Here is a 60,948-nt window from a genome sequence, read left to right as displayed (position 1 = left end):
TATGCAGCCTTTTTGCCCAGGCTGAGGCTGGAAGCCAAGGAGGCTGGTTCATGGTGCTGAGCTCAGATTTGGACCCCAGCAGGCCCTGCAGCTGAGGTCAGCCAACCTTGGCCCCACAGTCAGGCAGTGACCACTGCCAGCTCCTGTCTCCCAGCTGAGATCCCCACCAGCCTGGGTGACTCTTCCCAACATGACACCCCTTGGCAGCTGTGACTCGTTGATCACAACCACGGGGTTGATCACTGAATGGTTGGAGCAACTCAGGCCCCCACAGCTTTGCTGGAGGCAGCTGATCACTGTTCATATGGTGTGCAAGTCCCATGGCAAAAGCACTGGAGATCTCATTTCCTAAGATGGATTGAGTAGAGGGTGAGGGGAGCAAAGTGGAGGTGCTGGCTGGGTGGAAAAACAGGCAAGCGAGAGCATAAGTATAGGCTGAGACTGTGTTCAAATGCGTAAAAAAGGCTTAGCTTTAGCTTAGGAAGTGATTGTTGAAATCCTGAACACACAGCTTTGGCACATGACATCTACAGTAGAAATTTAACAAACTAAAAAGAAACAAGAAAAAACTGGTGATTTTTTTTCAAATTATTATTACCTGTGCATTCAGCACACTCACACTTGCACCCACTATTGTAATTAAAACTAGTTAGAGAAGGTTTCATGTAATCACTATTTAGTCCATGTGGAATGGTCCAGATAAATGTTGCAGCTGGTTGCATAAACCTCAGCCTTAACATTCATCATTTAACTGTTATCTACGTAGGTGTAAAAGTTGCCCCACACTGACTTGCAACCAGGTAGAGGCCAGACTTCCAATGCAGAACATTTGTCCCTAGGCCTTCTGCTAGCAAAAATATCTTGGAAAGGATGAAAATAGAGTGAGATGTCCTTTTGTTCACCAATAAGTCATTGAATCAGAAGGGATCTTAAAGGACTTGGCAAGGCACCTTGACAGAATCAAAACAAAGGACATACAAGGCATCGTTCCTCAAGAAAAGGAGCTCTGTTGGCTGTGGGAATGGAACAGCAGGATGTCATTACTGGGGTGTACACAGAAAGGCACTGGCACTGAGATAGCTCCCCAGAGCAAGGAACATCCTAACAGGTTTTGAGGAGGGCTGTAGCCGAAGTATGTCGAAGATAAACACACCAGGTATAACCATATTAACATGAAGAATCTATTTTTTTCAGTTTCTGCATGGGCATTGCTCGAAAGCAAATGTTTCCCAGATAAAAACCATCAGAACTGATCTTCTGAAAAGTTTTTTTCATAAGAATAATTACATCTTAAGAAAACCATGACAGGTCTATTTATCTGTGGTCAAATTTACTGGAAATATTTGAAACACAATATATATTTTTCAGTGAGAGATGCAGGAACAAAACCCCATGTTCCAATATCAGCCTTAAAGCTTAAGAATTTTATTTCTGGGATAACCAAGAACACTCTGTTGCCTTCCAAACTTGAGCCCAGACACATGAGCAAAACATCAGATCTCACTTTCAAAGGTGCCACTTTAAAAGAGACGGTTTGACAGGAAAGTTGAATCAGCCTTTCTCTCCTTGGCAAAGTGCCTAATGAGGTACAGAAAAAAGGGTTACACCTGTTTAGAAGCCAAAAGCTTTTCTACAGAAATAGAAAGGGATGTTCAATAAGAATGAGAGCCTGAATCATTACTGTCAGGAGCTTGACTGGGTGGCAGGAACTGGGGCGCAATGAAAAAGTCACAGCCGCATAATCAATGTCGCATCTAAGGCATACGACAGCCTGTGGTTTATTTTATTTCTATCTTCTTGTACTACCTTCCCAAACTGAAGATAAATATAATAATCATCATCAACAGAATATTTTATCCAGTGCCAAATTTTGAAAATAATTTCTTACTAATGGCTTTTTGCTCAATAAAAATTAATTAAGGAAATTTTGTAAAAAATATATCCTTGAGTAGAATATGCTCAATACAATGAAAACAAAGCATCCTTTAGGACAGAATCTGTTGACAATAATCCTGAACACCACTATTCCCAGCAGATGTAAGACCTGCCACTTACACAGGAGCCACTTTATGAAGTTGCAGATTTGTCCATCATCTGTTAATATGCATTCCTATGGTAAATGTAAAGTTCAAAATCAATTTGAGCTTTGCCAGTGGCTATAAAAATGAACAGTCATCCACAGAACTTCATATAATGGCATTTAAAATGTGCACAGATACACACATCTCACATCCACTTTAAATCTTGTATTTAAAAAAAATTGAGGAAAAGTGTGAACTATTTCATATATTTTCCCAAAATTGCTGCAAGAAATAGCGGACAGTTCAAAGTGTTTCTTTCAAACAAAGTTATTATACGACTTTATTCACAAACCAGGAAATTATTCACATTATGTGAATATGTCTATAGACAAAGCAATACTATTGTGATGATAATTGTATTTAGCATTCAGTTAAAATCTGTGTGCTTTTTGCTTTGAGTACAATGTATAAATGGGTATTTTTGGGAAGGAGGGAGAAGAAGGGAGAATCAGACTGTGTCAGATATAGTATATATGAATATACTTTGGTCAGTACTTATTGGAGCTACTATTGGTATGCATGTATGTAAGTTAATAATACTAAGGAGTAAGAAAGCAAACCAATAGTATCATTCCCTTTTCTCTTCATGAATTGAAGTATTTCCTCTCCTATGCCTTTGAACTTGGTTCTTCGTACACCTGTTCTGAATATCTAAGTGGATTATCTGTGTCCATTAATTTTCTAATTTTATCTGTCAAATATGCTCTCCGATTTCCTTTACTTTTTAACAAGACTATCCACGAAAATATGGCTCACCAGAAAATGCGTCTGGACAATACTATAAGAGATGCTTGTCAGGTATATTATATGGAAAGGCTTTGTTTATTTCTCCATGTAATCTACACAATTAGGATACTACAAATTAGAATATAATTTGTGTCCTGTGTCTCATGAGGTCCTTTGAAGGAGCTGAACACTATGTAAGTCTCTACTTTTCCCTAAACACAGAATCTGCCATTTTTTTTTCTGAAGAAAGTCATTACATCTTGATTATTGAAAAATAATTTTCTCCTCAACAGGGTTAAACCTTATTAGCCTTTGGTAATGGTCTTTTCTAAAGGGTAATTAATGTATGACCAGCAGTTACTCCAAGAAAAACTGGACAGTGTTTTTCATGTATAATCAGATTGCCAAAAACACCTTTTATCTTTGTGAGCATGTTTCTCGTCAGTGTGCGTTTCACTAGCTCTCAGTACCCCGGACATGTCAGCTGGCCATCAATCATCCTCTGACACAGGCTATCTGAGGCCCTTCAGATGGAAAACTTCAACAGAGCTGTTGTAGAAACCCAAAATTGTGATTATGGAATTCTTACAGATTTCAGTAGCAATGAGTCACAAAGTGATGGGATCTGGGATGAACCACCCTTGAGCAGTAGAAGAGATAAGTGACAAAAATTAAGAAGTCTTTCTGCATAGCTGCTTGGTCCAAAACTTCCTGTGTCAGAGGAGAGTTATTGTAAACTAATTATTGCTTCTTTGCTGTGGGAATTAGTTTTGTGGGCATGGCCAGATGTAGGAGGGCAAGCATGAGTCACGTGGTAGAACTCTCCAAATTATCAGGCTCAGTGCTTAGTCTGGTCAATAATGAGTGAAGATCAAAACTGTACTCGGCATGACTGACTCCCAGGTCAGGTGTCTGGGAAAAGGATGATATCTTATGGAGGACAGCCCTGCTCATTCATCTGGGCTACCAAAGCTTCATATGCCCCTGAACACACTGACAAAGAGCCCGGGGGGCTTACTCTTCCCTTTATTTTTGTGACTTCAATCCACCAAGCTGGAAGAAAATTGATAATAAGTTCTTTTACTTTCCAGATGAAAAGTCTATGTAATTATGTTGGCATCCTTGAAAAGTAATACTTCAGTGTTATACACTCTATCAGAAATCTGAGGGTTTGAGCCTATTGGACCTTTACAACACCCACACCCACCTACCCTGTTATCTGCTTGATAGAGTAGCTGCAAAGCAGTGTAGGAAGACAGAAACAATTGCTATTTATTTTGCTTACTCTTAATTGGTTTTTTTCTTCTTTATTCTCTGTCCCTTTCAAATGAGTCTTTTATGATTCTGGGATATGATAATCCACTTTTACAACTTCAAATCATCTCACGCCTTCCTTCTTTTTTTTCCCCCCCTTTGTATTATATATATTACACAAGTAATGTGCATTGCAAAATATTAGGCAATTCTCTCTTTCCTTGCTAGGTTAAAGAATGATATACTTTTTCAATTTATTTCCAATGAAAGTTAGGAAATGACAGCCGTATTTGGTTTTTGCTGTGTAAAGTGAATGATAATGGCTCACCAACTGATTTATTTATTTCTGTTCTTTCCACAGTGTGCTACAATTGTTGTAAAATATTAGTCTGGTTTAGCTTGGAAGAACTGTACTTGACTATGAGTCCTTTGCTTTTGAAATTTAAAAATATATAAATAAATGATGGTAATTGTGGGCAGAATAAACTCTTGCAAGGGGCTTAACTCTACAAAGAATTATCCTAATTATTCCTTACAGGTCCCTAAGAGTGAGGATGCCGTGAAAGGGATGTTTTACAGGGGTTCCAAAATTACAGAGAAGTTGCTCATCTTTCTTCAAATATGTAGGCATTATTAAAAGGAGCTAAACTATTTCTTTTATGTTTAAGAAATGGTTTATAATTTTCTCTGTAATTGCCTTAATGTCAATCAAAATGATGTAAAAGTCTTGAAAGGAAAATATATAAGATCTATTAAAACAACCCTATTTATAATGTATGGGTTGACAGAAGAGAATGTGAGGAGGCTGAGGACGGACATTACAATTTCTCGTCAAAAACTCTTCCTGCACACAGTTATCTTTTTCTTCTCATATACAAAAAGTTACTTCTCTTCAACAGCTCTCCCAGAAGAGGTGTCAAAGGAGATGAGACAAGTATACTACAGTCAAAACCATGGATTTGCTGCAGTACTGCTACTGTCAGCTCGGCAATGTTGTCATCTCTGTGTGCATGGGACTCTGGGCAGGGTACCCACAACGTAATTAAAGTGCAGTCTACATGCTTATACTCAAAACTTTGATGCTAAATGCTTCTCTGAAGCAGGTGTTTCCCCAGAAAAAGTTCAGATACATATCTCCCAAAATAAATTATAACAATATTCTCTCCTTGCTAATGAAGGTGTGGCTTTCAATACCTCCAAAGGGAGGAGGGTCGACCCTCTGTTTCACACACCTTGGCTGGACACTCTATCCACTGAAGTTTAAAATGCAGGAGTTCTTTTTGCTTTAAGAAAAATAGTGATTGAAAGAGCCATGTGATATAAGATGTCCCATTTGGACTACCCTCTCCTGCCCAATTCCTCACTAGCTAACTCGACATTCAGACCTGTTTCTCATGAGGTCTTCTCTAGTTTCTTCTCTGAGAGTTTATCCTTTTTATAGTAGCCTGAGCATCTATCCAAAGCATTTTGTACACAGATATTTGGAAAGAGGGAATACTTCAATGTCAACTTCAAGACATATGATACACAAATCACAGAATATTCTGAGTTGCAAGGGACACAAACGACCAAGTCCAGCCCTTAAGTGAATGGCCTGTACAGGGATCAAACCCACAACCTTGGTGTTATTAGCACCATGCTCTAAACAGCTGAGCTAATCTCAGGGTCACTTTTATCCTAAACTGTTCTCTGCTTATCAGTAAGTGGTTGCACATACATTATTGTCAATTCCTTAGCACTTATGTCAATTAAAAGTTGGTGAACAGTGCTGATCCCTCATTACCAGCAAAGTTTTCATTAGTCTTCACCTCATCCAGCTGACAGTATGGTTCAGTTTAAAAATGTGAAAAGGGCACCATGCTCAGTACTGAATGTAAAGAATAGTCAGAGCAACAAACGCATGCTCAGATGTCACAAACATTTATTTTTAGGCTTAAATGGAAATTATAGCTAAACAAAATTATTCTCAGATGTGTAAATAAAGCAGAGTTTAGTCTTGTAAATATGAGGTCATGACAACACTCATGATGATATAAACATTATTCATGTGATGTGATAACATACAAAAAATACTTTGCTAGAAGCAAGGTATGATTTGAAAGACACACCTTCCACTGAAGCATCATGTGTTACTGCCTAAAGTATGGCTTCGAGCTTAAAACCAAACTTTTTATGACCTCAACCATAAAATCTTCATATTTACATCTCACATATTGACAACTGTCAGCTCAAATCTGATGAAGTTCCAAAGAAAAGTTGTGTTCTGCTGTTGGGCAATCCTACAAAGTGGATTGCCCAATCATCAGCAAGTGTCCTGCAGCCTGAACTCAGGCAGCTTCCCTGCTGACAAAGCACAAACTAGAGATTACCCGGCTCATGCTTCCATGGTAATGGCGCCTCTTCAGTGGTAACAGAAAGAAAAAGCAGCAAGCAGATATTGTAGTCAGGAGTCACCATTTATGCATCAAATACGCAAGGGAAGGTCAATTATCCTCTTTGTTCAAAGTGGCCTTTCACAGTTGAGGCAAAGCATTTCAAGATTCATTGGAGTGTTCAGATTCCTCTAAGCCTGCTTATTCAGGTAAGGGTTTCTGCTAGAAAACCTAAAGCTATGCCATGTGAGGCAGGGCTGTGGAAAACAAGGATGGAGGAAAGGGGGAGGTTAGGGCTACATGCCAGCAGCTGACAGCCATGGCTGGGTGCCTTCAGGTCCTTCCTCCTCAATGCTGACTTACAGAGGCTTTCCTTGTTGCAGGTGATTGCTCCTCTCCTGAAGTTGCAGCAAGGCTCTTAGGGCTGCTGAGGTTTTGAATTCAGAGCTGACTCAGGATCTGGGCTGGGCTGGGCTTGGCAGGATTGAGTGGCACAGCTGAAAGACACATACTGAAAGTCTGAAAAAATTTTAGGATGCCATTATCTCATCTGTTGTCAGGCAAATAGACCTGCCTGTGACAGGAGAGCAAACTCCATAGGTTTTGGTTTCCTCTGCTGTCATTTTTTCAGTCAACAAACTGATTTAAACCAAGCATGGATCTATGTTAAACAAAAGCCCCAACAGTCTGATTCTCATAAATGTTTAAGGACACTTTGTACCACTCTGCCAGCTTAAATGGACCTTGTAGACCTAGTAAACCATTTTTGCATTCCCTATAATGCTTCTGATATTACATATAAGGAATAAAGCATCATTCATATAAGTAACAGTCAAGACCTAAAATGCGGTCTCTCAAGATTTCTACAGAGAGAAAACAAAAGCACTGAAAAATTATCTCGTCCCACATGATAACCCCATAATCATGCAATCAATCTTACCTCTTACTATAAAAAATACTACCACAGCTGTAGCAGTAATTAGTAAGTCAAAGAGAAAGTAAAATATATTAGAATGAAAAGTCAGTAGTATATTTTTCTGGTGCAAAGGTTGGCTTGAGTTTGGCTCAACTTTAGTTAGTTTAAATATTAGCAGATTTTTGCCTAGATTTGTCTTCAAGAAGCAGTAAACAATGGTGAAAGCTCTAAAGTTACCCAATCTTTTTGAATAAAGGTACTGCACATGATGGGAGAAGAAAATCCCTAGTTACAACACTGTTTTATGCTTCCAGCTTTTGAAACCATGTCCTCTGCACTGGGGACGCAGAGATTTTTTTCCTGGGGAGCCCCAGGAAAAGCTCTGTTGCCACTGTTGTCAATATGTCAACAGCATGGTTTAACTGGTAGGATTCTCATAAAAATATTGACAGTCTGTGGTGGACTAACCCTGGCTGGGCATCGGGTGCCCAGTAAAGCTGCTCTATCCCTCCCCTCCTCAGCTGGACAGGGGAGATAAAATACAAGCAAAGGCTTGTGGGTCTAGATTAAGGACAGGGAAAGATCACTCACCAGTTATGGGCAGAACAGACTTGACTTGGGGAAATTAGTTAAATTTATAAACCATCAAATCAGAGTAGGATAATGAGAAAATAAAAACAAATCTTAAAATTTTCCTTCAACTTGCCTTCCTCCAACTCCTTCCTTCTTCCAGGGCTTAACTTGCTTCCAATTTTCTCTACCTCCTCCCCTCCAATGGAGCAGAGGAACAGAGAACTGGAGCTGTGGTCAGTGCATCACACATTGTCTCTACCACTCCTTCCTTCTCAGGGAAAGGATCCCTCAAACTCTTCCCCTATTCTAGCATGGGGTCCCTCCCATGGGAGACAGGACCCTGCTCCAGCATGGGCTTCCCACTGGGCCACAGCCTTCATCAGGCCTCCACCTGCTCCACTGTGGGGTCTTCCATGGGCTGTAGCTGGATGTCTGCTCCTCTGTGGTCCTCCATGGGCTGCAGGGGGACAGCCTGTCTCACCATGGGCTGCACCACGGGCTGCAGAGGAATCCCTGCTTCAGTGCCTGGAGCGCCTCCTCCCCTCCTTCTTCTCTGACCTTGGTGTCTACAGGGTTCTTGCTCTCACATTTTCTCATCCAGTAAACATTTGGATGATGATGCACAGGCTTTGTTTCCCCCCTTCTTAAGTCTGTTACCCCAGAGGTGCTACCACCATCACTGATATGCTTGGCCTTGGTCCATCCTGGAGCTGACTGGCATTGGCTCTGCTGGATATGGGGGAAGCTTCTGGCAGCTTCTCACAGAAGTCAACCCTGCAGACACCCACTACCAAAACCTTGCCACGCAAATCAAATACCCTGTTGATCAAAAAATATGTGCTAAAAACTGTGCTGTCAAGAACACCTTTGCACCACCACAGGTTTGATCCATGTTCTTCAAAGACATTGTATGACACAGGATATACAAGGAAAGGGATACAGAAGGAGTGAAAATTCGGCACATATTCCTTTCAGGTCTCCCAAACACAGTAAGAAAGACTTCAGGGAGTATTTACAAGAGCTGTCAATGCTGTTCTGCCTCCATGGTCTCTTCAGATTCTGCAGAGAGGGAAGCAGCCCCCATTCTGCCCCACAGACTGGTGCCTGCTCTGACCTGGTCCCTTGAGCAGCCCTTTTTGCCAACAGACTTTAAGCAGGAGCTGGGGACCATCAGCTTCATCAGGTTGCTGATGACTGACACAAATCCGCTGTAAGGTGAACAAAACCCAGAGAACAGAATGAAGAGACCAGAGATTCCAACTGAAGATCCAAATTCCAGTCATGTTCCCAACCCAAATTAACCACAGTGGCCGCTGTACAGATGTAATGATTGAAGAATAGGCTGCATAAATATAAAGGTGTGTGATTTTTATATTTGCCATTTTAAAAACCAGTGATAGTCACACAGCGAGGAAAATGCTGCATTTTATGAGTCATTAGCCCCCTTTATGAGATACATTTTGCACTGTATACCACTGTGTTGCAAGAGAAAGTATTTCAATAAGATTAATTAGCTGATGTTTGTAAAACATTTTGAATCTGGAAGCACCATATAAATGTGAGCTATTATTATTGTTATTTATTATAAGGGAGATGCAAATCCTCTCTAACTGTTGACTAAAGCCTTGCAATTTTTATGGTCACAACTTTGTCAAACAGATTTTTATCTTCCTAGCAGCAATGCGCTCCCAAAGATGTTGAGTCTTTAATCAACAGCTGTGATACCTCAAGCAAGTTATGAATTTTCCTTGATTTACAGCAGTTGAGTTTTTTAAAATTTTTTTTAGGGATGGGGCGGGGAGAAGCGTGTCCTTTTCAAAACATGTAACATAAGGCCAAAAGCTCCTTGGAGGAAAACCACGTTCACCCCAGTGAGGCTATTAAATCCATGTTCAGGCACTCAGTGAATGACCTGAATTTCATTGCACGAAGGAGGTAGTGATTCCCACTGAACCTGCCAGGAGCTGCTCTGGGAACACACACCCTTAACAACATCACTTATTTTCTTGTCTAGGTCTGGCTGCAGGATGCTCTGTTTAGACATGGCTAGATTGTTTTTTGAGTGTTTTTTCTGTTCATAGCTACCAGTTTGTTTGCTTTAAATCCTGGTCCTTCGTACAGAAAGATCTGTGCAAATACCAAAGGAGCTTGAGTTATTCAACAGAGTCCCTGAAGGGAAAGAAAGCTCCGCCACAGCTTCCCCAGAGCCCTGATAATTATTCCACATGGTAAGAATTCCTAAGGGAATCCCTAAGAGGAGTTGTCAGCAGCATTTTTATACTCTCTTAACCTGATGCAGACAGCAACACATGTGCAAGCCAAGGACAGAAACTGATTCTTCTTTCAGATTCTCCTCCAGGGTGTTAGCATGGGCAATGTTTACTGGAAACTGAGGCCACTTGTGTGATGAAAAGCTATTCTCTCCATCAGTACTATTGAAAAACACCTGGAAGAAGCAGAGGATCGCACTTGCAGTATTCAGCCATTAGTATCACTTAGAGAGGAGTTCTGGGAAGCCCTGACTCTCCTATAGCCAATGGGAGTGTTTCACATTTTTCACATGCATACATACAGCCTACTCTTGCAGTTATGCCCTTTGATCAGAAAAGTTTGAAAACACTGGCTTTTTGTACACCTGCAGTGTGGCATTTGCAATACTACAGGCTTGATGCAGAGTGGCTGGGAAGTTGCCCGGCAGAAAATGACCCGGGGTGCTCGTTCATAGCAGCTGAATGTGAGCCAGTGTGTGCCCAGGTGGCCAAGGAGGCCAATGGCATCCTGGCTTGTATCAGCAATAGTGTGGCCAGCAGGACCAGGACAGTGACTGTCTCCTTTTACTTGGCACTGGTGAGGCCATACCTCAAATATTGTTTTGGACCTCTCACTACAGGAAGGACATTGAGGTGCTGAAGCAAGTCCAGAGAAGAGCAACAAAGTTGGTGAAGCACAAGTCTGATGAGGGGCAGCTGAGGGAGCTGAGGTTGTTTAGTCCAGAGGAAAGAAGGCTCAGTGAAGGCCTTATCACTCTCTACAACTGCCTGAAAGGAGGCTGTAGCCAGGTGGGGATTGGTCTCTTCTCCCAGACAACAAGTGACAGGACAAAAGGAAATGGCCTCAAGCTGCACCAAGGGAGATTTAGATTGGATATTAGTAAAAATTTTGTCACAGAAAGGGTTGTCAATCACTGCAACAGGTTACTCAGGGGAGTGTTGAATCACCAAACCTGGATGTATTTACAAGATGACTGGATGTGGCACTTGAGGACATGGTTTGTTGGTGGGCTTGGCAGTGCTGGATTGATGGTTGGACTTGTCCAAACTAAATGATGCTGTGATTATTTTCCAGGGAAGATGTACATCACACATGATACATGAAATCAATTTGAAGTTGTGAGTCGCACATATACTTTCTTATCATACCTGGGTTTTCTGCACAACAAACATTTCTGTCCAGCAATTCACTTTAAAGACATCAGTGGCGAACTTCACCAGATTATTGCCAGAACAGGTTAGCTCACTGAGAGAGCCACATCTCTTATGAATGCCAGCCAATTCCACCATCTAATCAATGAAATATTTTATTTTAATAATAATATTTTAGTCAATGTTAATCAATATTATATTTAATTTTATTATTATTAATAATAATAAGATGTTTTATCATTTGGGACATTCAATACTGGGGATATGTGTGCAGCCTTCCCTTTGCCTTTACAACATGAGTCCACCAGGATGTCCATCCCCCACTAACAGAATCTTCTGTGGACCCATGGTAACGTCAATCCTGACCCAAAAGTTCTGTGAACCCTAATAAGTCATCTGTTCACAACTGAGTGCAAGTTACAGGCACCTACTTACACACAGGCAGGTTATTGCAACAACTGTTTTTGGGCAAACCCTGCCAATCTCTCATATGGATGACTCTATCTCGGTGGCAGAGAAATGCAGGTATAGGGTAAGGCAGAAAAGGTTTAGTTGCTGGTTTTTATATTACTGTAAAATAAAAACTTGCTGTTTCTCAAATAAAATTCTATGACTATGTGGATCAACCAGCCATTCCCCATGGGAGAAAAGAAGGTGGCATTGACAGAGGAGTCGCATGTGGATCTTGCTTGCTTCTCCCATCCCACAGTACAAACTCTTCACCCACAGGGATCTCCTCTAGCGGTTCTCGAATTTGGGCCATAAATAGGGCTTCAAGCATACACACAATAAATGTGAACTTCAAAATTGTGTTGCCTTATTTATTTTGCCTGCCTAGCATAGCACTGGCATTTCAGGACAGATGTAATTTTTTTTCCAAAAATAAGCATATTTTAATTAAATCCTGCAGTAAATAATTACATTTGTACTCCAGGGCTGTCAAATATTTCATTGAAAGTCAATCTAAAATAAATACTTCTATTAAAAATGTCATTTTTTCTTAACTCCAGTTTGCCTCTATAGCCATACTGAAAGACATGAATATTTCTCTCTGATACATATTTAGCTGAGAGGATTATATTTTGCTCTAAGTGTTTCCCACTAAACATTGTGACAAAGTTATGTGGATGTTGCATGACAATTTGATGTTTCAACTGAAATTTAAAAACCGCTGTATATGCATATATTTATGCTTCACTAGATTGTGACACGAAAGCCCCTGTATCTCAGTATTCTGTTGAATCCACAGCTACCTTAAATTTGTAGACATTGCTATCCTCGCATAAGAATCACCCATTAAATTGGGATGATTGGAGAACTATTTTTGGGCTTTACAGAGATTAACCAGACTTTACTTCCCACCATTGAAAATGTTTCTGCGACATGCTGCGCATTGGCAACAGAATAAGATTTTGACAGGTGCAAGAAATTGCTATGTCCCCTAAGATGTTCATTGGATTTTTACAAGATGAGCTCCCAGAAAGCTGCTGGGTACTGCTGTATGGGCACAGTTACTGTGAGTACTAGAAAAACGTGTTAACTAAGCAATCTGCATATACTCAGCAGTACGAGCTCCAAGAAAATGGAGCTTCTCCAACATATCTTAGGGAACGGAGTGTGTGGTTCCCATCCCCCCTGTGCAGGATAGGGGAAGAGGCAGGGAAGAACTGAGCCACTGCTTCATTTCCTCTCCATCCCCCTCACCCCATTCAAACTCACAGTAATTTAAGGAATGGGAATGAGTTTGATAGAAGCAAACCTCCCTTCTGAAGCTAAACCCACCTTACACAGTCAGATACTCTGTATTTAACAACACAGTCATGCAGTGACTGGAAGAAAGATTTTCTGTGCTGGACAGGTATGCACAGCAAATTTTTCTATGAAGATAGCCAGCCTCACTGAATACAACCTTGTCAGAGGTGCACTGAATGAGTCTGTGTACATACTTTGTACTGCTCAGTATTGACATTCAGGTGGAAGAATACAAGCAGGTATTCTTCCAGGATAGCATCTTTTGAATTTCTCTTTACATTATAAAAATACCTGTGCTGAACATAAACAGCATCTACACGTGATGTGTCATGTGCTCAAAATTTTTATTGGTATCTGCTGTGCTGCAGAAAAGTCTTACACTGAAGGAATCAGCTCTTTTCTCAAAAAGTTTGTGTGACTCTGTGCTGAGACTCTGACCAATGTTATAATAACCCTTGCCTGTAACTGGTTGCTTCCCATCAAGCCTGGGCTTGCAATTCGATTTCCTGCACTCACAGTCATGAGTCCCAGGCAGCCTACTTAGATCACACCTACCTGAGTAACCGCTCTTTTCCTGATTCCCCCTGACCTCCAGCATCAGCACCAATGTCTACTTTGAGTACCCAGGAACAGAAGAGGGAAAGAGGAGCAGGGAAGAAATAGTCCTTGTGCTTCCCCTCTTTTTCCTGGACCTCAGAAGGGGTCAGGAACACATGGTGTACAAGGAATGTTGGGGTCCCTTCCCCCCTGCCATGGAGCCCTGGCAGAGGGGCCCTGAGGGGACAGACACGGGGTTTCCCTGCCCCTGGTCAGCCTCATTCCCCTTTGGTTGTTTTGTGTTCCCCTGCCCGGGAAGGACCCTCGGGTCCCGTGATTGAGCAGTTCCTGGGCAGAGCCCCGGCCATGCAGCTGGGGAAATAAACATCTCTGAAACATCTACCAAGAATCAGTCCATAGATATATATATTTCTTTTCCACGGGCCTTGTTGTCCGACACACGTGTTGCAGTATCTGCACTGTAACAAAGGAGTGGCAGACAGCTGGGTTTATGGAATCTGAAAAACAGATTAATCTTCTTGCTGTCTTCAGCTACCTAACAGAAGTGTACAGGCAGGGCAGAAACCGACTTCTCACAAAAGATAGGATGAGAGACGGGCAGAAGTTGCAACACAGGAAACTTTAGTTAGAAGCAAGTTGACAAAATTTGTCCCTGAGGCCAGTCAAACATTCAACCAGATTGACCAGAGGGAATATAGCATCTTGATCAACAGAGATACTCAAAAATTGACTGGACAAGATCCTGAGCAGTATGATTTCAGTAGACCTGCTTCAGTTCAGGGCTTGGACCAGATAACCAAGAAGTGATTCACCACAAGTGAACCTAACTACCCTATTGCACTCTGACCTCCAAGGGCACTGAAATAAGGGGAGATGCCACATATGCTGGGTAGCTTTAATGATTTACACAAATTTCAAGCCCCAGAGTTGAGTTATCACTTGGGTTTAATGTCTGATGAGGATGTGCCTCGTCAAGCTTCCCAAGCTCATGCTGATAAAGGTTTGCATGCATTTGTTCTATAGCTAGATAGCTAGATAGCTAGCTAGCTATCAGAAGACTTATGTGGTAATTTAATGCTTTATGGCAAGTGTCTGATAGTAAAGGAAGCAATCAAAACCCCCCAAATATTCTGCTAGGCAGTAACAGGGAAGAGCTACCAGGGTCTTGTCATTATCTCCCCCACTGATCCTTTGGGAATTCTTTTTACTGTTTCTGTCTCTGTAGCAAAAACATTGTCCTCTTCCTACTATTCGCTCCATTAGATACCTCTGCACCATCACAGCACTTGACTATAACAAAATTAGAGAAGCAATCTTGTTCCCCTGAATGTCATGGTGCTAGTACAACCTCCTTTTGCAAGAAGGATGACCTTACTTCCCATGCCTGTGATCCTACAGCCATCAGAGTTACGCAGAGATGAGTCATTGTTTCCTTTCAATGACATACCACTGGAACAAAACAACAAGCATTTTTTTGTCATAGGAAATGTCATAGGAAATGCACCTATCCATGGTGAAATAAATAGCAATTTACTCAATAAATTGCAGGGATTAATGGAAACCTCAAAACTAATGTAAATGGTCCTGGTGAGAAAACAAAAATCTGGAAATCACATTGCCTTTAGTTGATTCAAATCAATCATCATTGATTGAAAAACATGTGCAAATATGTATCACTTAAGTAAATTCTTCCTTCTCCACTATAAAATCTATCAATCACAGGAACAGTGAATATCACTGGATGATGACATTTTGAATGTTGAGTGCATTTTGTACTAATTGTAGTATTTTATTATGTCATCAAGTGAAGGAAAACTGTCAGTGTTCTCAATAGCTGTGTACACAATAAATGCCTGAGAGATTTTTGCCATGAGTATTATTTGTCAAGCAAATATCTGTGCCTCAATTATTGTTTCACTTCAGCAAATATAGAATCAACCCACAAAGAGCGACAGTGGGAGAGCACTGCCACATTTGTAACTCTAACTCTGCCAGGGAATGATTTAGCCAAATACCCATATGGTGTGAATCAACACAGCTCCAGAATTCTTCAGTATTAAACTACTTTAGACCATCCAAAAACATGGCCCATGGAAATCACCAGTAGGTCTTCCAGTCACACATGTGGGCGGGAGTGTCCACTGTACTCTTTGCATTCCAGCCTCTCTCAGACTCAGCCTAAATCTCCCTCCATCTGATGCTTCCCAGGCAGTGCCACCACTGATAGGGAATCTCAGCATCCATGTGGAAAAAATAATATGCTATTGGTAGCCTAAATGCTTGAAGAAGCTTGGCTTAAGAATTTTTCTTTTAAATCATAAATAGTAATAAAAAAAGAACAGAAATCAAAATAATAATAAAATGGGGATTTTTAGCTACAGATATATTACCTCCTAATTTCTAAACCACATCTCCTCATTTTTTGGATGTGACACAGTCCTGCTACTGTGCTTTGATTGGTTAAGATATTAAGACAAAAAATAGTGCTGTTTTCCCATTTTCCCAACATGCAATTGAACCTCTTCATTCTTCACGATGTTTTCTGACAGTGTCATAATTTTCTTCTTCACAATTTCTCTTCTCTAAGCAGTTAGGAGCATTTCAGATTTCAGGCAGTTGATACTACCTATTTGAGATTCTCTTTTGGAAGTTGATTGCTGTCCATTTATTGGAAAAATGGACCAAGAAGGGAACTGCATTCAAGAAAAAACCTCAACGTCCAGAGTTTTGCAGAGCTAAAAATGCATCATCCACACAGACATATAACTTAATCCTCAGCTGTAATGATTGCAGTAGCTGGTAGTACTGATCCACTTTAAACTCTATCCATTTTCAGAATCTCTTTGACTTTCTTCTATGTGCAATATCTCCTTTCACAAAGTCTTCAATCTTGATCAAGTTGTGTTTATGAAAGAGAGATGGCTCCTAAAATCAGGAACCACTTTTCGGAGTAAATTCCTTTTATGTACATAGGCTACAATAAACCAGCTTTAGCAGGGTTGATTCCTACTGAAATACATAGAGGAAAAAAAATATAAATTGCTGAGAGGGTGTTATGAACTCCTGGTAAATCTGTTTCCCCACATGGATAAATTTGCAGGATGGCTTTGCAATAGTCTGTCTGAGTAAAAAGTTCTTTAACATGTTAAAGAGCCATTGTTGTCTATTTCAGTGGTTTTCTGCCATGTTATAATTAATGACATTTTGTGCTGATTCATTTTTTCTGTATTCATTAAAATGATACAATCAGGTCATTTTGGCAAAATATTTAATAAAGTTTTATGACAGGGAATATAGTCTTTAATTTTCATGCTACTGAATAACTAGAGAGAAAAATCAAATAAGAGCTTGTTTACATGAAAAATTAGAAGAGCTATTTCACTTTAAAAGCATGTCCTTCCTTAAGCCTAAATAACTCTCAAAAAGGCCTAATTTAGGGATTGAGTAAAACAATGAACTTATGCCTGTGTAACTTGGTTTATACTCAGGACCTAAAATAAGTGCCTCCATTTGTTTTGTCCATTTTAATCAAATGCTATTAGAAATACGGGATTTTCTAGGCATATGCTCCCACCCATGTGCAGGCCCATCTCATCAACATTTTGTCAGTCCTATCCTAACACACTGTGCCTATCTATATATGTGTGAGTACACACACAGCACCTCCTATTGCCTCAGATGCCTGATGTGCACTTTATGTATCTGACTGCTGCTAGATATGGGGCACCATGCTGTGGCAACTAATGAATTTTTTCCTGGTCGAGGGATTGCGGGGTCTTCTACAGCAGCAGGTTTTGTGCTAACCTAGGTTATGCTAATGCCATACAAAACTTCATGAAAGACTCGGTCACTGTATTTCAAGTATTTCAAAAATTCCCCGGAATACCTTTGCACATTTTTCCTCCCTTTAAAGTATTTAAATTTCTGTCCTGAATGATTCAAGAGCAACCTCTGAATTCAGTTGTATCCTTTCAATTGATTCCCAGTATATTTCCAACCCTGCTTGAGGTCAAGTTCAAATAATGGGCCAACAACAACCTTATGAAATTCAACAAGGACAAATGCAATGTGGTTCTCCTGGGAAGAAGAAATCCTTGCAACAAGGTAGGCTGGGGAGCAGCTCTGCACAGGACATCCTGGGCACACCAGTGGGTCAGCCCAGGCCAGCAGCGAGCCTGCAGTGAAGGCCAGCAGTGCCCTGGGTTCCATCAGCAGGACCACAGCCAGCAGACCAAGGAAAGTGATTATTCCCTGTACTTGGCAGCTGTTAGACCACATCGAGAGCCCTGTGTCCAGTCTGGGGCTCCACAGTACAGGAAAGGCATTGATAAACGAGAGCAGCCCAGGGCAGGGATGGAGTACGTGCCCTGTGAGGACAAGCTGTGAGGGACCAGAGCTTGTTCACCTGGAGAGGAAATGTCTCTGAGGGCACCACAGAAAAGCCCCCAGCATCAACGAGGAGCTCGTCAAGTAAACAGAGCCAGGCTTCTCCCAGTGGCACGTGTCTGGGGGCTGAGAGATAAAGGACATTAAGTGAAACCACAGAAGTTCAGATCAGAGAGAAGAAATGTTTCCTTGTGAGGACAACCAAGCAGAGGAGCCATATTGCCCAAAGGAGATCTACAGTCTCTCTCCCTGGAGGTTTTGAAGTGCACACTCTGGGTAGAGTCCAGGGCAATCTGTTCTGAACTTCTGAGCATGGGGTTGGACTAGAGGCCTCCTGAGGCCCCTTCCGGTCCAAATTACCCTGTAATCCAATATGGGCCAGAGAGGAATTAAGCTATGCAATATATTCCCTTTGTGATTAGGGCAATATGAAATGTCACTGATGTCCTTCTCCCTCTCAAGACATGTATTGTTTCAAATCATGCAGGCATGTCATAAAGCTTACCTAAGCAAGTCTTTGAAATAAGGTGAAAAAATTCTTCCTTTTTTTTTTGATTCTGAAAGTTATGAAACATGAGCACAAGATGAAATAATGCATTGCTAAAACCAGAATAATTTGCAGAAGCATTCAATCAGATAGTTTAGAGGAAATAAAGCCCTAGCATTAGGTTATGCTAAATATAAAGAGCCAAACTAAGTCTGGATGTAACTCTTTAGGGTTTTGATTGAGTAACTTGATACCTGAATGTAATAGAAAAATACTTTTGAGTTTTTCACATAGCTACTGCCCTGCTGGCCTGGAAAAGGGATTAGAAATTCAAAGACACGAGGAGAATTGTGGCAGAGCAAGAGTTTGGCTGTAGGGAAATCTCAGAGCGTCTCATAGACGCTTTCACTTAGTGATCTGTCTATGACTAAATGTCTTCTCCAAACATAAAGTGAAGAGAGGACATTGAATTAAGTATAAATTATTATAGTATTATCTGGCTGACTTGGATTTTTAGACTGAAAATTTCAGACCAGACCAAAAGTTAATTATTATTTATTTGCATAATTAGCATCCTACAATGGTATTATTAACTCTTATCTTCTGAACTTTAGCTGTCTTTTACCAGAATCTAGCAAGAGTTCTGAATCTCCACATCATTGAGAAGGCATGGAAATAGGGCTGTGTAACTGTACTATAAAATCATCTCTATACTTTCTCAGCAAAGTAATCATTCAGTGTAAGCTATCGGAAACAGAGATCCTTTCCTGTTAGTACCATTAGCATTCCTACTACTTAGCAAAAATTTTAAAACAAATATCAAAGTGCCTTAGCCTGAAGTGAAAAAAACCCAATATGTAACAAAAAGCAATCTTCTTAGGTTCTTGACGTATCAAAAATAGTTAACTGCTCAGCAGTCCCAGCCCTAACTTCTAATAGGATAAACCTAAAAGCTTTGTCAATTAATTAACTTATCCCTACATCTCAAATTAAGAAATCAAATAAACATGTAATTTTCTTTCCTTCCATGCTTCAATTCCCAAAAGTAATGCAAGTATATTTTCTATGAACAGCCTCAAATGATGAAAGTGATGCAAAAGGTACAGTAGATAAATATAGACAGAAATAAACCTCTGAAATGATTTCTCTATTTGTCTAGAAGAAGAAAAGAGGAAGTGTTGAAGTGCAGAGGTGTTCAAAAGTAGGTGAATGAGACTGTACCTCTGAAAACTTACTGCAAAATTCCCAGTGAAGTTACTTCTGCACAGAAAAGGAAGCAAATAAGAGGGTACCCTCCAGCCCCTGCTTAATAAAATGTCAAATGGGGCCCTTCCTTCTGTTCACTTCTAACAAAAAGATAAAGAGCCACTTGTTATCCTCCTCTTCAAAATCATTATCAGCTTAGGACCTCTTCACTCAGAAGTGACTTGAGTCCACATCTGCTGCAAGTGTCCAAACCAATAGTTTTTCAAGAAGGTTGACAAAATATAGTGAAAGTGGGACATTTTCACTTGAAAAGGAGGAAAATAAGTGTTGCTATCAGTGGATGTTCTGCTCATGCAGGTGTGTCTCAGAGCCAATGGGGAGAACGGCAGGGTATGGCAGGCACAGGGATCTTTATGATAGTGCAGCTCTGTCCAGCCTGTAGCTCTGTCCTTGGGACCTGCAGTACAGAGATGCCATTAATCAGACTCCTGATCCTGGGACTTTCTCTTTTACTTTTAAATGTCTCTTGCTAATTCCAAAATTCAAGGAAATGTGGAGTTGTTAGTCCCATTATTTGATCAAATAGGTGTCAGGGATTATCCAAGAGAGAAAAATTTAGGCTGAGAATGGTGGTGCCTTTCTATCACCTTGAGTTCAGCACTGAAGCTCCAGACTGATGTTGAAAAAGCAACTTTGAATGGGTGCCTCTTGAGTAATTCTGAACTGGTTCCTGTGAGTAACTCTGCTTGGTTTTCCACTTCAATGGAGGGGTCTTCATTTATCCCTATGGAGCACAGTGCACAGGAGAGTTAAGGACTTCACTTCAGGAGCTAGTAATCAGATACCCAAAAAGTTGCAGCTTGGCAAGTGACTCTTTACCAGTCATGCCCACTGCTGGCAAGACATTTCTATCCTCCCAGTGAATTCTGTCCCTAAATATAAGGATCCTAATTTGGCACTAGGGAGTTCAAATGCTGTGATTTTTTTTTTCCTGAGAAGAAAAAAAGAAAGATTGTGGAAAGGGTAAGTATGGGGGAAAAGAATTTGCTTATGAATTAATAGATGATCAAACAGAATGGGTTTGAATGTGAAAATCCATCTGAAATAAATAAATTCTTAATATACCTAGTTTTGACAAGATGCTGGTAGGTATTATAGGATTTTTTTTTCTTCAGGGAGCCCGTTTGCTGTTTATTCTGCAATCCAGAAGCCTCCATCAACCCATGGTTGTTCTTGAGATATCTCACTATCTCAGGGAGAACCCCTGTTGCTATTTAAGTCATCTTCTTGTTGAACATGCAGATGATATATCTGAACGTGAGACTCTTCTATTTCTCACTGCAAGGTAAGGATATAACTAATTCATGTCAGCAGTCACTATATGAAACAGAAATTATTTCAGATTCTTTCAGGAATTGTCTAAGCCTAAGCCTATCAGCCCAGCAAGGTATTTGGACATCCTAGCTTAAAGCGTATGAGCTACCCTAGGATTTCATGTGATTTAGATTACTTGAGTTCATTTACTGAATCAGGTTGGCATGAAACACTAATCCTTCTCTTGCCTCCCTCTGACGTGTATTTCTATCTATTTTGTGGATGGTAGGTACTCCAGTTTCACAACCAGGCACAGAATTACAACAGTAGTTGTGGTTCTCAGAGAAATTGCATTAAAAATGATGCCCAGGAACAGTTTTACCTGTTGCTGCATTTAAAAAGGTGACATACAATTATAGGATTTATATCTAGTGTAAAATTGTACGTGCATTACATGTTTGTAGAAGAGATCATACTTTCTAAGTATTCAACAATGACTGACATCAAAAGCCCTGCTACCCAGAGTGAACTGACTCCCTCAAGATATCCATTGACAGAGCTTTGGTCTGTGGCTGAAATGACTCCTAAGGCCCCACTATTTTGACAGATCCCTTAGACTGCAGCCCTGATACAATTTCTCTTTGGGTTTTTTTGGTTTGGTTTGGGGTTTTTTTTGGTTGGTTGGTAGGTTGGTTTTTTGGTTGGTTGGTTGATTGGTTTTTGGGGTTTTTTGGGGGGGTTGTTTGTTAGTTGTTTGGTGTTTTGTGATGCAATTATGTCCCAAGACCTACTGTACTGATACCTACAGAAAGAAGCTGTGATGATGGACACAACGGACACAGCCTGTGTGTTTCTGCAGGCACAGCATGCCTGGGGAGCTGGGCTGACACCTAAAAGATGGATGAAGCTGCCACCTGGGAGACTGCTGCTTCTCCTCCTGGCCTGGGGGTCAGACAGGCTCTTCTGGATGCTCAGGCTGGGACAGGCCAAGTGCAGTTAAGCAGGGAGATGTTTTGTGCAGGGGGTGAGTGGCCCTTGCCTATCCTCATATTTAGACACCCGTTTGTACACAAAATGGGTTTTGGCTGTAGGCTGTGCCTACCTGAAGATGTGATCTGTAGGATATTTTTGATGTCATTAATGATTAGATTTGCTTGTGTCCACTTACACCAATTTACTCACCCTGTGTACTACCATGTTGTTAGAAATCTAGAACACATGCCAACTAAGATTCTCCATGGGTAAAGCTTTTCTATTATGTTTATCACAATAAAAGGCAAACTGCCCCTGACAGGTATCTCACTGTGCATTGGAGGTAGCAACCTGAAGCCCCTATGAACAATCTGTTTTACTGCAAAAACTGAATCTGGCCCAAGACCTGATCCAATCCCTTCTCTTGGGATATTGAATTGTTCCGCCAGCCCTCTTTCCCCATAGCTCCATGCCATGTCTTCACAAGGCCAAAAGGAAGCACCTTCACCATGTAACCAAAACTCCAAGGCTGGCTGGCAGGTGCCAGCTCTGTGCTGCTCTCTATGGCCAGTACTATGTGCTGACCTCTCATCTGGCTGGAAACACAACACTTATGTAATGAGAGTACATGGCTGAGGTTTGGGGACCTCCCTGTCACATGGGGAATGATGGCCAATCTGCCTACATGATGGAAACGTATTCTGGCCTGTGATGACAAGGGGCTGGACTATTCCCCTAGGAAACCTTATCCAACCCGCTCCAGTTGAGAGACTCCAGCCAGTGATGCACATCCTGATGCATTTTTTATTCTGTTGTCAGCTCCTTCCAAGCCACTGCTTATCTCATACTTAGTATATCTTTGTGGGCTTGATCCTGCACTCAAAAGCACATTTTTATGCTAAAACCCTTGTTCAGCCACATGAGAACCAAGCACATGCTCAGGTCATTGTGGGAATGAGATAAGGTTATTAAGAGAGCAGAATGACCAAGCTCTGCAGAAATATATACCCAAGCCACCCTTTCCAGCCTTCTTTCTCCACCCCATTCTCCACAGAAAGGGAGATGCATATTTGCACTGTAATTGCATGGGAACCTCCTTTCATCAGTGGACCCAGATTTTAGACAGAATTCAGCACAGACCACAAGCTTCACACCATTCCCTTAACAAGATTCCCTTAACATTCCCTTAACAAGTGCAGCCACTTAATGGAAGAGTTTAAAGGATCAAGTAACTGAAGCAAATTTATTAAAGCGGAGGCACAGAAATTTCAATTAATGATGGTTGGCATCACACAAATTGCTCCTTTTATGAAATACACGCTAAAAAGTGTCTTCAAAGGAATTATTTGACAGTTTCATTAATACATTTCTATGGTTATAGCTCCCAGACTTATCTCTCAACCTTCTTTATTTCCATTCACAACAAAAAAAATTTAAAAAAGGTTGTAGGGGTTTTATTTTCTGCAGAGGAGTAGAGTTTATATCTCAGAGTTTGTTTTGATGGAATAAGAATCAGGATGAGCCTAGCAAACAGTACAAAAGAGATTTGGTTTTTGTCCATAGAAGGAGAGGAGGTTCCACCTGCTAAAATTGACAATTATACACCACATGAATAAATTGACTCTGGATACACCATGTCATATATATCTCCTTGTCAGATACAAGTAAGTGCTTACTTCTCCGTGCACATGAAATCTTAAAACATTCACTTGTAGCGAAAGAAAATAATCTTGCTTCCAAAGCAGGTGGGCTGTGGTAGCCTAAAGTAATCTACAAAGCAGAAAATGCCTCAGTATTAAGTCTTTTGTTATTCAATGCATGTGCATTTTGCAATATAGAATGATAGGATATCTCATATGTACTAAGCACATAAATATTTATCATAGTTTTATAATTACGCTTTTGCTGTGTGGTTCACTGACACAGGGCTTAGAAATTTTCTCTGTTTCCCAGTTTTGCATTTAATAAAATGTACACCAAAGTCCAATTCTCAGATCCAATAGTGCTGAGTGAACTGAGATGTACAGACACTTATGCCTGGCTCTCCGTGCACTACATGAAATTGCCAAAGTGTATTTACAAGACAGAAATAGAGCATCTCAGAGGAGCTACTCTCAAACCTTCTAACAACACTGCCGATTTGTTTCAAGTTGAAATCTTCCTTGCTGGCTACTTCTTCTAGAACTGTAAATATAAACAAACATGTTTAGTAATGACAAATGCTGCCTTCCACATACCAATCATACCTGCTCTTAGTTACAGCAATTTCTACCAAAAAAAAACCAAAAAGCCTACAAACCTTAGCAGCTATATAGACACTTATCATTTTTAAGGCTTGGAGTTAAGCCAGTCATTTGAATTGTGGAGATGTCCATTCCAAATATATTTTCTGTAGTGATCATTGCTGACTTGTCATTGAGATCTAATGACCTTCTCCAGTTTCTTTACTGCTGAAAAATAATTTTATTTTTCAGTATTTAAGCTCTTCCTTTTATAAGCTTTCTGCTTTTGTTCGCAATATTATTTAACTTGTTCTCCTAAATAAATCTGGAGGAACCTTTGCCTCAAAATCACAATGCCAATTTTATCTCCTTTATCATCCTTTCAGCTGTAGTTCATTCTTTCCGACCGAGTGAGTCAAATTCCCAAGTTCTCACGGCACACTGAACCATAAGTTCTTAATTAATCTCTTCAACAGCAAGTAAAAAAAGAACTTCAATGCAATCCACTCTGACACATATTCAGAGAATAGTGAGCACTCACTCAGCTCAGAATCGGTCTGAAAAGGGAACCTGAAGCACATTAAGCGATTTCCAATCTTTATACCTGAGTCTGACAGTTTATGATTAATGATAAATTGCAAAAAACCCTCTGCTTTGCATCTGTAAAATGACAGCAAGCAGGGAGGTGTCCAGGCATCTGGCCATCACTGCAGCATCAGGAATACCTGCCTTTACAAGCAAGTTATAAATCACTGAGCACTAAAATCCTCAAAATACTCAGTGAACAAGAAAAAAGATGAGAAAATGGAAGCAGGCACTGTGGCCCTGATACTTGGGGTCCGTATGAATGTTTAAAAATGAGAGACTTATATTTGCTGTAAGGCAAACCTGTGCATGGAAATTGCTGTTTGCCAAATACAAAAAATAGATCTTCAGCCTCTGCCTTGGTTTTCTTTTGAATTAATGGAATATATTAAGAGAAAAAGAAGTAAAGTCTTAGGGGCAGAATATATACACTGCATTCAGAATGCCCTTAAAAACTGAGATATACAAAATCCAAAATCATAGAAAAAGACAGCAACAAAAATTCTCAACTGATTTTGAAAACTCTATTGGTCACAGTATATCTTTCCAAGAAATACATCCTCTTGAGAAGGGATCTGTGTCAACGAAGGAACCGTCTTCTTTTGACCAGACAGCTATATTCTTGATAACAGTGTATCAAAGAACTTAACTTTCTCAAGCTCCTTTTAACATTTTTTATACACAGATTAATAGTTAGTCACTGGGAAAGCAAAAGCCACAAATGCAAGCAAAGCACAGCAAGGAATTAGTTCATCACTTCCCATGGGCAGGCAGGTGTTCAGCCATCTCCAGGAGAGCAGGGCCCCATCACATGTGACAGGTACTTGGGAAGACAAAAGCCACCACTCCAAATGTCCCCCCCTTTTTCCTTCTTCCCCCCACTTTATACACTGAGCATGATGTCCTATGGTCTGGAATATCCCTTTGGTCAGCTGGGGTCACCTGTCCTGGCTGTGTCTCCTCCCAACCTCCCATGCACCCTCAGGCTCCTCACCAGCGTGGCAGTACGAAAAGCTGGAAAGGCCTTGGCTCTGTAAAAGCTTTTCTGTATTATGATCACTGTGCTCAGCACAAATCCAAAACACAGCCCCATACTAGTCACTGTGAAGAAAATTAACTCTACCCCAGCCAAAACCAGCACAGCATGATATACAAACTGCTACCCCCTCTTCTCTGTACATGGGTGGAGAATGGCAAGTGGACCAAATAACATGTCAGAAAACCATTGAAAAGGCAGGCACAGGTTTTTCTCTTCCTTCAGAAATTTGTAAACCCAGACAATGACCGTGAATCTTCAGGAGATTATTCATTAAATCAGACTACGGCCATTAGCACAGCTTAAATAGACTCCAAGCAAGTTCAGAGTAAACAAAGAATAAAGGGTTGAATACAAATACAGAAATTCAGCTGCCATCAGATATGAAGAAAGGGAGCTCAACTACAATGCTCCAAAGGGAGCACAGCTCCTGCAGTGACTCAGCTCTGAGTGGGGAGTGAGACACAGCAGCTGGATCTTCTTTTCTCTGGCTGTAGCTGACAATATTTATAAGTTTGCTATGCTAATTTCCCGCAGGTCCACCTGGATTTTATCAGCTTATATATTTTCCCGAAAAACAGTTTTTACTTTATCTGCTTTACTAACATTGTGATTTACAGAAAGTGGCTTTGTTTCAGTCTAGGGATTTCTCAAGTCTTAACTTTTCATGCTTCCTCAAATAAAGATTCAGTTCTCCAACTGAATAAACATATAAACAGTGCAGCTTGTGGTCTGGTGATTGTATTGTCACAAAACTATTTTTAAAGAAAATAAGGAATCATTGAAAATCATCTTTTCCCTTTAGAACCAGTTATACTTTCAGCTCTGCTCATCCCAGCAAAGAAAACCCTTTTATTTAAGACAAATGAAGCACATGCAAACAGCATGATCTGCCCATGCTATGTTTTTCACTGACAACTGTTTACAGAACGTATTTTCATCCATCCCTTCTTTCCTTAGTGTTCTTTAGCAGTCTTGTCCAAGACTAGCACCAACTTTAGTAATATTCAGTATGCTGGGATGTAAATGAGAGTCCCACTCAGCAGTAGAAAATTGATGTGCAATACCATCTGACATGTTTGTAGCAGCACTTAATTATTTAATCAATTTAATAACAGAATATTTGAACCACCATTAAAAAAAAAATCACTGGGCATAACCAATTCAGACTATAAATCAGACATTTTGCTCTCTATTTTCATTCTTCAATTACATTCTGTGAACTAATCGGCAACAGTTGATGGGAATTTAGGATGTAGACAGACTATAACAGGTGGAGCAATCAGCTCTTCACAAGAAATTAATTTGTACAGCCGCTATTACTCTCTCATACACACACATCCCGATTTGCACACACAGCCAAGCAGATAGCCCTGAGTATTGCTAATTGTGATTACAGCCAAAAGTCATAAAACACATTTCATTATATTCAGGGGAATGATAGCTGTGCTCATTCATTTATCTTTCTATTTTCTTTGAAATTATCTTTGTAATCTTCAGATATACTTTTGCTTGATTTTATTCCTGATTTTTGAACAAAATAATTGTTTTGTATCGCAGTATTCATACCGGGTTTATTTGAACTTCATTAAAACCACTCTGGTAATTTCTGAATTGAATAAAAAGTATGTTGAAATGTCTAATGATGGTTCTCTTGAGACACAATGAACCACTTCAGTGTGAAAAGTAATAATAAAATGTTTATAACAATATTCCATCAAGACTAAATTTCTCCCATCATGTATCCTCATTTCAACCAGCTAAAATTCTTACTGTCATTAAAGCAAGAAATTCTGGCCCTGGGAAGCTCCCTTAGACATTCAGATTATCTCTCTGGGTGGGGTGCAGTCTTTCTGAAGCCCCCAGGTTCTTCTTCACATTCATGGCACGTCTGATGCTTGGCCCCCCCCAGCAGGAGCTGGAACTGGTGCCTTGCCCATGGGCTGGACCTCCTCCAGCAAACATCAAACCCTGGCAGGCACTGGCCTGTAAACAGTGCTCGAGAGGGTTCAGCAGCTCAGGAAAAAGCCTCTTCCAAGGCAAACTGTAATTGAACCTCTTTTTCAGAAAGCTGTTAAAATCAGCATACAAAAAGATAACACTGCATGCAAGGTATCCTGTGCTGTGTTTGCTGTTCCCAGGGACCCACACTTCTTAATGAGCTGAACTGGGAGTTGAGGGATTGTCTGGGTAATTTAAATTTTAGGGATGATTTGAGGAGCAAAGTGGTTAGTCAAAGCACCTTGTATGAACTGGCTCCTCAGAACTTCAGCACAAGAATATGCCAAACAGCCATTCAGCATGGAATTGGATGGAGATGCTTTAATCTCTATCCTGAATAAAAACTAGATATCTCCTTTGCTGGAGCAGGAGTTGCAGCAGAACCCTTGAGAACCCATAGGAAAGAACAGATACAAGATGTACATTTGTAGCCCAGACAAAAGGACTGGAAACCACTTGTGGTTTCTAACTCCCACTGTCTCTATGCCCCTGGGCATCCCTTCTCAGCTCACCCACACTGCACATCTCCATTCGTGCAGGGGCTCTTTAGCAGGAGGGCTCAGTGGGACTTTCAGACATCTGAAGGGACAAAATCCTCTGCACCCTGTGTTTGAATAGTGTCTGGTCCCCTGCATCACCCAAACACGTCTTGTCTTCAATTTATCATCACTGTACAAGAAGGAAGAAAGCATTTACCTTTATAGTCAGATGACTGGAGAATAAAAAGCCACATCAGTCATCAGTATCTTGTATTTCAGCATATTTCAAACAGCAAGACATCCAGTTGCTCAGAGACTCTTTATTGGAGTTTATCTTTCCTTCTTTCTACCTGCCATTAATAAAAAGAAAATGGGAGAATATTCTAATATTCTGCGGGTAGAAGGATGTAGTGGTTTGGTCCAAAATACTCATTACTGTTTATCTGCTGTGAGATAAGAATTAGGAGAAATGCAAAACAGGCACCAAACTTGAAAGAATATAAAGAAGTTTATTAACAGACCTAAAAGAAGAAGAGGAAAAAAATTATACCACCTTCAGAACTCTCCTCCTTCCCCCACCTTCCTCCCTTCTCCCACTGACAATGTTCAAAGACAACCCTTAAGATGTTCAGTCTGTTTACCACTTCCACAACAACCCTGTTCAGTCCATTTAGAAAGAGAAGTCTCTTCTTGCTCATGCTATGAAAACATTATCACAACGAGACAGCCGCCCACTTCCAAATATCATTCAGTCCATTTAGGAAGAGGAGTCTCTCTGCCTGCGTGTGAGTCCTTTCCCCCGATTTGCAGCTTTTCCCGCAACTGCTTTCGAGGGTCCACTCTTGAAGTTTTTTGGGGTACAATTTTAAGGTTGAGCCGTTCAGAAACAAAAACAGAGGCCCTTCTCCTTCCCTGGGAGCAAAGGGTCTTCATCATCTTCATCGTTAGGACTATCTCTGGGAGCATCTCTAGGGACTGAGGTTTTCTCCTTTCCCATTTGGAGCAAAAGTCCTCATCTGGTCCATCTCTCCCTGTCCAAACTTCTCATGAAATTACAGCTGCGTCAGCATCTGCCTATCTTAGTGCAGGTGCTTTTGCTTACGAGCTGAACACTCCACCCCCCATATCTTCATGAAATTACAACAGGATACTCTGATATATCATAGCTTCACAACAGAATTTCAGCTTTAAGCATCTCCTCTCTCTCTTCCCTCAGGTTTTCAGCTCTTCACAGCAATAAAAGGGTTAACCTCACCTCGGCCTTGCAGCTTTGCAGCTGGAATGTTGAATTTTTCTTATCGCAGTGGAGAGGGGGGAGAGCCGAGCCGCTCCGGCTGCCCACGGCAAGGCAGTGGGGGGGGTTCCACGGCTGGAACAGGTCCATGGCTTCAGGATGGCCGTGGCCCGGCCCGGCCTGGCCCAAGCAGGGCCTGGCTGGGCCCACTGGGCCCTGCTCGGGCCCTGCAGCCACCTGTCCCAGCGCCGGAAACGAGAGAGAGCTTGGAGGGGGAGTTTGCCTATTCTTAAATGTGGATAACAGAGGTGATCACAACTTTAAGTGGCTTAGAGAATTGTCCATATTCAAACTGGCCAGCTGATAGGTTCTATCAGTTCCCAGAGGAAACTGTAAGCACCCCTTAGCAAGGACGTCCCTTCCGGGACTATGCTTGCTAACCTATGACAAAGGAAAAAAGGAATAAACCAGAAGGTAACTGAGATTCTTCTGACACAACAGGAAGAACAGGAAATGATGCTCAACAGAGCTGAAGAAGAAAAAACACCTTGCCATGGGTATGTGTCTATCTGAATTCCCAGCAGAGCGGGGACATGTTACCAGGAAAGTTGTGTCAAGGGGTGCATTCTCTGAAATCTGTGCTGGTAGGTAGTAGTAGCTCACGTTCAGCCTAAGGTTTGTTGTTGCCATAGCTCAGCAAGATGCTCTGTCTTCCTCTCTCACAAACCTCCTATTTTGGCTGACATTACTGACATTTCCAGAGCAGTCAGAACTACAGATAGAGCCTGGCTGGCAGTCAGCTTCAGTTCCAAGAAATACCTTTGTGCTGAACCTTGTCTCCCAGAGGGCACTTCCAGCAGGGCCTTCTCAGCATCAAACGTCACTCTCCCATCATTAAACAGTCAACAGTCCACTGTTCTCCAAAGCATAAAGAGAAGCCCATATGTCTGCTGTCAGAGGGGAAAAAATGAGAGAATTCTCTCATAACACCATCCAGATCACATCCATCCATGTGGTTGTGTTATGATACATGCGCCTTATTTGTTAAGAAGTAATCACTTTTTACAACAAGGTCTATACACAAGTGTTGGAGCACCTATAGCAGAGAATTGAGGCCTGTTTTCATTTTATGGGTGTGCAAATGCAAAGAAACACATTTGGGACCTGAATTTACAGCAGCTGCAATAAAGGCCTTTTGTTTTCACTTTCAACTAAGCTCAACAGGGAATGGAGCACAGTCAAGTTAACTTACTAAAATAACATTTGTACTTAATTAATAGCAAACAGAATGGCTGCAAGTGATAAATCATCCAGACCCAGGGATGCAGAGTGAAGTCTGACATGGTGTCTCTGCTTCACACCATTAAGTTTTTGTCACAGCTTTGGGGGTTAGAGACAGAGAATCAGTCTTAGCTTTAAAATAGGAAATATATATCATTCTTCACATTGTTTCAGTTTAGCCTTTATATTTATAACACCCTTCTTATGCAGAGAGCTTACTACAGTTTTCATTTTCTCTTGTTTTCATATCAATTTTTTCTCACCATTCTGCAGTTTAGAGGGTGTTCAATGATGCTAATGTTAATGGCATATATTACACTTCTGTTCCACAACAGTGCATGTTTTTTAAAAACATGAAGTGCCCATTTTGCAGATGCTCTAACAGTATCATACATTTATCCCTGCCTCTACTCTTCAGTTACAAAGAACCTTGACTTGACCAAAAGGGAAGTCAAGAGACCAGAAATATCTAAATTCATTCCATCCAAGATCTCTCACAATCTCACTGCTCAGATGGAGGGTGGTTATCCATAGACTTGTCAATGCAAGGTAACAGCATTCAAAGAGCTAAACAAATGTGGAAGAGCAGATGTCAACAGGAGGAATTGTCTACCAATTTATCACTGGGCAACTCTCCAGTGTCAGGATATCATTGGAGATCACAGCAGAACTATGAAGGGAATAGGATACAGGCAGCACGTCTGCCTTCATAGCTTAACACTCAAGCAAGTCCAGGTGGGAAGGGCTGTACTGTTCTCAATAAGGAGATTAAGGTCTTCACCACTCAACCTGAGTTGAGTATTTTCCCTAAACAAGCCTGTGAAAATAAAGAGATTAAAGTCCCACTGTGCTTTACACCCCAGAGTGAGAGCTTTTCTCAAGCACTCACAAAGATTTCTGAGAATTTGTAGAAGTCGTTTCAGAAATGATCCTCATTTCGCAGGATTTTTTTTTAAACTTCTGCATGAGGCCAATACAAAGGCTCTATCCAATGCACTGTTGGGACAGCTGTAGCTGTCATTGCTGCTGAGCACCAACATCAGATCTGGTCACAGTGAGAAACTGTTCAGATCCTATTTCGAGGAAAAGAGATGTTCACTTGTATTGCTCTTTTTCAGCAGTAGTGGTCACAGCTGGTGGCCAAGGTTTTTGATCCTTTATAGAAACTTGAATTCCCACATAGGCGTGTGCCAAAGGGAGTGGGAGGGAAATGTTAGGGGCTCTTGTGGGAAGGAACGTCATAAAACTGGTTTTTATTACAAACTTAAAATCCTGAACATTGAAATATTAATATTAATTAAGAAATAAAGGGGCTATCCTTCTTCCCATGCCTTCCATAATGTCTCTCTTTTGCCTTATCTTTTCAATATAGACTACATATATTCCTCCCCTTCCCTTATATGCTTCTCAGAATAAGTGGGTTCACAAGGAACTGATTTATTTCTTGACAGAGGAGATGGGATGCAGTTTTTCCACTGCTGCATCTAAGAAACCATTTGCAAATGTCTTTTTGTGTGTGTCACTACTAACATCGGGTACTTTGACTAATAGATTCTAATTGCTTTCTCAGAAATATGATTCTTTTTTTCCTCATCTGTGACGAAAACTAGTGGTCTACATCAATGGTTCAGACCATGATGTATAACACTGTGGGGAAAGGGATGCAGCGTGCATGGGTGGACCAAATGTTCTCCAGAGGCTTGATCTTACCTCTCATGAATGAAAATACAAGATCCCAGCTGTGCTAACACTGACCGGGTCAAAGAGGAGAAATTCTATTTGCTGGTTTACTGGTTCAGTGGCAGATTTTTCACAGTATTGCTTAAAGAACGAACAGCTGCCTACGCACATTCACAGCGGGCTCATCCCTGTTTCTCGCTTTTCCTACCTACGTGCAGCTGTGGAGACACAAACTACAGATTTTGCTGTAACTTTTTACTAACCTTCCCCATTTCATCCAGGCTGTTTCTCCATTTTATTTATTTTTTTTAATTAGTTTTGAGCTTGATGAGTCCCATTAGGGGCAATAATTAAGACAGTCTTATTTTAAGGTTATGCTAGATACAGGTAACTGGCAGGATTTTAGTTCTTTTAAAATGAAATTCAATTCCTCATACTACTACCATTGAAAAAATATTTATTATCCCAAACTTTTTAAACTTTCCAGTTTTTTTCCTTGTAAAACCACCAAAGGCAAAGACAGGAAATTGATATACTGTGGTCCACCTACTGCAGCAAGATATAAACACTTGATTGTGTCCTACCGACAAGGCTATTTTCGGCTTTAATTATATGAGTTGTCCTTGCTCATTAGCCATATACTACTGAAGTGCAACAAAAATAAGTGATTCATTGCTGACACATGGCATTTCATGAGCAGTCATTAATTAGCAAAGTAGCACTTGGATATAAATTGGTGAAGAGAATCAGCAAATGGAACTTTAATCAGAGATCACCCTTAACCCTCCTCTTCTTGTGCACCTCCAGGGCATCCAGAGGCTGATCTCCAGTGGAAGCACAGCACAGCAGCAGAGCACTCCCTGCAAAGCATCACCAGTGCTGTGAACCACCAGCACTCCAGCTGCAGCTGTGTTCACATACACCAGCCAGCACCAACACCTGCTGGAATGGGGCAAGCCCACCAAGCAGGAAATGGAGTGTTTTCTTCCTGAAATCAAGAAAAAAGGAAATTTGCTCCTAGTAAAACACCTTCAAATGACCTTTTCATCGCAGAAGTTTGCAGGCTGGGTGGGGGTAGAAGTGCAGTGGGCTTGCCTGCTGCACACAGTCCTTTTCTCCTCTCAAATCCTTCTGAAGACTGGCAAACATTCATTCAGCACTTGATGTATTTGCAATTTTGACATAAAGCGCATTGAGTGCAGTGGACAAGAAGGCTTCATAGTCAACCACTCTAGGTTCTTTACAAGACACACAAAGCAGGCTCCTCTGCCTAAGTGGGGGTAAAACAGCTCAAACTTTACCCTATTTGTATCAGCGGATGTAGAAGGGAGGTCATGCTGCTTTTGCTGTTGAAGAGTGCTGAGACCAGACTGACAACAATCCCAAAGTTAAGCACTTTGAGAATATGAAAAACAATGTATCCTGACAGGAACTTTCACTGGTGAGGATGTGGCAGAAAATGTTCCTGATAAAGGAACCAACAAGTGATAGTACTGATAACTTATCCAGAGCTGCTGAGCTAAAGGCTGCTGAGCTGATACAGCTGGCCTAGCAACATATGACTGACCATCAATCACTTTATATTATAAAAGCACAGTCCCACTTTTTAACAGCAGGGATTTCTATTATACCCCTTCTAGGAGTGCATGTCGAGATTCCTCACTTGAGAGGGGATGCATCTCAAGGTTACCCCTCGAGGCTGAGTGAAAGATATTTGGCCACAGTCATAGGTAGTGGTAACGTCAATCTCTCTTAATAATTATTTTGCTAGCTTGGAAATTATTGATTTAATAAATAGTGCACTATACTTGTAGCTATTACTATCTATACTGGGTAGTAATAGTATTCAGACTAAATTAAATTCAGACTAAAGTCTTTTAGTCTAATCATTATCATCAATTTAAAAAAATAATTAATTGGTTTGCCATCCTTAAACCTGCAATACAAAGTCATATAAAGGCTCAATTACTCTTTTAGACATAAACGGTTGACCAAGTCTGGGACTAGGACTGGATCCAGCCACACCTTGACTCCTCTCTGAGAAGGAGTTGAGAAAGCCAGGGGGTCCTTTCTGCACTTCATGACTCAACAGGAGATTCTCCCTGAAAATCTTTGTCTGAAGCTTCTAGGCACCTGACAGTATGTAACAGTGCTTCAAAAAGAACAAATAAATAAAGGTGAAAGTATAAAAGCAAGAAGAAAGCTTTCAATGCCATGGCATGTAACCTTTTTCACTAATACAAATAGACTTCATTTTGATAAATTTCACTACCATGGAAATCAATGGAATTAATGATTTGTCAATTCTGCCAGAAGGCTAGGACAAGTCTCTATTCTATTTTCCAGCCCCAAGAAATGGAAAATCAAACTTTTACAACAACAGAGCTTTGTAGTCCCCTCACAGTTAGTAAAAGAGGCATTTATCCACACGACATTACAAAACTGCAGAATGTTGTTTACTCAAAAGTACTATACTTTAAAGGATTTCAGAGCACTTTGTAAGTTCATGCAGTGGTTCTGTGTATTGAGGTAGGGCAACCAGCCTTTGTAGGAATTGTATTTACAAGAGAGATATGAAACTTGTGCTGGTTTCAGCATAGGCTGATTATGTATTCAGGATATATTTGCAGATACCTAAGGATACCAGGTATTAAACCAGAAGAGTACAAAAATCAAATTCTCTTTCAAAAGTTACTGTTATTTTTCTCAGCTGGAACATCAATTTAACATTTTAAGGGAACTTCTTCCTTTTTAAAGTGATGCTGTGAAATTTCCACTGGTAGATGACTGAGAACAATTTATTCATCCTGTTGTAGCTATGCTAAGTTCTATCATAGATGAAGAGTTATTAGACAACAGATCCAGGCAACCCCCTTCCTGCAACGGTCCTACTCTCTCTGCAGGAACATATCTGAAATACTGTACCAGCTTTACTCATGAAATTATTTTAGAGACAACTTATCACATAGAAAACCTCAGGGAGATTTTTAGAGGAGTTGTGAGGAGCAGGCATTCCTTTAGAAGAAACTACAGGTTCCACCAGAACAACAACAAAACCAGGAGAGATTTCATAATGTGAGTAGGGAATTTTGGTGATTCCTGCCCTGAGCTGACCTTTACAGTGTTATTCTGGACTAACAGGGGAGAGCAGATATCTACAGATGCCAGAGCATACTGAATCTACAGGTAAATAGTTTGTTATTTGAGAATTTACACTTGTAACGCCACGGTTGTAATGTATGCAGTGGGCTCTAAAGCAAAGACACCTAAAAACGATCTATGCAGTAAGCACTGGCTCATGGGTTTCAGCAAAGGCAGCCCCAGGTGCAGCTTGGAGAATAACCAGTCCAGTCTGACAGGGAGGACCAGGAAAGGTCAGAGGCATGAGGTCCATCTCCATTAGCTACATCAGTTCAGATCCATAGCAAAGTTTAGCCGTCACAATGAGATGTGGCTCAGCCTGAGGGGATCAGGGGATCAATAAGCAAATGCAAACCCCTTTACCCTCAAGCAACCAGTTAAATTCTTGTTCTAAATGTTGTCATCCATTGACCCAAGCCTTTCATTTGCTTTCTGAGCCAGAGTGAGGGTGTTTTGAATTCAGCTTCACAGACAGATGAAGTGTCACGGCTGCAGACCCTGAATGGCAATAGTAAGACCGAGACCAATGATTTAACAAACACAAAGACACTTCACCTTCTGTGGTGGATAATGAAGAATAAAGGAGATGTTTATGGAGTCAGGCATGGATTCAAATTTGGCTTCCTTGCACAGACACCCTTCTTTTCCAAACTGCCTCACAGTACAATTCCCCTTTTACAAATCAGGAGAACAAACACGCCTGCATGTCCAGCTTTCCATTATTCCTTACAAAATCCAAATCTATATAGGAAACACTGGTAAGGAACTGTGCAATATTTTTATTCAAAACAAAGTGCCTGAGGAGTGAAATTTAATTGCTACACTTGCGGCAATGATTCATCAAATGGCTGCTATTTACTTCTGTGCAAGAAAAATATCTTCTTTTTCTTGTGTGTTATCATCTCTTAAAACTAAATAGCATTCAAGAAAAAGATACTTTTTTTCTCCAACACAATGATCAATCCTGTAAAAAAACAGGGAGGGTTACTATTGAAGTTTCACATTAAATGAAAAGTATACTCTCTTTTGATACAGTCTGAGACACATTTACCTCACCATTAAAACGGATTAGGAGTACTATCAAATCAGCAATTATTTGGACAAAGTAATAAACAATATAGAATTTAGTAGTCAGAAATTAGGTTAGAAATTAGTTCAGTTCTAAATTTTGCACTAAAATTTTAGCTAACAGCTATGTTCAAATCTCTGTGTTTCCTGAAGACATAGAGTAGCCTCTGCAAATTAGTAAGAAATACACTACATACTCGGTACATTTTTGTACACATTAATTACAAAGTTTGTTAGTTTATGAATCTCTCATTTAAAATCATCCTTAGAACACCTCTAAGTACATTTATACCATTCTGACAAACAAATCAATTCCAGGCCTTTCAGAGGTAACAACTGACCTACCTAGTTTGTACGGGCTTCTAATGAAAGCTGCTAAATTATATTTGTGGTTTGGTTTATGTTTTAGGTATTTCTGTGTCACAAGAAACATAAGACATTTTATAAAATAAAGACCAGGGAGATTCAGCACCTCAACCTGTAGTTGAGGCTAAGCATATATCACAGTTCAAAACTTCTTTCTGTATGTAAGGGTATTGCTTTAAAATCATGCAGGTCTCTATTTGAGACTCAGATGAGATATCCCATGAAAGCCAAGCCCTACTTGGGTAGACTGACTATTCTCCAACCTGTTTGCTGCAGAATTGCTTCATCTTCTTCTAAGGCACAAAAGGCAGGACACAGGACTGTAACTCTGCTCCTATATTCTTACGATCCTTGGAAAATCGCTAATGGTTTCCATAAATGCATTGGATTATTATGTTGTAAACTAGTGATCAAACACATACACATGCTAAACCACAAACACGCTCATATTCTGTTCTTGTTGGTTGCTGGCAATTACAGTCGTATATTTAATGATCTACCAAAGAAATTTGCTGCAGCTCCTGTTCCTATTGAAGCACCACATGTGACTTTAGGTAACTCATTTACTCCATCTCAGCTACAGTGGCCTTTTGTGAGACTGAACAGAACATCCCACTCAGATGCCTGGAGACTACACTCACTTAAGTGCTGTGTATATTACTAGTGAGAAACAGGGAGTAGGTAGATTTCAGTATATCAACTGGCTCAAATCTAAGCATGACACTTAGACAAGTATGTAAGCCACTGCAGCCACACTCCTGAGGTTTGCTGATCATAAATAGGCAGGTAGACAACAGGCAGACCGAACAAGTGTATCTGAATAAGCAGATAAACAAATACATTTGTAAGAACCACAAACAGCTTTAAACGACAATCCCTTCCAAAAACTTTGAAAACTATCACACACATCTTTGTTGAAAAAATGGGCCAAACTCCATGTACTCTGTGCCACCATGTCCCCCACCACCACCTCACAGAGGATGAGATTATTTATTAGCTTAGCACTTGACTTGTCTCAAACATGGTGAATTCTGCAGTTGCTCAGCCAGAAGTCAGAGCAGGCAGAGGAGGAGACTGAAAATGTGAAACAGGATGAAATTACAACATGAGCAAAAATTGTGCCAAGAACTCTGCCTCTGAAATGTTCTTTGTCCCTGCATCTGAGCTAAGAATGGTGAGTTTCAAAGGGAAAAGTAAGGCTACTATGAAATGACATCAGAGTAAACCCCAGAGAAAGGAAATATGAGACCAATGCTGATACATCCTAGATATATCTATTCTATTTCTCTGATGGAAAGCTTTATTCCCTGAATGTATGAAGTATTTTCTAACTCTCTTGCAGACAACTGATTTGAATTATACAGAGGTCTCAGGGGTATATGTATTGTTTCTCTTCTTTATTTTTGATGCATATATTCTTATTTTCATCTGTGATATAGGAACTATTGTTCCAAGAAGGCAGATTTGCCACTAAGTCTCAATATATTTACTAGTCATATCCTAAGAAACTAGCATATATTCCTCTAGTTGCATATTTAAGAGAGATTGAGTATGTATTGTTATTCATTGGTCCATTTTAGTTTTTTTCCTTTGCCTATTTTTATGACATTTCTTTGTTAAAAGGAAAAATAAAAAAGATACTACCAGTAAATCATCTGTTACCATTTACATATACATAGCATAGTTGCAGATAAGGTTTCCTTTTCCTTCTGGATTTCAGATTTTATCTTTTTATAACATCTGTACATCCTGAATTCAAGATATAACATGACCTTTATTTTCTTAGTCTGCTGTGACCTCTGGGATAGAACCAAGAGCCTTTTTTTTTCATAAAAGCCAATTCAGATGTTAATTGAGCTGGATACAGCAACTGTCTGACTCATAGAAGTGAAGTGAACATACAAAGCTCTCAGTCAGACTCATTTTATGAGTTTACAAAAAAAAAAATACTAAAAAAATTATACATTATCTATTACTGAAACCAGAACTGCGCTCATGCAAATGAGTACAATTAACAGATTGGGTCCTAGGTTTAGGAAGAGTCCAGATCTAAATCCACCAGACACAACAGTCTATCTGGAAGCTCTCACCACTGCCCCACAAAAAAACTGACAGATGCTCATCAGAATCATTACAAAATTTTCTGGCTAATCCCTAACAATTTCAAAACAGATGCTTAAGTCCCTACTTTAACTCAAGATGAATTCAACAACTGAGGACATAATAAAACTGGATCAGGTGGGTATTTAAAAGTATAAATCATAAAATGGTGTGTCAAAGTGCTGTTTTCCCAGTGATAAGAGAGTAGGAAAACATAATAGTGGATAAATGGTCTGTGTGGGAAGAAGATACAATACATTGTAGCCAGCTTCCCATTGATGTTAAAAATGAAGGGCATTGAATTTAAAGGAGAGGCAGGAGAAAATACATCTTACAGGTTTAAATGGCACAGTCCAGAGACCATTTCATTAGCATTTTTGAATAATATGACACTCATTTTGCCAAAGTTTATGACTAAAAAAAAATCAAAATAATTTATGAAACCATTATTAAAACATTTCAGCTTCTGAAAACTTCTTTTCCAGGGTATCTTTTTTTCTTTTATTAGACCATAAATATGTCAATGCAATTTCATTAAAGCCATAATGAAAGACATTACTAGCAGCAGTGAGAAATAGGTTCATTTGACAATTTGCAAAACAAGAACTGTCAGTGTTCCTCTTGCTTTTCCTAATGACACTTCAGGCTTTGGACTGCTTTCCCAGGGGAAAAAGCACATAAAATGAATAAATGGTTTCCCCCTAGTGATGTGAGAGTGTGTTGAATGGCTTTGTGACTCTGTGCTTTCAAGGAGCAGGCATTTGGCACAATGGAAGGCAACAACCTCTTCTGAAATAAACCAGGTAAGATTCAGGTCAAAAAAGGGGCTTAATAGCTGCCCCCTCTCTGGGTGGCTATTCTTCAAGGGTGAAGCACAGCAGCTCATTTCCAAAGGCACAAGGAGCTCCTGGGTAGAGTCACTACACTGGCAGAGGAAAGAGGAGTTGGTGCATGACAGAGGACCCAAAAGGACAATGTGCACCACCAGATCAGCTCCCCAGGAAGGAGAGGTGTTCCCCACCACCAAGGCAGAACACCAGGAGCTGGGCCACCAGCGCTGGGTGCTGGCAAGGCTCCCTAGGGATTTGCCCACTTTCTTTTACTCTCTCCCTGAGGACCCACAGACAGCCATCAGCAGGGACAGGCTATTTGGCACTATTCATTTCTTACAATACCATGGCTTAGTAAGGCAATCTGTAATTTTTCCATCCCTGAATCCAGAAACCATAGAATGCAGCAAAAGCAGAGCATAATTTCTAGAAACATTTTTAAAATAATCTCTATTGAATCCAGTGCATTTTAGGGATCTTGTTTTGACCAAAATGCTCCTTAAATCTTGACAAACTATCTCCTTTTCTAAATATACTCCTTCTTCCCACTTCCCCTACATCCCAAGGGGGGACCAGTCTAGGATATTAAATGACATGGACTGAAGCTACGTTATGGATACAATTTTTCCTACCAGCAGAAAGAAATTAGAGGAAAAGAGAGGAACACATATTAATTCACAATTCCCTTAGGAGAAATAGATCCAGCCTCAGCCTCCCCCATATATACTGTTACTCCAAGGGTTGCCTTCATTAAAGAATATTCCAAGTGTAAACAAGTAAGTCTGTATTTCCTCAATATTGAAAAAACACATTTTAGCTTTGGTTTATCTGGATTCTTCTGCCCTCTTCTAACCTAAGGAAAATCAAGCAAGAAAGCAGCAAACACACACATCATCCTTCTGCCACCTTTACACTACGCATTTTAATCTTACAATCACTAAATATCTGAAACCTGTCACATCGTGAAACACCACAAAAAGCCATGCAGAACGAAAATACTGTGTCACTAGAGATACGCAGCTCAAGCTCAGGCTCACGAAGGAAAATATTTTTTACAGCTTTTCCTGAAAAATTACACATAATTGGATAGCCCCGATGGCGGAGCTGCCTCTTTCTCTGCTGGGACTGAAACCACTTGCAGCAAGGAATGAATTAGTGTCTGGCAGTGGAACTAGAAATACTGTCTCTCTGCGTCATTATGACTGAGATTGGACACGGCCTTCATGTTAACACATCTTGTGTTTGAGCTCCTGCAGTCCACACACAGGCAGTTTTTGTGATGGAATTCATTCATGGGAAAGCACAGTTTGGGATGGTTTAGGGTTTGCTTTACGAAAGTTCTCTATTACCACTTACTATGAAACATACAGAAATTGCCTCAGTGCTGGTCAGATCATTTAAGAATTGACTGTTCTTTTTCCATGAGTTTAAAAGTGGAACAATTTTTGAGAGCTTTTCTGGTCACATGCAGGCAAGATATTAAATGGAACTTGAGAATATTTTGAAGTGCCAGCAAGGAGGTAACATGAGCACTTAGGCTGTGGGAAATCTTCAGAATTGTTTGAACACATTGTCAAAACACATATTAGTCAAAAAAATACCACCCTCTGCCAGACAATGAATTTAAAGCTTTTGATTAATCCAAGACAGTCCTCTGAGGTCAGTCATCCTGACTACTGGCACACCTGCCCCAGACTGGAGATGCTGGAAGCTGTGTGGTCCCTCAGCTGGAGTTAGTCTGCTGGTGGATTCCCCCAGAGTCCCTTTTGGTGGCAGATGCCAGAAGCTACTCATGGAAATTGGCATCACTCCCCATTTGTGCTGGAAGTGGCAGTAAAAGTGACAAGAACATCAGTCTCAGTGAGCTGAAATTCCCTGTCCTGGGAACTTGTCATTTGGCACAAAATTCAAAAATCAGAAAATTGCTTCTACCCCAAATAATGCTAAGATTAAACCCAGAGAGGGAGGGAAGGGGAGGTTATTTCATACTATGGAAGCTTCTCTTTTAGGTTAGCACCTCTCAGGGGTGACAAATCTCTCCACAGTACCTGTGGTTTGCAAACACGCCCTTTGCTGGGCTCCAAAACTGCCATGCCATCTTTCACTTCCGCCCTGCTTCCCTCCTCCAAGGAACTAATAGGTTTCCAACTCATCCGAATTAATTTGGACGCAATGAATTTCAATCAAACAAGGCTCCTGAAAATGTATTTTTAACACTTCTGATTGAACAATGCAATGAGTAGAAATGGTCAGGAGGACTGACAGAGACCCACTTGGGGAATTTCTCCTGCAAAGGAAATAAATAGAAGACTGTTAGGTACTTCTGCACTGCATAATCAGTTTGCACTGCAAGCATCCCCAGACAGTGATATGTGTACAGAGGGTGCTGCAGTTGGGATCATTACTCCTTGCTGGCAAAAGCTGCAGCAGCATCTTTCTGACACCAGTTTCCTGCAAGAGACCCAGAGGATGGAACAGCAGTAGATTATAAAATTGCTGTGAGCATGAAGTTATTGTCCTCTCTCCAGAGTGACCTCCACAAGCAAAAGGTCCTGAAAGTGTAGTTAATAAGCTTCAGATCTCTGTCCTGCCAGTGAGAATGCTCTCCTGGAAATGGAGACTTGGATCCTACCCCAACTCCAAGGACCATCCACAGATTTTACATGAAACAGTCATTGGGTAAAACATGGAAATAGCCAGCAAGCGTATGACAAGGTGCTGCCAGCCAGGAATCCCCAGAAGTCCTCTCTCCTCCCCATGCATCTCCCTCTTGCCCTGCAGACTCCCCACTGCTCTCTCCTTATTTTAGTACCAGATTTGAGCCTCCTCCACTCTGGAAAGGTCTTTCCTGCTATTGCACCCCGTTGTGCTGGGCTCCTCAAGGAGCAGAGTGAGGCACTCACTGTGAACATCCTGAGTCCATAGGAAAAGTATTCTTTTGCTGTAGCACAGCCTGAGGTTTCAAAACAGAACCTCTTTCTGCAGCAGAGTTAAAGCAAAGCTTTGGAGGCTTTTTGTAGTGCAAGTTCCTCTACTAAGTGGAAAGTGCAGGATGGGTAGGAGCTGGGTCCAAGTCTTTAACCAACATGCAGCAAAACAAAACCTCTGCAAAAATGTTCAAGATCTATGATGTCATTTTCCTACATTTGTGAACTGCTCCCACTTCATGGCATTTGAACCACATCTGTCTTCATAACAGAGACTTCCAATCTTCCACATCAATACATTTAATTGTACCGTGTTCTGGTGCCAGCAAGGACACTGTTTAGAACTGTTACGAAACACATCAGTAAAACATATGCCCATTGTGTAAATTTCTATGAATGCAGTGGAACTAAAAGCTGTGCCGTTATGCTAATACTATTGAAAACATCTATCTATATGTATATGAATAGATATATGTGTGTGTGAGTAGCTATATTGATACAGTAAGTGTACGTGTGAAATCCAGCCTACTGCTGCCAGTAGAAAAATTCCCTGTGGATCCAAATTACATAGAATTTCCTCTTACTTCTAATAAACACATTAACAGATATCCTAGCTGAGATTTTGAAGACCACTAGGAGGAACTGGCATCCAAATTCCATATGGAGCCTCAAAAATCTTTGCTTTGCTTTAAAAATTTGTGTCTGTGTAGTCAACTGCATAAATCAGTTGTCATATTCAACTCCAGGTTGCTGTCAAATTATTGTTCAGTAGCTGCAAAGAATTTCATGTGCACATTCGTATGAACTTTGGTTATGAACATGCTTTCTCAAGAAGCACAGCTGTGAGTGCAAATGTGCACATCCTGTCCTGACAATTCAGTCCTTATCTTGGACCTGCAATTTAGTCCCTCAAAAAAACCCCATAGCAAACAAACAAAAAAGAATTAAAAAGAGTTTCCTCAGAGTTCCCCTGGAGCAATATCTAAAATATACTGCTGGGTTTATCCCTGACGAAATCTTGAAACAAAACAAGAAAATCCCTTAGATGAACTCCCTGGGCCTGAGCAGATTTAGTTTAATTTGCCACCATCCTTTGTGGAGCTGCTGTTCCCAGGAAAGCAGCAGGTCTTGATCTTGGCCTCTAACAGATGGCCTCAGCAATATGACAGTAATAGCATCTGACATGTGTTGTTCCAATGATCTCCCTAACTCTTGGAGAAGTATGCAAGTGTTACATACTGTGTGCTGCTGCAGATTGCTATTTTTGGCATGCTTCTGCTGGCATATGTTATGACGAACCATTCACAACATCTTACATTTCCATCATAAAGGGGAAATAAGAGAGTAGGTCCATGAGCCTACCATTTAACCTTGTTCCCAAGGTAACCTTTCCTTCACGTAAGGATCAGCTCCACAGAAAGCAAAATCCAAACTGCATTTTGAGGGATTAGCTGTATTGCAGGAAGTGGAGTCCTGGGGGTGGAAGAGACACAGGTTGATGGAAATATTTATGGCCCAGATCTTTAAGTGTTTCACACTGAAATACAATCAGTGTTTTCTACAATACACATTAAATAGTGGCAGTCTACAATTCGAATGGCACCCGGTGATTAAGGAGCTGTGAGGAGGGTAACTAGAGGGGACTGAGTGCCCTGTCAAGATGAAGCTTCCCTGCTAATTACAAGGGTAATGAACACATCCCTTTTGAAGCCCAGAGGATTTTCTTAAGGAACTTGTGATCTTACTCATTGCCAGTTTTAACAAAATAGGATTTAAGACAGGGAAATGCTTTCAAATCTGAACAGCAAAACCTAGCTAAAGGAGAAACATCAAGGATTTTCACTGAGTGTAAGTCACTGAAATGTCATAGCATCATAAAACTACTCTTGATTGCTTTTTTCACAAATGAGCTGCTGCCAAATAGAGGACAGACGGCAACAGGAAAACCCATCTCTGCTGCTTTCCTCCTCAATTTGCAGTTACACCCCCTACCATTTTTCCCCTTAAAAACTTATCTAGCTCCTCATAAAATTATTTATTGTTATTGCCGTGTGGGTTATTTATTCAGTCAATGAAGGACAGGCTCCAACAGCCCTCCCTCCCCTATCCCTCCAGGCCCTTACCTCTCCTTGACTTCAGCCGATGCTGCCTTTTGCTCTGTCTTGACTCAGCCTTGCTCAGCTCCACAGCCCCATCTCCCCCTCACAGTCCTGTTCCTTTTTAACCACCTCTTCGCCAAAGAAGTAAGGACTCATTTTAGTGCCTCTGAAGGAGTTCTTCAGTGGAGAGGTGTGAAAAAGCTACAGCACATAGAGAGACGAGGAAAAAAGCATGGGGTATGGTTGTTAGTCTTAAAAGAAGACAAACATTTTGCAGCATAGCCTTGAATTTTTCTCTGTCATGCATCCAGAACAAAGGTACCAAAGCTGGAGCACACAAAGTTACAATATTCAAAGCTGAAGAATTAGAGAAGAGATGCTCCAGGAGTCCTAGCCCCTGTAAGTGGCCACTTTTATAGTTCTGGGTATAGACCAAGAGAACAGCTCAGAAAAAAATGGAAACTAAAAGCAGAGTCCCATTCAAGTGACATAGAGAAGAGTGTCTGACTGCAGTGTCTTGAAAACCCTCAGGGAAAAGGTGAGGGAAAACCCAGAGAAGAGCGGGGAAGGGGAGGTGTTCAGTAGAAGAGCCTGGGCAGGGAAGGAGACACTGCGATGGAGACATGGGCAAACACAGACCGTTCTTTGGATACAGGGAAGACAGAAGACTTGAGCCTCCAGGGAGCTGCTGGGGTGTCACTACCAACCCAAACATCTCCAGTTAACAGCACTCAGGGTATTCACAATACTCACTCATACCGGTCTCTGTGATGGCTTGAATTACAGCAGCAGAAAGAGTGGGACAAGGCAGAAGGACAAGAGGCAACCAGCCCAGTTTGCATCCAGGAAGGATGATCTCAGCTGGTGTTGGGGAAAGCTTTCTACCTTTAACAGCAGGGGAATACGTGAAGGGGCTGCTCTCAGGGGAGGTTGCAATGGGTGAGCTGGTCAGAGCTCCAGCTCCTGTTTGTTCTGCTGTCACCAGAGGGGCTTAATCCATCAACCACATGCAGGGGATGACTGATGCCTTCTTCCTTTCCGTGGCATTGCTCTTCTGTCCTTTGCTTTTGTACCCTGCATGCCCCTCCAAACCTTCAGTAAAGCACACAGCAATACGAGTGGCACTGACATTGAGTGAAACCAGCTGAGTGAGACGTTGGTACTTCACTGAGATGAATGGTCTGGAAAGGTTCACCCTTTTCTGGTAAGGCTGTCTGCAGACTCAAACAGACAATGTTATGTTAGTTAGACTGTGGGAAGATTATCCTGGCAAACAAAATGGTTAGAAACTCAGGAAGTTTGCAAGAAGTGGAGTCCTGGGGGTGGAAGAGACACAAGAGCTTCTGTTCTAACAGAAGCCTAGCTTTGGTGCTCTGTGATGCAGCCATGTCAGCCTTGTTAACTCATTAAATAGCTGATGGACACATTGCAGTTAGAAAAACATCTAGGGGGTTTTTTTGTTTTATTTTTTATCTGGGGAAGATAGTTTCCATGCTAATTCAAATTCCCACTGTACCTCTGGGAGGAATACTCACTCTAAGCAATGATAGTTAAGATAAAGGAGAAGTAAAACTCAAGTAACTCTGTCCTAACGCCAGACTTCACCTTGCTCCCTCCAGCTCTTAATGCACAGAGCACATGTTCAGAGCAGAGATGGACTATGCATTGGTGGCTGGGATCTCCAGCCCAGATAAGCAGAGCTGGGCTCCCTTCCTTTGGGCAGAAAACCTCTTATGCCTTTGGTCAATTCTACTTCCAGACAGCTGCTGTATTTGGGAGGAGGAGGGAGACTTTGCCTGCATGGGTTTTAAAAGGGAAGGATCACACATTCCTAATTTTGTGACATTGGTACTCCTGGTTCCAATCACATTGTTCATGACTTTCAGGAGACTTGCTAAGGGAAATGCCTGACTGGAAATCCCATTTGAACCTAAGCAATTTCCTAGTCCTAATAATGGCACTTCTGGGTTTTTTCAGAGATTGAGGCATTGGAAAATGCCAGAGCCAAGCCTTGGGACCCTTAAGGAATTCAAACACCTTCAGGGTGTAAACCGGAAAGGAGGTGGCATTTTCCATGTGTTTTGACTTAGGTGTCTACACTTTACCTAAACTACACTTTTACACCCTCTGTTTTGATACTGATACCTAAGTTCAGGAAAAGTCCTGTTGAAGAAACAGCTGTTCTCCTACCAATGGTCTGCCACTTTAACTCCTACATGAACAGAAAATTGACAGCCTGATGTCAGTGCTGGTGATATTAAGGTTGACAGTATGTGCTTCCCTGTTCCATAATGAGATTGGAACTTCGCTGCCTCATGAAAGCAATGAACAGGTAAGATTAGGCTGGTGGAAGATGAAAATTTATTGGTAGAAGCAATCAAGAAACATTATAAACAATCTTTGAATAGAAGGAGTATTACTGCGGTTTGCAACTGAAAGGCCTGGTTAGCTGCCCAGCCAGCACCTGACAATCATGTAGCTGCATTAGCTAGCATGGGGTCTCCCAATTCCAGCTGGCTAGGAGCTTGCAAGACTACTGTCCATTACACTTATTATCTCCTGATTATTCTATTTACAAGATGCTCTCTCCAGGGGCCCCCTGGACAAGCTGCTGCAGAACCACTGAATGCACCAGTTGTACTGGGAAGGCTCCTACTGTAAGCACACGCCTTGGGCACTCAAGAATCTGCACTGGCAAGCTGTTCGTTTTCACCTATAATTACCAAAATGGCTTGGGATCTGCCTGTCTGTAAGACACTACTCTCCCCAGGTGATCAGACTGTCACACTGGCACTCAGAGGATGAGCTCAAGCTGTCGTCTTACCAGTTTAAGAAAGGGCACGACCTGCTTGCAATGATTTTGCTGAAAAGAGCTGCAAGCTTTGAGATATTTTCCCTTAGCTTGAATAGAAAGGTAAAATTCTCTGGAATCTCTTGACTTTTACAAATACCCCATAAAATCTAACAAAGCTCTTGTAGTGAAGTGGTAAAGAGTAGCAGTGGTAAAGAGGAGGCATGCAAACAGTATCTGTGAGTTGGGCAGATTATTGTTTATCTACATTTCTCTACTCAGTACCTAGCCTGTAAATAAAAAGAACACCACCAGATTATGCACTCAAATTAGTGAAATTGAAAGCCTGTATCTTTTGTAGAATTTGAGGGAGAGTAGGTAAGGAAGGAAAAACAGAGCATGAACAGAAATAAATCCAGTTAATGGTAAGAGTTGCTCTGACAAAGAGATTTTACATTTAAGAGTGGGACACAAGATCCCTCCACATTTTCATTAACAAAAGAACTCATCACCTACTATTTCCAAACAATCTGCCCACAGCATACAGATCAAACACTCAAACTATCAACACAATGAGAAAAAAAAATTAGCTTGAGCTTAAGTTGGTTCAATTTTTTCCTTTGTAAATCACTACACATCTTAGCCTGATATTCATTTTGCCTACAGCTCTCTACCTAATTTACATTCACATGCCAATATACCTGCTATCAAATTTGCTCACACCATTTCCTTGTAGACCCCAAGAGCTGAGCACAGAAAGTTAATGTTGGTAGTTTAATGCCTTGAGAAGGGGAATTAAAAGCTGTTCTCCTGGCATCAAATTAACCCCAGGTTGTTTGAATATAAAGTATATAGCAAGGGGTGTGTCCCTTGTTCCTTATCAAATGGGTGAAATATGCCCACATATATAGAGATTGAGATTAGCATGAATTTACATAAACCAATGCGGCCCTGTGTGGAAGCGTGGGCTGTATGAGGGAATATAAGCACACACACACTGCCCACGGGCAGTTGCTATTCAGTAGGAACAGTCACATTCCTGCCGTGTGATCCATGAACGGCAGAGTAACTGGCTGTGTTTGGGAACCGACTGACTTTGGGACAGACCTTTGAAATTAGCTGAAGTCTAGATAATGGGGTCAAAGAGATCGAGGATATGAACTTTCTGACTTCAGATAATATTTTTTTCATCAATAAAGCCATAGCCTTGCTGTATGTCCTGCTTCACCGCCTCCAGAAGTTCAGGAGAATGAGGTTCCATCTGTGGCTTGCTGGAAGCTCTCCTAATCCAAGAGATTTGAACACCCTCAGTGCAGGACAAAGTGACCTGGCCTTTGGACTTTGGGCTTTGACACACAAAGCACTAAGAAAATTCTTCTGATCTTTGTCCACAGTGGGAGAATCTTCACAGGATTTTCTTGCTGAGCTGCAGCGGCTGTTAGTCTCTTAACTCAAAGCTGCAGCTCACTCTCAGGAATAAACCAGCACCAGCCCTATAAACTTAATGAGCCCTAACTTGCTGTTTTCTTCTGCAAAATTTTATTGCTCCACACAAAACTTAGTTTCAGAAAAAAATTTAAGTTTTCTTGCATCCACATGAGAAGGAGGAGAGAAGAAGGATATGCTGGTGTCACTTTGTGCTATGGCCTCTCCTTCCCCCTCCAGCCTGAGCAGACCAGACAGGGAGCAGGAACTAAAACACTGCCCATCCTTTGTGCAGGTGTGGCTGTATTTGAAGGTTTTACAGCAACAAAACACAGCCTCCTCACACCTCCACATATGCATCAGCCCTGAGATGCCACTCAGGTAAGTATTGTCCTCTGAGGATCCCCACGGGGAGAGCTTCCTGCACACAACCCAAGGACATGAACCACTCCCTGTCCTCAGTGGTTCCCTCAGGTTAATTACCTCCTTTAACATAGCAGCTCTAAGATTTTCAGGACTGTATAAATGATGCCTCTCTCCTTATCTATTGAAGTTCCAATCTAGCCTCTCATCACTGTACTTTCTGGGCTGTAATTGCAACACTATTAATGGTTATTCCTCCTCTGTGAAGTAATCTTGACTACACCAGTTAATCAATACTTGGACAAATCAACTGAACCTTTTCTCTGGGCTAGGATAGTAATTGTAATTATGACCTGTGATCAGCTGGCAAAGTATGGCTACTAACACTTGCATCTGACAGAGAAGTGAAGTCTTAAATATCTGTCTGAAGACTCTGGTTTCACAGAGACAGTATTTCTTTAAGTCTAGTTAACCACTTGTCAGAAACCATTATCTTTAGCTAATCAGTTACCATCCTTCTGAGGAGCGACGAGAGAGAGTCTAGTGGGCTGGCTCTCGAGATTCCTTGTTGGCACCACCATCCATCTGTCCAAAAACACTGAGCAGAAGGCATCGCATTTGCAGTGAGGTCACAGGGCATCAAAGGGAAAAGCATCAGAAGGCAGAGTGGAGACAGACCAAAGAAAACAGTAGTTTACTACAAGTCCTGAACACTTGGAGGCATCTGGTAGTCAATATGGGTTAGTTACATTATGTTTGCTCTGTTTTCTGCATGAGAACCACACGTGCAGCTTCTCAGAACCCTGTGCAGCAACTGAGACATGGGAGACCATGGAAAAATCTGCTCGGAAAATAGTCTGGCCTCTTTTTATTTTACGTGTACATACATACATGCATTGAAAAAATGTATTACCTAGCTAAGGAGCCACACACAAGATTAATTAGGGCAAATGGCTATTCAAACACAAAAGGGAAAGAGGGCAGTGAAATATCAGCTTGTTTGTTTGCTTTAATCTTCTAAAAAGACCAAAATAGATTAGTTTTTGTTCAGGGTTTTACATGTCCCAGAACTGTGAAATGTCCAACAGTGAGGCACTTAGGCAAATGTGTGAAAGTAGATGTACTGATATCTTTCCAAACAACATTTTCAGGAATCTGTAAGAAAGAAAGGCCCTTTCAGCAGTACCAAAGATGAAGCCATCTTCTGAAAAGGAAACACAAGTCACCTTCCACCACGCTCCAGGTGACTGAAAATAAGGTTGCTAGAGGGAATCACAGGAAACAAATGCTGCCTACACCAGCTTTGGAGGTGAGAGTGCCAGGGAGGCTGGAAGCGGAGCAGTCACTCTCTTGAACTTGCTGATGCTGAAGAGGGAAATCTTCTGTTTGCACCAGTTGCTTACCAAGAGAGGGGAAATACTTTTTTCCCAGCTTGTGATTTCTGTCCTTTATGCCATGCCCAGTAGAAAGCATAAACTCAAGGAATTTAAAGGAATCCAGAGAAATCTGCTGTAGCTCCTCAGTCACAGCAATGGTTTAGTGCAAATTCTGCCCAGACAGCTCCAGAGCTACCATGATATATGCTACTTAGCTCAGAGTTACTGCCAAGGACTACCACAGCATGGTAACTCTTCGGGCAGATTTCTCCTGCTCCTCCAGATATGTGATTTATTTCAGAGCTAACAAAATGGCTGATTTCACTTAAATTCAGACAACTGCCAAGGTTTGCCTGGAACTTGATAAAGTCAGAAAAACACAGAGTAAGAGCCAAGCAACTGAATGGAGGCACAAAGTAATGTTACATTTGCAGGAACTGTATCCAGGACTAACTTTACAGAGAAAGGCACTCACAGGTTACACATTCCTTTTCACCCTGTAGTAAAAACCTCATAAGACTAATTTGTCCCTGTTGCCCCATATTCACCCCTATAATTTAAAGAGAACACTGCATTTCTCTGTTTTACAGGGAGCAGATTAATTATACCACTGCAAATCTCATTCACAAAGCCAGCATTCCTGGCTTGCCCAGCAAACCCAGGCCCAGAGCACTGCTTCTAGAAAGGGCAGCAGCAAATTCACACAGAGACTCAGCAGACATTTAACCCAGCACCTCTCTCCTCCCAGTGTCATTTAGGGAGCCCTGGAATTGAGGATATTTGTCTCATGCATGGACAGAGATACTCATAGTTTAGGACTTGACAGGAATTTTTAAGGATTTCTAAGGGTTTTTTAAATAAGGAATTTTTTTTCCTTAATAGGCTAGGATTAGGTTACTCTTCTGCTATTGATAATCTTAAATTCCTCTCCCCTACCAAAGTAATTTAGGACTGTCTATCCCTTTTCTGCTATACCCAAAAAGCAGATACTTTCTCTCTGCTATGCAGAGTTCCCTCCTGAGTCTCTAGGAGCAATGTGCAAAATGGCACTATGAAATTTCTACTCTTTAGGAGCTCTGACACCACTGGTGGATGCCATTCCCAACAAAGGCAGGTGCCCACTGCTGCCCACCCCACCTCCTCAGCCAGATCCCAGACTTCAGCACCTATGTTGACTGCTGCTGCCACCATCAATTTAAGAGGTTCTCAGACTAACATCAGTTTCAGCATCAACTTTATACTCATTTTTTATGCTAAGGTAGGCTCAGGTTCTTCCATGAAGTGACCATCTTGTCACCATCTGGCAGAAGGGGCTGCAACAGGTAATTGCTGCTAATGACTTCTAATTTTTTTCCATTTTACCTATGCAATTTGAAATAAGACTCCTAAATCCTCAAATGTTCATCTTATAATCCTTATTAATAGCTTTCACATCCATTTTTATAGCCATTATCTTCTTTCACCAACCCATTGACGCTCACTGGATTTTAGAAGCTCTACTGAATTTGTACTTTGGGACTTATAAAATATATTTGTCCAGAATCTCCTACCAAATAGTAGTGATAAATACTGATATATCAGAAATAATCAAACTTAACAAGTAATTATACTCTTCTGGGAGGCTCTTCCATTCAAACACAATGATCCCATGAGCAAGAGATGTGTGCAGTCAGAGCTAGCTCACAAATATTTCCAGATTAAAAACTGAAACTCCTCATAGTCCAAGTGATTTCTATTCTCAATAAAACTGGGGTTAAAGGCAGAAAAATGTCATCCTGTCTTGTAAAGCAGCTTAGCACATTTACTAAATGCCTCTGGGAGAAGCATCCCTTTTTCACCAGAGTTTTATGTGACCAATTCAGCTGTAACAGTTCTGGCTACTTTACTATTGACAATTTGACAAGTGGACTCAAACGAGAAATGTTTTGTGATTTCCTTTCACAAACCTGGATGGGGGAAACATTAAATAGAAATTGAAAACCGAGCTCCATTGGCATTTTTCTTTTGGACCTATTTTCCCTGGGAATTTAACTTTATTTTTAGAGGAATGTTCCAATAGACCGCAGGAAAGATAACACTTGCTTCATTTCCCTTCCCTCCAGCCTTAAACATTCAGGATTTATACAGTTATTTTTATTCTTTTCAGATACTGCAACCTTGCCTGCTTATAAAATGCAAGAGGTAGACAGATAATTGTACTATTTCACTAGTAAACAGGGAGCTGAACACGAAACTGAGCTCAGAATTGGAAACCCTGTCAAAGTGTTGGTGAATCATTGTATGAAATAAATTGTTCACTTTCTGTTCAGTCCATTAGCTACAAGGATGGAAAGAATTGCTCTCACAACACATAATGCTGCAATTGCCTATATTCACTTAGCACTTCCCCTTTCCCTTCTGCAAATCAGAGGCATTATATTTGAGGTTTAATTCGCTGCCTCTAACCATGTTTTCATTCCTGACTTTGACAGACCAAGCATTGCTCAGTGAAAATGCACCAGCTTTTACACAGCATTTGTGAATACAGTACTCTTCCTCCCCACTGGAAATAGAGTAATGGCAAGAAACCAGAGAATTAAAAAGAGACTCCTATGCCTATGTAGCTTTTGTCTTTTGTTTCTCCTGAGTTTTTTGAGAGATGGTGTAACAAAACTGAATCCACATGAACTCCACATCATCTGTATGCCAGATTTTGTGCTGACATTGTGATGAGAAAATCAATACTTGCCTATAGGTATCACACAGCTGCCCATGCCCCTTCCTTATAAGTCTATGGGCACCACTGACATTTTTAACAGTCCCAAGTATTAGGCTTACTAAACAATTGCTGATTTAAAGCAATTCTGCCTCTGAAGTGGGGCAAGAAAGATTGTATTGGCACCACTGAGCACCCTGAGTGTCCTGGAAGGCTTCACTCCAGCAGTGAGGCTGGGCTTACCACCCCAGACAGAGCTGTGCACTATCACACTCTACTCACTGTACTCCCCCCCGGACCTGCACGAGGCCGCCCACCTCCACACAGCAATGTCCCACCAGGAAAATGCCCTGGGTGGGCACAGCAGGAACAGCTCACCAGCCCTTCAGATACACTGTGTGCTACTATTGGCCTCAGACAAGAGAAGGGCTACAGACGAGAATGGACAGATGAGAATGACGCCCTACAGAGCTTCTGCCTGAAGACTGCAGTGGGAGGGAAGCATGGATGAATGGTGCTGGTGGGCCTCTATTTTGGTTTTTTTTTTTAAGCATCAGCCAGGTATGAGAAGATTTGAAAAGAAGAGTTATGGAATAAAATTCTTGGCACTTCCCAACCTCTCTTTATCTTCCCTGTACATATGACAGCATGTGTTAAGTGATCCCACTACATAGATAACCACAGACAAAGCCTGAGGAGTTATTCTATGCAAAGAAGTCACAGAATGCAAACAGGGGCTTTCCGAGGCCACAGGAGCAGCTCAGAGTAGGAACTCTTCTCTGGGACTCAGGCAGCTTCATAACTTCTGCCCCTGTCAAATAGCACAGTTCAAGACTTCCCTTGGATGCATGAACTGTGCTGACCAGAACTCGGAGGGAGCAGTGAAAGGCCATCCCAGAAAAGAGCAGACGATGTTGCCTCTTCACCTTCTGCACACTGCATTTTTATTCTGGAGATAACGTTTTCTTTTTAAAAATGCCTGCAACTGAAGTAAGGAACAGGCTTTGCATGCTTGACTTACAACTCTAGCTCCTGCTCCAGCAGACAAGGATCTGTCTCAGAAAACAGTGGCTGGATTGAGACCTACAGGTAAAATGTAGCCTTTCAGTCCAGCAACTACGAAACCTATTTTGAGCTACATCCAATTGAACTGACTGGCACTGGCACTAAAACATCTCTTGGAACATGTGCTCGCTTTGCAGCAGTTGAGATTTTGACTCCCTGGCTCCCATTTGATGAGAGACACTTGCTTTTTCATAACTCCACCTGCAGGTGACCTAGCAGGGGTAATCATTAAAAGGGAACTCAACCAAATTGATTCTCCTAAGAGATTCTGCTAGAGTGGCAAATCCACTGTGTGTATAACCTTAAACTCATTTACCATTAACTGACTTTATTCACATCTCTGAGGTTTGCAATTCACTGCAAGGAGGGTGGTGAGGGGGGTACCACTAGGTGTACCCACCAATTGTAAAATCCTGGGAAATGGCAGCATCACATATTCAGCATTACTTTCACGTAAAGTAGCAAGACTGGGTAGGGATTCTGGTGGCAACTAGAAAAGCTCAAGGCAGAAAATGCTAAGAGCTTCAACCGTTCCATAATTAACGTCTCTTTATAATCCTTATCAAAAAGTAAAATAGTACCATATTCCAAAAGGTTTTATAGGAAATAAAAGTGGTTTTATTTGTGTCATGCTGATCTCAAATCATCCACATTTTCTGCTGTGGGAAAACAGGACTGTTTGGCTCTAGAGTGCTTTATTGCTGCTCTGTTATCAGGATTGTATTCACGCTGGAGCCCACACAGAAGCCAGTGGTGTAGGCGTATTTGGGTTGTGTTTCAGGTCATGTGTCAGTTTAACATGGACTGAAATCTACCTCCTGCTTATTCACAAACTCAACTCTTTGCTTCCAAAGATGAAGTGTGGCAACAGCAGCTTCTTCTCCATTATTTTTTCTGGACATTTGAGATTTCTGACTACATCAAAATAATGTCCACCAGAATATCCATCACCCACTTGCATCTTAAAGTACGGAACTATATAACCCATTTCACACTTATTCCACCTGAATAGTCCCCTCTGGGCCAAATTCCAAGAAGATGCCAGCACTTATTTTCAGTCTTACCTTAACATCTCAGCTGTTGGCAAAGAAATACGAATTCTTACTCTAAGGTGTTGGAGGACCTTTTTAAACTAAATGTACTTGTTTTGAATAGACATTACTAAATCTTGATTATTTTGTGTCTACTTACCTTTTCTCGAGGACCACATAAAAAATTTAACAACAAAGGTTTCATGGAGCATTTCAATTGAGGAGAACATTGTTTCAGGAAATTACCAGTAAGAATGCCAAGGACATCTCGGCAGCCTTTGGTATGGCAACATTTCTAACAACTTATTTCCTAATATATATTTTTAATAAGCTGTAATTTCTAGTATAATCAGAACTTTTTTCTTAGAGCCCTGTCTCAAACATACTTTGAAGCCCAGAATAGGAATCTGTCATTGTTGTCCAACTGTTCACTGAGAAGGGAAGAATTTGTCTGTGAAACATCTCCAGTGCTGGAGCGACGGATAGCACAGAGCATAGCCATTATACAAATACAGCATTATTTGGATTATTTGGAAATATGATCATGGGTCCTACTGAGATAGAAGGAAAGCTGTCATTTTTCTATCAAGACATAGACTATTCTGATGAAACAAGAAGAAAAGTTTCCAGGTTGGGAAAGCTGATTCCCTGAGTGGAAGAGCATTGCACTAATCCTTACCCAGTCCTTAATGTGACCCCAGGCTGGACAGCAGGTACAGTCCCCAAGTTCCCTGGAAAGCTATAGCAGGAGCCTAAACCAAAATTCCCTTCTGGACTACACCAGTGGGTTTCTTTTCCTTGGAAATAAGGAGAGTTAGGGAGAACAGGCTGCTCTGTGCCCAGATTTCACCAAGACGCAAGGCTGATGTCTGGCTGGAGCACTCAAGTTCAGCAGCTTGGAAGAGCTTCAAGTTCTCTAGAATGTTCAAGGGAGCATAGTCTTCCTGATAACTCAAAATCAGGCACAGACAGAATGAAATATGAACTTCTATTTTGTTCATGAAGTTGAGCATCTTTAAACCTTGTTTGTAAAAACTACAAATGCTGGTTGCTCATTCTTGGTCTTCTGCCTCTGGGCAGCTGTAACTAGCAGGTGAGTCACACACAGAGCTGTCTTGGGGCTCACAGCTCTCCCAAGTCACTGATGAACTTGAAATAGAGCACCACAGTCAGCATGTATGGCTACACTCTGACCATGAATCCTATTCATTCCCTAAGGAAAGACAGAAAGATGAAGACCCACTCTTCAGGGTTGGTCAAAGACTGAAGGAGGAGGCAGAAGGGCAGGTGACATATAAATGCTCCACAGTGGTGGCTGTTGACCACTACTGCTCTTAGGAGCTGTCTGAAGCCTTTTCCAAGCTGCTGGCCCAAGGGACTTCGTGACATTGTATGGCCTCTCCTCTGGTCTCAAGATGGGACTGACTGTGCCAGTCTCTCTCCTGCGAGTGAGAGACAGTAGCCTAAATTGTTATCTTGAAAAATTATGGAGGCTCTGCAGTCTCCCCAGGCAATCTGTCCGCCATGTTTCACTGCTACATAACTTAATGTTCCTTTCCTGCAATTTAAGTCCAAGCTGTTCTTGAAGCTGAAGAACAGCTTGTCCCTTCCATTTTGCAGCTATTTCTATGTGTTTGAGAAAGGTTATCGTGTCTCCCCTCAGTCTCTTCTACTCCAAACTATGCAATCACAGCCTCCCAGTTCATCACACAGAAGCCAGGCTGCTGCTGGCTGGTGATAGCTTTCAGTAACTGCTGACTGGACTGGATTTGTACCAGCAGCCTGTAGGTGAAAGCCTTCAGCAGCTTTAGCTCTCTGAGCCAGGCTGTCCTTTCAAAGACATGAAACTTTTTTCTGTAATCCATTACAGCGCATCAGTAAACACACATTACAGTACAGTAAATTTCTGGAATTTTCTCCATTACATTGGGGTATCCTAACAAGAAGAAAGGAAAAGACACCTTATTTCATGAAAGTGCATTTTAGTGGCCAAACTTAAAACAGGATTCCCAACAGGTCTTGAAGAGTGGAGAGGGAAAACATAATATATTATGTTAACACCTTCCTCATTCCACCCCCTCTACTGAGCAAATTAAATGAAATGCATGAACCATGTCTTGGTTTGCAAATGAAATTTGGTATTTGTATTTGCTGCCATGTCTCAGAGTGTTGTTTTTCATTTTAGGCTTTGCATGGTAGTAAACACTGCAATGCTTTACATTCGTTAAGATCGGGCCCATTTACTCTGTGCAGGCAAAGCAAGTGCATATATCTCAGACCCATAAAGCATCAGTTCAGAATTACACAGGAAATAAATGAGACTAAGCCAGAAGTCCAATTTCCAGAGTCCAGCTCACTAAAGCTAAACAAGTACCTTATATAAATATGGCCTATTCCAAATGAAACGTTAGTGTAATTTGATAACTGTCAATAATTCCCTCATTATGCCTAAATGAGCTTGTCATCCAAGGAGATTGCTGCATGGCTGATCTTAATTTGCTAATAAAAACCACAGAGAAGAATTTCAGCTAAGCTGGAACTATGGGATTCATAAAAGTGCAACAGTGCACTTTTTAAAGCGTTCCTTCCCAGTACTGGCTCCTGAATGGCTGAAGCCCAAAGCCAGTTTGCTCTGCAGCCTGTAAGACAACATCTTTGCTATGTAAGAACAATGAGTGATTGTCTCTCTAAATCACTATTATTCCTTAGCCCATTATAGTTAATTTATTTTTAATCATGTTGTATAATAGAAATAAAATCATTGGATTAAGCATATATCTAGCAGCGGGAGCCCATTATCCTTTGACAATGTTCTGTGTCATTGACATTATATCTTCACTGTAGACAGTTTCCTTGCCATCATTAGTCCTAGAAAGACTATTGGATTTCAAGGGTTTCTCCCTAATCCATAATAAGATTTACTTGCTTACAGCACAAAACAAAACAAAGATATGCTTCTATTATTTTACTGCTATGGAATTCTTATTTTAAGCTATTCAGAAGAGTCAAGAATAAATCCAGATATTATAAGTATTTAAAGTTTTCTTGCATAATTCTGATTCAAGGGAAAGCCTTGGTAACTTTGTAAGCTTTGAATCTTTGTTGCGTATTGTGGCTTTATTTTACATAAGCAAGCAACAATACCTTGCCAGTTCTCGAACCAAGTAAGAGCTACTGTTTCTTGCACAATTTTTTCAGACTGGTTAAAGCAAATCTCAGTTCAGTCCATTTTCTCCAGAAAGCACTACAAGGGGTTCCTCAGATTCCACGGAAAGAAAGAGGGAGAAACTTTCCTGCTAAGGTTGCCAGCGATTCCTCTGTGCTAAGTGCTAGCTAACAGTCAGCACTAATGTTGGGAGGTTAGAAACTCCTCCAGCATGCTGATCCCCATGGGATAACTCAACAGCTCTTCATTTGTACCAATGGCAGTCACAGTTAAATCTAAAACTAGATTTTTCCACACCCTATTAACAGCATCATTAGAATGCAGCAGGGACTATCCACAGAAAAAAAGCCTTTTCTGTTATCTCATAGTTATCTTTGAGGACGTGGCAGATTTCCCTGTGAAAATTATCCTTATAGATTGCCTCTTATTTAAGGATATGCTGGTACTATCAAGTGGTGCCTTTTTTATGCTGAAATTGCTAGCAATACTTAAGAGTCTCTGCACGACTCTTTCAGCTGGGACAGCAGCTTTAGTACCTACTTTCCATTTACGTAGGCAAGCTGTGACACTTTTACCCTTATTGACATGATCTGCATAAGTCATGTGGTTTCCATTAAGAAGGGTCCACACAATATAGTCAACTCTCCATTATCTTGGCTAATAGGAGAATAGAATAACCCAGATAAAGGAAAGACATGCATAATTATTGCTTCCAGATAAGAGCCAGCTCAAATATTTCTGCACTGTGCTCCCCAGACAGAGCTTGTACTTCTGTCAGAGCTTGCCAGCTTAGAGTTTATTAACTCAGGCATTACCTGCATCCATCTGATACAAGCAAGGCAGCTTGGGTGTTTCTATGATTTAATCACTCCACAAATATTCTAGTAACTGAAAATCATCTTGGCTATAATTAAATAACAACTTCCATATTCGCCCTTTTATGTGTTCTCATACTGACACAGTGTAGACCCAGTCATGCATGGCCAAGTCAAGGCTGAATGTGGAATAATGAGGAAAGGCAAACTACGCATGAAATACAAGAGGAGTAAGTTCAAGACACAAGGGAATGCAGAAGACATACAAGGATGTAGAAGGACTTTGGATTCACATGAAACAATGAAATTAAAACAAATGCTTCCTCTCTTATTTCCAGATAGCACTCTCAGAGGAAGCACACTCAGCCCTGTCACAAGTAACATGTGTGAACTACAAATACTTCTCTACATGAACTGTCAGAGGTTTCTTTTTTTTTACTGTGTTGCAATTGCTCAGCCACATTGAACTTTTGTTAGTTTTGAGTTCTCAAAATGTATAATGTTCACAGACCTTTTAGTACCAATACATATCCTTCCTGATCTCTGACACCTACTGGCATATAAATTGTATTGTTCAGTCAGAAGAGACACTAAGTTCTGTTACAGATAAATGGACAAAACAGTGCCTTTACCACTATAGAAAGAGATACAGATTTCTTACAAAAAAAATGAAAATGTTGCAAACAATTTTTTTCTGGATTCTTATGGAAGGCAAGGGATTATGAAGAAATAAACTCAGACCTAATGAAGTCAGCAACACCATTTCTTAAACATTGAAGTGAATCATTTTATGGAAACCAAACTATTGCCAGGAAAGTTTTTAATGGTATACTTGTACATGACATTGTGCTGAGGAATTGATGATTATATTCTGCCACATTCCACGTTGCATTTACAAATTAGCATTGCCTTGGTTTCTCTGCACATTACGATTAGACAGAGCTACACAATGATGCAAGCCACAGGCCAAGCTGTAAAGGGAAAACTGATGGGTTTGAGAAATTAGCCATCTCATGTGATGTAACTGGCTACAGAAAGAGCAACTGACAGCAAATCACAGTGCCAAACATATCAAATCCCTAAATATCTGTTCATTTTACTTAAAGCATCACATACAGTGTTTAGATCACTGCGGAGGTCCTGGACAACATTT

At 41.0% G+C, this 60,948-nt stretch overlaps 1 protein-coding gene and 1 long non-coding RNA gene across 2 annotated transcripts in view; both read right to left on the bottom strand.

The window, feature by feature from the left end:
* Window positions 1-5,882: 5,882 nt before the first annotated feature.
* LOC120411881 lies at window positions 5,883-29,639 on the bottom strand. Its single transcript, XR_005604434.1, has 3 exons — window positions 29,598-29,639; window positions 28,560-28,692; window positions 5,883-6,930 (listed from the first exon to the last, which is right to left on the bottom strand). It is a non-coding gene; the product is annotated as an uncharacterized LOC120411881 (long non-coding RNA).
* Window positions 29,640-60,557: 30,918 nt separating this feature from the next.
* The window catches only part of TPH2 (tryptophan hydroxylase 2), a 50,868-nt gene continuing 50,477 nt past the window's right edge, over window positions 60,558-60,948 (bottom strand). Inside the window, 1 exon segment of the mRNA XM_039570168.1 lies at window positions 60,558-60,948. This exon segment is cut by the window's right edge and continues 93 nt beyond it. Coding sequence (XP_039426102.1) covers window positions 60,867-60,948 — 82 coding nt within the window. The 3' untranslated portion in view covers window positions 60,558-60,866.

Source organism: Corvus cornix, chromosome 1A, assembly GCF_000738735.6.
Source record: "Corvus cornix cornix isolate S_Up_H32 chromosome 1A, ASM73873v5, whole genome shotgun sequence".
Taxonomy (NCBI): domain Eukaryota; kingdom Metazoa; phylum Chordata; class Aves; order Passeriformes; family Corvidae; genus Corvus; species Corvus cornix.
Note: the sequence above shows the minus strand (reverse complement) of the source record. Positions and strands in the feature narration are given on the sequence as shown.